Source organism: Aquarana catesbeiana, linkage group LG03 (genome assembly GCF_042186555.1).
Source record: "Aquarana catesbeiana isolate 2022-GZ linkage group LG03, ASM4218655v1, whole genome shotgun sequence".
NCBI classification, from domain to species: domain Eukaryota; kingdom Metazoa; phylum Chordata; class Amphibia; order Anura; family Ranidae; genus Aquarana; species Aquarana catesbeiana.
The window spans coordinates 325,431,775-325,503,863 of record NC_133326.1 but is presented as its reverse complement, the minus strand read 5'-3'; positions in this window follow the sequence as shown (position 1 = coordinate 325,503,863).

Sequence of the window (72,089 nt, the reverse complement as noted above, 5' to 3'; positions counted from 1 at the left end):
AGTGGGGGGTGGGGTGGTTACTATGAGAGGTAATAAATATCTGTAAGTTTTACATGTACACATTACCCAGCATGCAGGAACATAAGATGAAAAAAAAGATGCTAAATTGACTTTAAAGGGAACTTTCACGTACTTTGTAGATTTTCTTTTTTATTATCCTTAGTCATTTGCTGGGTTTTTCTCATTAAACATACCTACATGCCCAATGTTGTTGTATTGTAATTTGCTGTTTTGCTGCTGCAAACCCAGTCCCAAACCACCATATTCTTTCCTTTCTTCCTTTTCCTGGTTTGCAGGAGGCCCTCTGATGTCACCAGATTCATCTTTTGTTGTGTAGAAAAGCTGATACCTCTTGAGATAATTGATCTGGGTATCTTAGGAGGCTGCAGGAGGAGGCTAACATGCCACACCCTCCTATGCGAGAATCGAGATGGAATGAGTAAAAAGCAAAGAAAAAAATATATAAATAAAGACAAGGAATTAAAAAAGGTTGGCTTTTTGTTTTGTGGACATGGGAAGATTAGAATGGGACATAATGTATATTTTGCTGAAAGGTCCACTTTAAACTTTAATAGATAGGCGGACCTTTTGCTAATGAGGAATCATTAAATGCAAATGCCAAAAACCCCATTTATGCCAAGTTAGAAGCTGTCAATAAAATCACAATAATTATGCTTTGTGACTGCTTATCAAACCCAGAGCAAGTGGATAAATACTAATGTTGCTTGTAGCACCAATTACTAGAAGTATATATTTCCTAACCCATTCTAAAAGCATTGAACATTTTTAAGAACATTTTTTTTACTGTGAGATTCCCTCTCCTTTTTTAGCCTGGTTAATTTATGCCCTGCTACCACTGCACATCCAGCTACACCCCTGCCAACCATAACATGGTATTGTTTAATACTTTATAGTGAAATTAAACTCTCAGTTTAAATTAGCTAAATACATTCCAGGTATATGACAACAAAATATGTTCAATGTCTTAGTGTTCATTTACATTCTAAAGCACCTACAGATTGAGTAGAGAAGCCTGTTCCCTTCCAGAATGTTGAATAGCAGGACCTTTGCTCTCTGCAGAGGTCTGACCCCACAGCTATAGCTATCTAATCAATATGGAGCATGAGCTGTGTTGATTGCAGAGCAATAGGTCTGACTTTGTAGGGTGCATGTCAGACTTCTGCAGAGAAATCACTGCTTTTTCACATGCTCTACACTCTACAACATGCTGGCAGGTCACAGGATTTTCTACTTAGGTTGTGGCTTCTTTCTTAAGAAAACAAACTGTAAGACTTTATACACCTTTTCCGTCGATGCACTTGGAATGTATTTAGCTGATCTAAACTGAAAGTTCAATTGGACATAAAAAAAAAAAAAAACAGCCACATCACCGCCAAGTGTCTTTTCAATACTCTTCCTAATAATATTGACCTTTTTAGACTGAACTTGGATCTTTTCCGTAACTTCCCCATCTACTAAAATTGATTGGTAAAGTCATGTTTGATTTTCAGAATCATTATACTTTCACTGTATTTCATATAAGAATTTATGTTTCTCCACTTTCTTAATAATTTTGATTTATATCGATATCTTGAAAGCAGTATACAATATATGCATGTAAATGAAGATTTCCTGCACATATTAATCATTATGCCAGGTCTCCAGCTTATCACAGTGTCTGCTGTACCACTCTATATATATTTTTAATGTGTACTAGCGTACCGTTTTAATGAGTGAAGGACTGTTAACATGTATTGTAGAGATCCTGATGTAAGATCAAAGTAAAGGGACTGCTTAGAAGATGTTAATCACTTATCTTCAAATGGAAATAATGACTGATTATGTAAAATAAGAACGTTTCCGAATATTTTTATAAATGCGGAGTTTGACTTGGAATTATATTTATGACAAATTCCTGTACAAAACATTTCATTGCAAAAACATACAAATTAATACATGTATTCTCTGTAAATGAGGAGAGGTAAAAAAAAAAAAAAACAAAGATAAAGAAAAAATAATGAAGATGTAAACAGCTTCGGATGACTCCAAAGTTGTCAGCTTTTCTCTCTGATTTAAATAAACAGTTGAGTGTTTTGTGCCATTGCACTGTTTAAGAACAAAGGCTGCTTATAAGTTCAAAGCATACATGATTTCTCACAACCAGAGATAGCAGATTTACCACATTCTACTTTTGATCTATTATAAAAAAATTATGGGCATGGCACTTCAAAGAATACCCAAAATGTTTCTCTTCATATAGATCATGCATAATTCTCTCCCTAACATATAGATGGCATTTAGAATATATATATATTTATATAGTCACACAAGAATAAATTAATGCTAATCTATAGATATGGTGTATGTAGCTGCTGTGATAGCAACCAATCAATAATCACCTTTCATTTTTTTTACTTCTGCCATCTTATCTTGCTGAAACATATTTGGTGTAATGAAGTGGTAGATCCCTGGTTTGGGTTGAATGACACAAATTGGGTGTGGAATTTTTTCTGGTAGGCAGCTCTCTCAAGTACAGGGTTTGTGGTAGGGCCCTTGGAGTATTGTGTTAAGGAATAATAGCACAGAGAGCACCACAAGATTTTTATAATGTTTTATTGGTCACACAGCATTGTTCAACACAGCCAGTGAGTTACAGGTGCTTTCAAAATCCCTCTTTATCAGGGCTTAATGACTTTTAAAATTAGTTGGAGCCTGGAAAGAGGAATGATATCCTGTAATTGGGAGTTATGAAGCTTGCTTAGGTCACTGGTAAAGAATGTTGAAAAAAAAAAGAACTATGCTTGTCTCTGTCTCTCTGTCAAGTAACACAGACATTAAAAAATGCCTCTGATGGGAGAAACATGGAAACCGCCTTTGCTGAATTCTTTAGTTGCCTGGCTGTCATGCTGACTTTCTGTTGATTCAGTACCTGGAGACCCTGGTCCAGAGCAAGCATGCACGGGGGGCATTCTACCATTGAAGCTAGGCACATTCTTTATCAACTTGTGTAGAATCTCTCCTGATGAGGGAGAATCTCTCTGAACTCTAGTAAGACACCTGCTGTTGGCATGACAGCTTGCTGTAATAACGTTCTATTGGGCAAGTACGTATATTATATATTGGAGCTGTCTTAATGTCGAGCCATTCTGCCAAAACTTCCTAGTTTCCAAGTGATGTAGGGACTTGCTGCTCAGACCAACACAAAAGCCTAGTACACACAATGAGACAATCAGACGAACGATCATCTGGTTTTTTTTTTTTGCATGCTAGTCTCCATATCAAAAATGAAGGGGTTACTAAAGTACGAAAATTCTCGTATAACAGAATAAAAATTTGAAAGTGATGTAATGTATTGTATTGTATTTTCGGAGGAAAACTGTACCGATTAAACAGAAATTGTATGATCTGGTATCGTATAAGAAAAAAAATTGTGTTTGTCCCTTCAGATAATTTTGGACAAACTAACGATGAGATTATCGTATGAACGCTTTGAAAACTGTATGTTTTGTACAACTTTCTGACCATGTGTTACACATTCCTATCAGTCTATCACTAAAATGGGCAACGTCACTGGCCAATGCAATCACTGGCAAAATAGGAATGTTCAGGAAGTAGGAATAACTGGGTGAGCCTTTGGCAATAGCAGCATACTTGTCTTTGAAGAAAGTTTTGGGATTACTCCATTTTTAGGGCTGGTATGCACATTTCTGTTATAATAAGAAATAGAAGGCTGGGCACTGCCATGAGGCACATATACCAATGCAAAAAAAGTTTTAAAAACATTTTCATGCAGCTTCAAGGGTAAAAATGAAAAGATACACGTTTGTTAAATAACATGCTTGGAGAATGCCTTGAAGTTACATGTGGTGATATTTTCACAGACATTTTCAGTGACAGCATACAATGGCATTACATATTTGGCTTGAAATAGTTTTTTTTTCTTTTACAATTAGCTTGGCTTACATGCATCAGCAGCACCCTAATCTGACTGATTTCAGGTAGCTTTAGCAGTGACACATGCTTTTTCATGAAACAGTAATAGGCAGGCTTTGACTGGCAAATAGAAATTGGTCAGTACTTTGCTGATGCTGTCCCTGCTCTCTCAGAAGCAGAACTGTCCTGCATGTTGCCAATTTATATCAAACTTTGAATAAAAATGAAGAGACGACAGGTGATATAGCAGTATAAAATTAGCTAACAGCAGGACATTTTAATGAGGGAGAATTGGCCAAAATGTACTAGAGAAAAGAATACAGGCAGGTGTTTTACTACAAGAATTAGGAGAGTGCAGATGATACTGCAGTGCAGCAGGAAATTTTTGAGTAGAAGAGCTAGACCCAAATTTATTAGAGACAGAGAACACATGCTGGGGCTTTACTACAAGAATTAAGATACTGCTCAGGATACAGCTGTGTAAAATTGTCCTCAGGACAGATTCTCAAAATTTTTATTTACCTAAGGGCATAGGGGAAGGGTGGCGTGGTACACAATACCAAATATGGCCCCAAATTGAGGATATACTTGGAAATAGACATGTGCAATTTGGTTCGTAACAAATAGATTTTCGTACGAATTTGTCGTACATTTGGATCAATTCGAACATCTGAATAGCTGAAAGAACCAAAATACAAAAATTACGAAATTACGATAAAGCAAAATAACGAACATGCAAAAATACCAACTTATGAAGGGACAAACTTACGAAAATACGAAACTCCGAAACAGTAAATAATGAATGAATTGCATTTCGTATTTTCAATCCTTTGTCTGTTCGTAATTTCGTATGTTCGTATTTTCATTCGTATGTTCATAATTTAGTTTCTTTGTCTGTTCGTAATTTAGTTTGTTCGTGTTCACGAATCATTCTTTTGAATGGACAGTGTAAGTGTATCTTAATATGTATGTTCGTAATTTTTTGTTCTCGAATAGTTCTTTCGAATGGGCAGTGTATTAGTGAGTGATGTATCTTACTTAATATCTTTAGCCAATCAGCTTATCCCTTTTGTGTCTGAGTTACACTGCATTCCTGAATCTTTTTAGATTCAGTTGAGGAGGAGACTGAGTCAGGTCTCGTGACTGAGCGAGTGGACTGGAGTAAGTACAAGACTTAGAAATGAGAAAATTAATTAATTAGAAAAGCAAGCATAGGATTATTATTCTTTATTTCCTACAAAAGTATGAATCAACGAAAAAAGGCAATCTCACAAAAGTAACCATTACTAAATTACAAGTAGTGTACCGAATAAATGAAAATTATTATCTAACAAAATTATGAATTTCGAATCAAAGAAAATTAGGATTATGAATCATTTAGTATCAACGAAAATATAACTGTTACGAAAATACGAACGAGTCTGAATATGAAAACTCGCATCTTACGAAATTATGAATCGCTAGACTAACGGAATCACTAATCATTTTGTATCAACGAAAATAAAACTGTTACGAAAATACGAACGAGTCGGAAAATGAAAACTCGCATCTTATGAAATTACGAATCGTTACAAAACTAAACAAATTTTTTTGTTGTGCACATGTCTACTTAAAAATACCTGGTGTAAAATGAGTGGTGCCAGAACACCCTCCCTAGTCTAGCCTAGTAGTAGGGGTTATAATGACAATATATATTAGTAGCCAAAGACAAGTTAATAAACAAAGCAGTACATAACAATGGAGTCCATGCAAACAAGAACACGTCAACAGCATCTGTAGTCTCTCCTTCAGGCAGGTTCTGGAGTATATCCCAACAAAATAAATGCAAAAAAACACAAACACGGAGGAAGAGAAAGCACCACTGTCTAAGCTTAGCAAATGTAAAAAGGAAATGCGGTATCCAAAAAATGGCAGCTTCTTAAATGGCTCCAAACAGGGAATGAATCTAAAAAATGAAATTGGTTTTGTTGGTTGGTTTTGGCAATTTAAAAAGTTGCAATTTTTGGGATGAAACACCTATTTCTGTATATTCACATCTCCAGCTCACGTTTGCTATGCTTAGACACTGGCACTTTTTCGCCCTACCCGTTCTGGGTTTTTTTTCATGCTGGGTGGTATGGTGAATGGGGAATCTGAGTGATAAAATGGCATGTGGTTTAATTGTACATGGTTTTTACACTTTTTTGTAGCATCAACATGTTGTAAACATTCTATCTGTCGGGAGAGCAAGGTATGGCAAATGTGAGTGATATATTGTGAGGTGGTTTAGGTGCACACTCTTCTTGAAGTATTCTTTTTCTTTCAAACGATGCTTAGAACAAGTCAGATAAATGAACTAATGGTCATTAAAAAGTAAAGTGTTTTTGAGCACCCCAAAAAAAAAAAAAAAAATAGAAAAAGCAAAAACAGTGAAACCCCCTCTGATAAACCTCTGAAAAAAAAGCCAAATTTTAATGGGAATTTTTGTGCAGAAGAAAAAAATAATAACTTAAAAGAAGGCCCTATTAACATACAATAAAAACCAATATATCCCCAAAATAAATACAAAGGCATACATTTTTAAGGGAAGCTTATTTTTGTCACCAAGATTAAAATTAAAATTAGGTTGTGTGGACAAAATTCACAGAAAAGGGATGGATTCACAACATCATAGCAGGAGTGTTATCTGCTGCCCACTGAGTGTACTAAGCAGTTAAGTAATGGAGAATGCATTTCTGTCCAGGTAAAATTATATTTTTAAAGAGTGCTTCCAGATTCCAATAAGCCTCCTGCACACTGATTTCCACAACCACTGGCCCATGGTTGTGAGAAAGAAGTCCTTGACCCCATCAGCGTGGGGACAAGGTAAATTGCCTGGTTAAAGCGGAACTATAGTCCACAATACTTACCTCTGCTTAAAGTGTCCAACATCCATGATCCCTCACCGACACATGCTCGGGAGTTCAGTCATCCTGGCACATAGGTAGTGTCTTGGAATGTAAACTGTGCATGCGCAGCTCAGTGTACATTTTAAAGAGGACTGTGAGCAGGCAGATAGGGAAGGCTTATTTTATTGCAGAAGAGACATTGCATGCCTCTTTTTCAATGAAAAGTCTGTATGCTCTACAATTAAACATTTTTTAAAATTGTAAAACCTGAAAAATACTGTAACACTGGGTAATACAAATAAAAATATGTATGCTTTAGTTACTCCTTTATCCCCTAACTTTTTACTCTGAATTTCAGTAATTAACCTCCTCCGGCCCGCGCTATAGCCGAAAGACGGCTACAGCGTGGGCCTTAGTTATCAGGAGGGCATCCATGTACGTCCTCCCGAGCATGCACTGTCTGGGCTCTGTGATCACCCAGTCAATGAGACTCGGCTCCCTTACCACATGATTAGCTATCAGCCAATGACAGCTGATCACATGATGTATACAGAAGATCGGCTTTTTTTTCAACAAGCGGATAGCGTGAGGAGAAAAAAAAGCTGATCACCTGCTTCTGTCAGAGGGACATCGGTCCTGAACATGGAGAGCTGCCACCACTTCACCTGTGCCCACCAGTGCCACCTGACAGTGCCCACTAGTGCCACCTGCCAGTGCATATCAGTGCTGTCAATCAGTGCCCACCAATGCCACCCACCTATCAGTGCCTCATCATCAGTGACACCTATCAGTGCTGCCTATCAGTGTCACCTACTAGTGCCCATCAGTGTAGTCTCATCAGCGCACATCAATGAAGGATAAAAATTACCTGTTTGCAAAATGTTATAACAAACTATAAAACTGTTTTTTTTTTGTTTTTTTTTTTTTTAATTTTCTGTCTTTTTTCATTTTGTTAGCAAAAACTAAAAAAAAACCCAGCAGTGAATAGATACCACCAAAAGAAAGCTCTATTTATGGGAAAAAAATAATTAAAATGTCATATGGGTACAGTGTTGCATGACCACGCGATTGTCATTCAAAGAGTCACAGCACTGAAAGCTGAAAATTGGCCTGGGTAGGAAGGGGGTTTAAAGGCCCAGTAAGCAAGTGGTTAACAGACCCCAAAACAGACCCTGCCTAATCCTGATAACTGTGTGTGAGCCATTGGTCTGTACTTGCTAAAATAAATGATAATAAAAATGCATTGAGTTGGTTGCTCCTTGTGTTTCCAAACAATGTTGCTATCATACTCTAGATAAGATGCTGTTACTATTGTTTAGAATATTAGACAGGCAATATGGGGAACATAAGCATGGAGGTGTAGTATTTTTAAGATGTTTTATTATGTGTGAGCCATGTTGTATCGGGCTCAATTTTATACAATTCCATTTAAAAAAGTTATTCAATTTTTAATCATATTGTATGAATTGTATTGTTTTAATTTGGTTGTGTTTGTAGTGCTACCTCCGTAGGAGACACTGTATTTTAACTGGCTTTTTTCCAAGAGGAGTGCATAGGTACTGTAGCAAGGGCACACACCAACATTTAATTCACTCCGGCTCATTGATCAGTCTAGGGAATGTATTTTTATAATTTTTATGGCTGAAGAACTTGGAGATGTTGTAGGATGATATGGGATCAGGGGCGGAACTACCACCATAGCGACCCATGCGGGCGCTATGGGGCCCGCAGCCGCGTGGGGCCCGGTGAGGATGAGAGCACCGCCGATACAGTCTCCCAGCCAGGGGAAGAGAGAGGAGAGGAAGAGGCAAGCTGTCCGTATCAGCAGAGAGATGAATTGCCCAATGTAATAGCTTTCATTAGAACTTCCAGTGTTCCTGTGCTCACTTCACATAGCTCCACCTCTTGGCCCGGCGCTTTTGATAGACAGAATGCCGATCCAATGAGGGACGTGTGACGTCATCAAAGGCATCGGGCCAAGAGGTGGGGCTATGTGACGATGAGCCCCGGGAAGACGGGAAATTCAAATGAAAGCTATTACAGCGGGCAATCCTGCTCTCTGCTGATCCGGGTGGCTTGCCTCTTCTTCTGCACAGATGAGGCTGTATGGGGCACAGGCAGACCTGTATTGGGCACAGGTCACACTGCATTGGGCACAGGTCACGCTGTATGGGGCACAGGTCACGCTGTATGGGGCACAGGTCACGCTGCATTGGGCACAGGTCACGCTGCATTGGGCACAGGTCACGCTGTATGGGGCACAGGTCATACTGTATGGGGCACAGGTCACACTGCATTGGGCACAGGTCACGCTGCATTGGGCACAGGTCACGCTGTATGGGGCACAGGTCATGCTGTATGGGGCACAGGTCACGCTGCATTGGGCACAGGTCACGCTGCATTGGGCACAGGTCACGCTGCATTGGGCACAGGTCACACTGCATTGGGCACAGGTCACGCTGTATGGGGCACAGGTCACACTGTATGGGGCACAGGTCACGGTGCATTGGGCACAGGTCACCCTGTATGGGGCACAGGTCATGCTGTATGGGGCACAGGTCACGATGCATTGGGCACAGGTCACGATGCATTGGGCACAAGTCACGCTGCATTGTGCACAGGTCATGCTGTATGTGGCACAGGTCACGCTGCATTGACACTAGGGCAGCTGTGGGGGGGGCTGTTTGCAGAGGGGTCCCATACAACATTTTGCTATGGGGCCCTGCTATTTATAGTTACACCCCTGTATGGGATACTCCAGAAATACTGAATAATAGAAGAAGGACACTTCACTAGGCTAAGCCTCCCTGAACAGTCTCTATGCAAGAGCAAGTAGAAATGGCCAGAACTGAGTTCTTTTAAAACCTATCGCATTTAGATCTACCACTGACTCTTCCCCCAAAGCAGAAGCCACCCAGTTACTAGAACCCTTTGCTCAGGTCAGTACTCACAACAGTACAGGATCACCAGATGCCTACCTCGAGTATCCACCTGACACTCTTCAGTGAGGGAACAGGTAATGCCCATAATGCCCTAGGACAGCTAGACCCTTTCCAATTTCAAACAGATACTCTTCCACACTCTAGACCAGGTCCTTAGGTGAAATTCACTTGATTGGCTCCAGAAAATGGATCTTAGAAGCAGGCTCCTAAGCTTCACCACAGCTGGGACCTCGATGAACATGCAGCAGAAAAAAGAGAGGAAAGGAGGGGAAAGGGGAATGGTGGTACTTTATATGAAGCACAACACCATGCAGCAGACTTCGGCATTCTACCCCAAGGGGCAGATCCCCTCAGGCTGGGAACTCTTCTAGATCCAGGACTGCCTCTTGCTCCAGGTCTCAGACTGTTTATGTGCTCTTCAGTCACCTACTGGACACAACTCCCCAGGGATTGAATGAAGCACCATAAATATTCAGGTTGCCCATTTGCCTTGCTCAACCCCCTATGTTCCAGAAGCCTCTAGAAAGCAGGTGAGAACAATCAAACCTGCTCCAAAGCAATCAACAACTGCTCCACTGATTACAGAGATCTAAATTTGCCTAACATCCTAGCTACCTAACTAGTAGGGCACTACATCTTTAAGTCTCTTAACACTCCTCTTAAATGTATTGCAAAATAAGTGATAATAGATGTTACTAACAGTTTAAAGTGGTTCTAAAGCTGACTGCCCTTGCCCATCTCACTAAATACTTGAGTCCTCGATTGATCCAGCACTGTGCATGGCTTCATCTATTCTCTCCTTTTTTTCTTCCTCTTCATACAGGGACTAAAGGCTCCTGCTGTCGTCAATCAAATGCTGTAAGAAGGAAGCAGGGGGTGGGGCAAGGCCATGCTGTATGTGTTTATAGAGAGTGGCTCCATAGACCTACACAGCTCAGAACACAAGCACGCAAGTGTGCCTCCTTAGCAATTGGTTTTCTATGGGGGCACACAAAGAAGAGAAGGAGCCAAGATTACCAGCAGTTGACCCCAGAAGAGAAGGTCCAGGTTTGCTCTGTGCAATACTATTGCACAGAGCAGGAGAGTATAACATGTTTATTATTTTAATTTTAAAAAATGTGTTTAGTGACCCCTCATATGAGCAGCCGGGGGGGCAATTTAAAACAGGCAGCCATTCAAGTCAATAGAGTTGTGCTGCCATCGAGAGACCAGCACATGGCTTCTGTCTGTGGTGCATTAGCTCCATTAAAAACCGCTGTTCATCAAACTAGTAAACACTGCCTCATGCACAGGGACAGTTTATCGTTGCCTGAGAAGCACAGAAGCAGAGTCTAGTCCTTCTGTCCAAATTTATGACAAGCAGAAATATGCGAAGTCTGGACCTGGTTGCTGTACCGAGGGGTGCTTGCATTTAGAGCTATATCTGCTGCAGGAATTATGCCTGGGAATTGTGCTTTCCGGGTATACTGTATGTCCCTGAATGCATACACACTATGATATCATCACCAGGCTTGTAAATCTCTTGCAGGGTGGGACAGGATGGGAAGGCACTCTCACTTTAGCAATCAACTCAGTCCAATTCAGGTAAAAATCTTAGGGCAAACATTTTACTTTTACTTTTTACTGATCGTACCAGAAATGCATACTAAAATTTTGAAAGATTTAATTTGGTGCCAAGGATAAAAAATGTTCTTTGCACTAGGTTATAATATGCCACCATGCCACCACGGTATTCTCTAATACATGTGTACAGCGTTCTTTTCCTCTCACTTTAGTTCTTTGTAGCAAAAAAGACTAGGGTGTTCCTGGGCAATTATCTATTATTATTTTTGACTGTAAAAGTGAAAAAATCAATTGAAATGGTAATGAGCAACAGATTTAAGTTCTACAGACAAAGTTATTCCAAACCAGACATCCAGAATAATTTGGTGACTGTGCCAATTGACTTTTGCTTCTCTTGGAGTAAACAGCATCCATCATGTGTCTTTATGCACCCCGACATTAGCAACAATGATGAGGAAAATGGCCACACTTGGATATTATTTTGTTTACTTCTTTCTTATTTGCCTATTTGAAGCACAGGAAAACTATAAATGGAAAAAGTGCAACTGCCCCTAAATTATACGGTATGCAGCAAAACAAAATCCTTTTTCGTTAACTGCTAATATACAAAGAAAACCGCATTTTGATCAACAGTTTGTTACTTCAACCACATGTTTTTGAAGGTAAGAACAGAAACCATTTACAGAACACATTTACCAAGATTAAATTAACTTTAAATTCACCTAGATATATTGAATTTCACTACAATGGATTTTTATTGTATGCTCTATAAAGTTATACAAATAATCCTAAACTATCATAATACCATTAGAATGCTGTTAATTTAGACAGCGCTTCTGTGTTCCACTGCTGGGTATGACAGCGAGCTTTGAGTAAAGATCTCAGGGGAAAGCTGGTGGGATGTACAGAGCCTGCACACAGGCAGCTGGAACGTGTCCATGTGGAAGGAAAAACACGGAGAGAAGTTCATTAGTAGCTGCATAAAAACACTGACAAGATTAGCAAAATATCGAAGGAACTCATGCAGACAATGTACCTTTCATCACTTTTACAACTGTTATGTAAGATTTAGCTTTATCTGATATATATAGATACAGATACATATATATATATATATATATATATATATATATATATATATATATATATATATACTGTCTATCTTATGCACATCTCGCATTTGTTAAGGAAGCTACAAACTAGAGTTCTTAAAAAGGATTATGCGATACCCAACATTGTAGAAGGCTAGTAACTAAGCAACTGGACCATAGATTGGGTTGTGGTTCAATATCGATGGGGTTATTGCACTCCTTGTCCTTTATTCTCACATTCTCTCATTCTCTATCCACCGGTTCTGTTTGGGTCCCTTTTTGAAGGGCTCATTCACTTTACTTTGTTTCCTTCTTTATTCCCAGGTGTTGGTTCACCTTTTTCACTTTCTTCTTTTGGGCACTGGTTTCCCTATCCCTACAAAGGGATCCCATGCAACTTGGTTTAACACATATCACTCATTTTTCACAGTTATAATTTGATCCCTGGCATCACATGCCCACCCATTTATCACAGCCAGATGCTACGTCCGGCCTTTGGGTGGTTGCCCTTTGGGTTGTCCATTTGTAGAATACACCATATCAGGTCCCGGAAAAGATGTTCCCTGTCTCGGCAGATACTCATGGCCCACAATTCCTATATAATCAGCACATGGATACCATGTGAGTAACATATGGGATATGATACCCTTTTTTGGTACTTGCAACATTCATGACTACATCAGTCTAATTAGAAATTTTTAACATGTCATTTCAGAGATAGATTCACACGCTTTCTCCTGATGAGTGACACTAAGTCACGAAAAGCATTGAGCCAACAGATGTCGTGTTGTAATCATGTGTACCTATACTCCATCTATCTATTGTGGATTTGTCTTATATAATTTGGATACATTATATCTTAACATGAGTTTATATATGTTGGGTTCCAATATTTATCATGTGTTACCATCTTCCAATGGATTGTTATGAATTATGTATTTTATGGCCAAATAAAGTTTTTATCTAGTACATATTTTCCTTCTTTAAGGTAAGAAATTAGAGGATTTTTAGACCATGTAGGTAACATATTTATGTGTATATATATGACATTTAGTGAATATGAAATATTAATATGTGACAGTGTGTTATAAAGTACCAATATATATTTCAGATATGATTACATTTACCAAACATTTTTTGACTCACCGTGTACTTGATTTAAAGTCCTGTCCCTTTGCTCTCTTCTCTCTTATATATTGATGGGGTTAGTTCAAGTTTAGATCATGCAGAACCCATGCAGGGAAGCAGCAGGAGATTATAGTATTGACTAGTGTTGTGATGTATAGTAAGCTACTCTAAGACCTAGTGTACCTATGGAATTGCAGTGTGCTTACAGGTGATTGCTGCGTGCATCTGATATCCATTTGAGATGCTTCTGAGATCATTCAGAGTTCAACCACAGGTGCATTAGACCTTGATAACTTTCTGACCCAAAATTGGCCTTCTCCTAAGCTTCTCTAATGCCCCGTACACACGGTTGGATTTTCCGACGGAAAATGTGTGATAGGACCTTGTTGTCGGAAATTCAGACCGTGTGTAGGCTCCATCACATATTTTCCATCGGATTTTCCGACACACAAAGTTTGAGAGTAGGATATAAAATTTTCCAACAACAAAATCCATTGTCGGAAATTCCGATCGTGTGTACACAAATCCGACGGACAAAGTGCCACGCATGCTCAGAATAAATAAAGAGATGAAAGCTATTGGCCACTGCCCCGTTTATAGTTCCGACGTACGTGTTTTACGTCACCGCGTTTAGAACGATCAGATTTTCCGACAACTTTGTGTGACCGTGTGTATGCAAGACAAGTTTGAGCCAACATCCGTCGGAAAAAATCCTAGGATTTTGTTGTCGGAATGTCCGAACAAAGTCCGACCGTGTGTACGGGGCATAAGAGAGAATATCTTTCCAATGTGATAGAAATCCCCTCTTAGACAGTTGTCATTGAAATGAGTAGCCCCATGGGAGGATTTCTCCTTTTTTTCTGTTCTTGTGTAAATTTAAAAATTAAAGACTTAAGCTTACTTTTATTCGTGATTACAGTGGTAGTGAGGACATATAGGTAGAGTAAATCTTCCTTAACACGGACACAAACAGGAATTAAAACCTGATAAAATTTCTAGCCTTTCAACTATTGTCTTTTACAGTTGGGCTGCTTTTCTTTTTGACTTGCATGGATGAGAAGCAGTTCTGACATGAACAAAACTCTGTCAACATAGGCCCTAATGGCCCATACACACAATCTGAAATAATGGATGATAGATCGTCTTTTTTTTTGTTTGTTTTTTTGCATACTAGTCGCATATCAAAAATGGAGAGGTTACTAAAGTTATGAAAATTCTCGTTTGACAGAGTAAAAAATCGGAAGTGATGTAATGTGTTTTAATGTATTTATATTGTATTTTTGGACAACTGTACTGATTAAATGACAATCGCACAATCTGATATCATACAAGAAACACTTTCGTGTTTGTCCAATTAGATAATATCGGATGAACTGTCATGGTCAGCTCTCAAAAGCTCTGTACTAAAGATAAGATTATCGTACGATCAATTAGAAAGCTGTATTTTTCGTTCGATTTTCAGATCAAGTGTATGGGCCATAAGTCTGAAAATGCAGGAAAGTGTGTATGTATTTCAGTGGGCGATTTGTGTTTTCTGTATAAACAGAAAAGTCAGTGCTACTACCCATACACCACATAGATAGCAGAGCTCCCACAGTCGCTGGCTGAGTAGAGTAATGTAGAAAAAATTATCCGCACTCCAGTTGTTGCTCTTAAAATTTCTTCATTTTATTGAATAGCCACAGTGAACAAACACAGATGATTTGTGTTTTCTGCCAGTCAAATGATCCAGTGCAGGAGATGCATGGTATCCATCACTCAAACATCATCCTAGCACCAAGGTTTGTCCGTACAGCTTTGGCAGACATGTGAGCAACTTGTTGTACAGCACAACATAGTCATCACAATCACATACTGCTATGCTAGAACTGTGAGTAACATCTGTCTTAAAAATGTATTAATACATATAATAATGAAAAATCAACTTTATGCTTTTTTAGACAACACAATATGCTTTATCAGATAAAATGAACAGCCAAAAAAATGTATATAAGTTCCAATGAATGTGTTTGTAGCCGGGTGCCCACCGACATACTCCCCCCCCCCCCTCCAGGCTTCTGTCTGCAGCTGCGACCTGATCAGCTCTCTTTGTGGACTCCTCTGCTTATACCCCCCCACTGGTACAATGTGTAAAGAGCGCAGGGCTCTGCATAAACAGTGTGGCCATGTTAGTTGCAGTTGCGGGCTGTGTGTGTCTACCTTTTGACTTGCCCTTGTGGCAAGCAATATGTGGGTAGGACAATTCGTCCCTTTATAGTGAGAGTAAACGAACACATGGTCAATATCAAGAAGGGCATTACCAATCACAGTGTACCCAAAGACTATTGCCAATATCACAATCGTGATCCAAAAGGTACTGAGATCTTAATTGTAAATTCCATGGAGGGGTGGAACCTCGACCAGAGGTGTTTCACGACTGGAAATCTGGATATATGAATTGCAGTCCCACTCTCCGTCAGGTATGAACGTAGAGTGGGACATTAATGCTTTCATTAATCAAGCATCAAAAAAGAAAAGGTTCCCCCAAGGTGGGGTTTTTTGGCAGCACAGTAACGAGTAGAATCAATGTATGAAAAATAGAACAAATTTATTGTATACAAAAATGGTATAACATAAAAGTTAAAACAATGAGCTCCAGTGGGAAGTACCTTAAAATTAAATTGGCTAGACATACATTGGCAGACATAAATTCATAACAAGGCTTAATATCATGAACTTTGGACCTGACGCGTTTCAACCCATATACTCAGGGTCTTCTTCAGAGGATTAGTCTGCTGGGAAATATACACAGATAGAATTGATGTACATATATGGATTCTATTAAAACAGCAATTATACTCACCATGTAATACACAAATACAATATACAGTATAATTACCCAATAATGTATGTTCAGCAAGAGAGGAGAACAATCTCCCACATGGAGATCCCTTAAAAAACTGTCTTCCCCTCTTCCCCAGTGGAGAAACCCGGGCACCTCTGTCACCACCGCAGCCCGGACCAGGGCAGTGAAAGCAGCGACGCAACTTACAAGAGGTCACACTCTATAGCACCGCCCGCCAGGCCAGGCGATCGGCCGAGAGACAAACCACACCTGCAATGAAAATCAAAAAACGAGCTAAATAAACATGCATAATAGTTAATTTGTATAAAATACTCGTATTTGTTATGTGGACAAAAAAGGCCACTAGGAGAGTGGAGTCTCCAATATTTCTTATACATATAGTGCATATGACTCAAACCAAACCAAAGGTTCGAAGCCATGTGTGTATAACAAATTCTAAGTGGTCTAAATCATTCATAAAGAGATATCAGGTATTAGTCAACACTCAGTCTGTGCCATATGTGAGGGTAATGGGATGGTGCAAGGGAAGTGGAAAGTGAGAAAGTGAGAGGACGAAGGAAAGATAAGGAGTGGATGGTGAAGCAAACCATGCAGCATGTGTGAGTGGGATGGGGAAGGGATAAGGACCAGAAGTGTGCAGAAAAACAAGTGAGCAAAACACAAAGAATATTAAATGCAAAAAAGGGGGGGAGGGTATGACCCGTGAAAACACCAAGTGTGGGAAAAAAAAAAAAAAAAAGGGAAAGGAAGGAAAAATGCATAGCTGTGAGTACAAGGCTTTACCTCAAGGAGTGTTAGGCAGCGCATGTGACTGCACCATATTGCCCCATATAGCTAGACTGTTGCTTGTCAGCCAACCCGGAATTGGTCGCAAGCTGTATAAGACTCAGTGGATTAGTATCCAATCCTGAGTCAACCAGTCTAAAATAAACAAGAAAAAATAGTAATAAATATAAAAAAAATATATAAAAGAACAGTGACATTATAGATGCATGAATAAGGGTCAATGTAGGATTGATTAGTTACCACATGAACCATAATTGTAAAGGGCAAAAATGGTGCAGAAACACATTGCTAAAAAGTGTACTTACTCTGTGACAACAAAAGTGCTTCCAGTCCACCAAACAAGAGAAGACTGAGAGTGTGTGGCAAGTACCATTTTTATATATCCACCATCTGGTGGGGGTGTGTATGCTCCATTGTGATTCATCCCAGGTGTGTGCAATCGCCCAATCACCCCCTGACAGGCAGAATGGCCGCCATCCGAGCAGCCAAGTGTGACATCCCCGGCGTTCAGGAAAAGCATAGCTCTGTTCAACCGTCACTCTCGTCGAAACCTCGCGATGCCCGTGACGTCACGTCGCACGCGCGGGGCTCCGCGCGTGCGCAGTGACGAGGAGCATCCGAGAGTGTTCCGGAACGCCGCCGGCAAGGGGAGGAAGATCCCCAACATGGCGCATGGTGCCCGCCCGAGCGTCCAATGGGGGACAGGGGGGAGGAGCCGCCTGGGCAGGCCAGCTCCTCCCCCCCTTGCCGGGAAGTCACGTCGCAGGTCACCCCCGACCCGGAAGCGACAGCGAAGAGAGCGCCAGAGCTCCACCGATCAGGGGAGAAGCAGCTCAAAGGGGGAATAAATTTGGACACAACAATGGGGCAAACTTGTAAGGAGAGGGGGACTAAAGGTGCCACATGAACCAATCACCAAGACCTCACAATGCCCCACATGTATATGTATTCACAATTCAAAGATGGTACCATTATCCACTAAGCATTACATATATTATGTGTATATACAGCATCAGTAAAGACAAGAGGATTCAATCACAAACATTGGTAACTCTGCAACATCCAATTTTTGAAAAAAAAAAAAAAAATATATATATATATAAAATATATAGATGAGAAAATAAGTGAAACGAAAGTGATACAAAACAAAACAGGAATGCATTAAACGGAAGGAGGGGAGAGAGGAAAAAGGACATGGTCAAAAATACTGATTGTTTTCATTTTGGCCATATACTATTCCCTAGCCAATCTACCTGAAAAAATTGTTATTGTGTTTTTCCAGAAACAAAGCCCTTTAAGAATGGGGCAAACGAGATAGCCTCATTCAAACCTGGGAAAGAGGTGGAATTTAGTTTAAATATCCACCTCTGTTCATGCTGCAACAAGATTTGGTTCCAATCGCCGCCTCGTTCTGGTATGTGAATACGATCGAGTGCGGCGAAAGACACTTTGGGCATTTTATAGTTGTGGATTTCCATCACATGTCGCCCAAGCGGTAAGTACGGGTTGCCAATTTGCATATGGTAGACATGTTTGGATATTCGCCGGTGGAATTCTTGTTTTGTCTTACCGACATAATGGGCTCCACATTCACAAGACATTAGGTACACAACTCCTCGCGTCTGACAGTTGGTGAAATGCGCCGGTTTGAAAATTGTCCCATTTGGGAGATTGAAGATTTTTTCACGTCTTATATATGGGTAAAAAGAACAGTGTCCGCAGGGAAAAGATCCCAAAACGGAACAGTGTTTTCGTCTTTTTTGTGCACTTTTGAACTCACTTTGAACTAGTTTATCCCTTAGCGATGTAGCCCGTCTGTAGGTGATCGAAGGGGTATCTGAAATGAACCTACTAACTTTTGGATCATCCAAAAGTATAGACCAGTGCTTTCGAATAATGTTCCTGATCTCGTTGTGTTGTCTAGAGAAGTGTAGAATGACCCTGGTGGGATCCATACCAGGGTCGCCCTTAACCTTCTCTTTAAACAACAATCCATGTCGAGGTTGTACGGCCGCTCGGTTGTAAGCCCTGCGTAAGCAGGAGCGGCTATAGCCTCGTGCTAACAACCTGGTTTGTAGTTTCCGTGCTTCTTGCTTAAAGAGAACCTCATCGGAACAATTACTGCGTAACCGCAGGTACTGTCCATACGGAATAGAGTTCTTTAAGGCTGTGGGGTGAAAGCTGTCCGCATGGAGGATGGTATTTCCTGCGGTACTTTTTCGAAACAGAGTACTGGAAATTTGGCCCTCAGGGGTACGTCTCAACTGTACATCCAAGAAGGTTATCTGGTTGTGATCATAGGTCACGGTGAACTTTAAATTATGTTTATTTTGGTTAATGTGATCAAAAAACTTCAGTAACGTTTCTTCAGGGCCCTCCCAGACAAGGAGGACATCATCGATGTATCGTCGCCACATACGTGTGTGGCTTGCATACACAGCAAGGTCCTCATCATCCTTGAGCGCCCTCTCCCACTCCCCCAGGTACAGATTGGCGTAGGCCGGGGCACAACATGTGCCCATAGCCACGCCCTGCACCTGGAGGTAGTGGGAGTTGTCAAAGATACAGAAATTATGACACTGTTCTTTTTGCCCATATATAAGACGTGAAAAAATCTTCAATCTCCCAAATGGGACAATTTTGAAACTGGCGCATTTCACCAACTGTCAGACGTGAGGAGTTGTGTACCTAATGTCTTGTGAATGTGGAGCCCATTATGTCGGTAAGACAAAACAAGAATTCCACCGGCGAATATCCAAACATGTCTACCATATGCAAATTGGCAACCCGTACTTACCGCTTGGGCGACATGTGATGGAAATCCACAACTATAAAATGCCCAAAGTGTCTTTTGCTGCATTCGATCGTATTCACATACCAGAACGAGGCGGCGATTGGAACAAAATCTTGTTGCAGCATGAACAGAGGTGGATATTTAAATTAAATTCCACCTCTTTCCCAGGTTTGAATGAGGCTATCTCGTTTGCCCCATTCTTAAAGGGCTTTGTTTCTGGAAAAACGCAATAACAATTTTTTCAGGTAGATTGGCTAGGGAATAGTATATGGCCAAAATGAAAACAATCAGTATTTTTGACCATGTCCTTTTTCCTCTCTCCCCTCCTTCCATTTAATGCATTCCTGTTTTGTTTTGTATCACTTTCGTTTCACTTATTTTCTCATCTACAGTATATATTTTATATATATATATATATTTTTTTTTTTTTTTTTAAATTGGATGTTGCAGAGTTACCAATGTTTGTGATTGAATCCTCTTGTCTTTACTGATGCGGTATATACACATAATATATGTAATGCTTAGTTGATAATGGTACCATCTTTGAATTGTGAATACAAATACATGTGGGGCATTGTGAGGTCTTGGTGATTGGTTCATGTGGCACCTTTAGTCCCCCTCTCCTTACAAGTTTGCCCCATTGTTGTGTCCAAATTTATTCCCCCTTTGAGCTGCTTCTCCCCTGATCGGTGGAGCTCTGGCGCTCTCTTCGCTGTCGCTTCCGGGTCGGGGGTGACCTGCGACGTGACTTCCCGGCAAGGGGGGGAGGAGCCGGCCTGCCCAGGCGGCTCCTCCCCCCTGTCCCCCATTGGACGCTCGGGCGGGCACCGTGCGCCATGTTGGGGATCTTCCTCCCCTTGCCGGCGGCGTTCCGGAACACTCTCGGATGCTCCTCGTCACTGCGCACGCACGGGGCCCCGCGTGTGCGACGTGACGTCATGGGCATCGCGAGATTTCGACGAGAATGACGGTTGACCGGAGCTATGCTTTTCCTGAACGCCGGGGATGTCACACTTGGCTGCTCGGATGGTGGCCATTCTGCCTGTCAGGGGGTGATTGGGCGATTGCACACACTTGGGATGAATCACAATGGAGCATACACACCCCCACCAGATGGTGGATATATAAAAATGGTACTTGCCACACACTCTCAGTCTTCTCTTGTTTGGTGGACTGGAAGCACTTTTGTTGTCACAGAGTAAGTACACTTTTTAGCAATGTGTTTCTGCACCATTTTTTGCCCTTTACAATTATGGTTCATGTGGTAACTAATCAATCCTACATTGACCCTTATTCATGCATCTATAATGACGCTGTTCTTTTATATATTTTTTTTTATATTTATTACTATTTTTTCTTGTTTATTTTAGACTGGTTGACTCAGGATTGGATACTAATCCACTGAGTCTTATACAGCTTGCGACCAATTCCGGGTTGGCTGACAAGCAACAGTCTAGCTATATGGGGCAATATGGTGCAGTCACATGCGCTGCCTAACACTCCTTGAGGTAAAGCCTTGTACTCACAGCTATGCATTTTTCCTTCCTTTCCCTTTTTTTTTTTTCCCACACTTGGTGTTTTCACGGGTCATACCCTCCCCCCCTTTTTTGCATTTAATATTCTTTGTGTTTTGCTCACTTGTTTTTCTGCACACTTCTGGTCCTTATCCCTTCCCCATCCCACTCACACATGCTGCATGGTTTGCTTCACCATCCACTCCTTATCTTTCCTTCGTCCTCTCACTTTCTCACTTTCCACTTCCCTTGCACCATCCCATTACCCTCACATATGGCACAGACTGAGTGTTGACTAATACCTGATATCTCTTTATGAATGATTTAGACCACTTAGAATTTGTTATACACACATGGCTTCGAACCTTTGGTTTGGTTTGAGTCATATGCACTATATGTATAAGAAATATTGGAGACTCCAGTCTCCTAGTGGCCTTTTTTGTCCACATAACAAATACGAGTATTTTATACAAATTAACTATTATGCATGTTTATTTAGCTCGTTTTTTGATTTTCATTGCAGGTGTGGTTTGTCTCTCGGCCGATCGCCTGGCCTGGCGGGCGGTGCTATAGAGTGTGACCTCTTGTAAGTTGCGTCGCTGCTTTCACTGCCCTGGTCTGGGCTGCGGTGGTGACAGAGGTGCCCGGGTTTCTCCACTGGGGAAGAGGGGAAGACAGTTTTTTAAGGGATCTCCATGTGGGAGATTGTTCTTCTCTCTTGCTGAACATACATTATTGGGTAATTATACTGTATATTGTATTTGTGTATTACATGGTGAGTGTAATTGCTGTTTTAATAGAATCCATATATGTACATCAATTCTATCTGTGTATATTTCCCAGCAGACTAATCCTCTGAAGAAGACCCTGAGTATATGGGTTGAAACGCGTCAGGTCCAAAGTTCATGATATTAAGCCTTGTTATGAATTTATGTCTGCCAATGTATGTCTAGCCAATTTAATTTTAAGGTACTTCCCACTGAAGCTTTGTTTTAACTTTTATGTTATACCATTTTTGTATACAATAAATTTGTTCTATTTTTCATACATTGATTCTACTCGTTACTGTGCTGTCAAAAAACCCCACCTTGGGGGAACCTTTTCTTTTTTGTTTCTAGTTTTTAAGGGGTGAGCAGCAATTTCCTCTCCTTCTCTCCTGTGTCCCCTCTTTTTGTCATTAATCAAGCATAAACCATTTTTAGCACTTATGTTCAATCATTGACGTGAAGGGGATATATACTGATATTAATCGTGTTGCTGAGGCTTCGTTCAGTCACAGAAAGAGCGGTGGAGAAGGTGGCCAGCTGACTGATACTTTCAGACAATTCTTCAGTCCTCAGCGCCAAGGTCTGACCGGTTCCAGCAACGATCTCCAGAGTCTGATATACACGGTGCAGGAACATCTAGGGGCAAGATCAGACTTGGAGACCTTTCCAACAGAACATCCACTGGGTTACTGGGTTTTGAGGATGAACCACTGGCCAGAGCTTGCTCAATATGCAATTAAACTACTGGCCTGTCCTGCATCCAGCGTTCGTTCTGAACACACATTCAGTGCTGCTGGAGGCTTTGTAACCAATCACAGAGTGCGCCTGTCAACAGACTCTGTTGATCGGCTCACATTCATAAAAATAAATCAGTCTTGGATCACCAGCTACCAAGCCCCGGATGCTGAGTAACCAATTGCTTTTTCTATCGATGTGGGATCCCTTGAAGACTGCATATGCTGAGTGACTATCCTATTCCTCCTCAATCTTCATGATGTTAGCTTCTAAGAAAATTTTTGGTTCAGGGCACCACCACCACTGCCTAAGGCCCAATTTTTCTGCCCCTGTTTAACAGGGGCATGTAATTACAATTTTTGATCAAATATTTAAGAGCAGGGCTCGTCCTTGCACTCAACAAGAGTATCTGTGAGGCTTTACAGTGTTGTGCCACCACCACCACCACCACCGCCTAAGGCCCAATTTTTCTGCCCCTGTTTAACAGGGGCACGTATGTACAATTTTTGATCTAATATGTCACAGCAGGGCCTGTCCCTGCATTCAACAAGAGTATCTGTGAGGCTTTACAGTGTTGTGCCACCACCACCTGAGGCCCAATTTTTCTGGCTCTGTTTAATAATTACAATTCTTGATATAATATTTCACAGCAGGGCCTGTTCCAGCGCCCACCAAGTGTAACTGTGAGGGCTTACAGTGCCACCAACACCTAAGGCCCAATTTTCCACAGAGTGTATAGGGCAGGCCGTATAGTATATACAGGCGGTCCCCTATTTTCAAACATCCGACTTACAAACGACTCCTACTTACAAACGGAGGGAAACAATAGGAAGTAAGAGGAAATCTACCCCTAGGAAGGGAAAATTTTATCCTGTAAGAGTTAATATGGGAAAAAGGTGTCTCCACTGATGCTTTATCACCAATCCTAGTTTCCCTAATAACCCAAAATTTTCAAAATCCAATTGTCATTGGGACAGAAAGTGAGGTGAAATCTTCTGAACAGGGGCACAGACAGCAAAACAAATTTTACAGGGGTGATAACCCTTCTCTATGTTATCCAAGAAGCTTTAAAATAGATTTTTTGGCTGGAGCTACACTTTAAAAATGTACCTGTTCCAAACTACAAACAGATTCAACTTAAGAACAAACCTACAGTCCCTATCTTGTTTGTAACCCAGGGACCGCCTGTATACTGCTGATCAGAGTACATAGGGTCTGGGGGCCCCACGCCTTTTTGTTTGTGATTTGGGTGCGGAGTTCCCATTAATATCCATACCTGACCCAAAGGGCCTAGCAATGGGCTGGGGGGCGGACCCAAGCCGTTTCTATATTGCTGGGACCCGACATTACATTACAGCCGCAAGCAGTTTTAAATTATTTTTATTCCTTTAGAAATGTCATTTTGTGCAGGGACTGTTCTAAACACGGGAAAAATGCCCCCTTTTACAGGCATACTATAGTCACCACCCAGGCACGATATTTAAAGGAATATTTCACATTTATTGTTTCACTTTAAGCATTATTAACCACTTAAGCCCCGGACCATTTGGCTGACTAAAGACCAGATGACTACTTACAATTTGGCACTGTACTGCTTTAACTGGTAATTGCGCGGTCATGCAATGCTGTACCCAAACGAAATTTGCGTCCTTTTGTTCACACAAATACAGCTTTCTTTTGATGGTATTTGATTGCCTCTGCAATTTTTATTTTTTGCGATATAAATGGAAAAAGACTGAAAATTTTGTAAAAAAATTATATTTTCTACTTTTTGTTATAAGAAAAACTCAATTTTAGTCATACATTTAAGCCAAAATGTATTCAGCCACATGTCTTTGGTAAACAAAATGTCAATAAGCGTATATTTATTGGTTTGCGCAAAAGTTATAGCGTCTACAAACTAGGGTACATTTTCTGAAATTTACATAGCTTTTAGTTTATGACTGCCTATATCATTTCTTGAGGTGCTAAAATGGCAGGGCACTACAACCCCCTCCCAAATGACCTCATTTTGGAATGTAGACACCCCAAGGAAATTTCTGAGAGGCATGTTGAGCCCATTGAATATTTAATTTTTTTGTCCCAAGTGATTAAATAATGACAAAAAATGATAAATTGCTCACACATACCATGGTTATATGTGGAATTGCACCCCAAAATACATTTTGCTGCTTCTCTTGAGTACAGGGATGCCACATGTGTGTGACTTTTTGGGAGCCTAGCCGCGTACGGGGCCCCAAAAACCAAGCACCACCTTCAGGATTTCTAAGGGCGTAAATTTTGATTTCACTCTTCACTAGCTATCAGAGTTTTTAAGGCCATAAAATGCCAAGGTAGCACAACACCCCCCCCCCCCCCCCAAATGACCCCATTTTGAAAAGTAGACACCCCAAACTGTTTGCTGAGAGGCATGTTGAGTCCATGGAAAATGTTATATTTTGCCACAAGTTGTGGGAAAATGACAAAAGACTATAGGTGTTATGTGTTTTTGATTTCCAACATGTGTTTGTGTGTGTGTCTTAAACTCATACTGCTTTCTTACCACATATAGTGTGTGGGGTTTGTGTGGTTTTTACATACACACACATGTATATGATTGGGCCACTCTGATTGGATTCTCAGTAATTCTCTTCATAATGATGATGTATTCACATATATTAAAATAGCTATTTGATCCTCCTTCATTATTCATGTATATTTTGCACCTTCAGAGATATATATGGCATATATATATATATATATATATATATATATATATATATATATATGTAATTTCCTTTTGTTTATGCTCGATAGCTGGCCATGGACTTTGTTTGGCGCATGTGTATATATATATATATATATATATATATATATATATATATATATATATATATACATGCATGAAATTTTGGGGTTTGTTTTCAACAGAATTCCCCCTGATTATGGATATGTCTCCATATGTCTCCAGACATACGTATGCGTGCGATGTTTGGGGGATTGTTTGTGTGGGTGTCTTACTGCTTTCTCGCCACACATTGTGTGTGGTGGTTTGCGTGGTGTCGGCTATAGACACACACACATGTCAATGATCGGGCTATTCTTATTGGATTCTCAACAATTCTTTTTACAATGACGTTAAACTTGCAGTAACACACAGAACTATATGGTGTTAAACTTGCAGTAACACAATTAAATATATTGCGGTAAACTTTCAGTAACGCACAGAACTATATGGCGTAGAACTTGCAGTAACGCAATTAAATATATGGCGTTAAACTTGCTATAACGCACAGGACTATATGGTATTACACTTGCAGTAACGCAATGAAATTTATGGTGTTAAACTTGCAGTACGCAATGAAGTATATAGCGTTAAACTTGCAGTAATGCACAGAACTATATGACATTAAACTTGTAGCAATGCAATGAAATATACAGCGTTAAACTTGCAGTAATGCACAGAACTATATGGCGTTAAACTTGCAGTAACGCAATGAAATATATAGCGTTAAACTTGCAGTAATGCACAGAACTATATGGCGTTAAACTTGCAGTAATGCACAGAACTATATGACGTTAAACTTGCAGTAATGCACAGAACTATATGGCGTTAAACTTGCAGTAATGCACAGAGCTAAATGGCGTTAAACTTGCAGTAACACAATTGAAAATATGGCGTTAAACTTGTAATAATGCAATTAAATATATGGCGTTAAACTTGCAGTAATGCACAGAACTATATGACGTTAAACTTGCAGTAATGCACAGAGCTATATGGCGTTAAACTTTCAGTAACACAATCAAATATATGGCGTTAAACTTGCAGTAATGCAATGAAATATATGGCGTTAAACTTGCAGTAATGCACAGAGCTATATGGCGTTAAACTTGCAGTAACACAATGAAATATATGGCGTTAAACTTGCAGTAATGCAATGAAATATATGGCGTTAAACTTGCAGTAATGCACAGAACTATATGGCATTAAACTTGAAGTAACCCACAGAACTATATGGTGTTAAACTTGCAGTTACGCACAGAACTATACTAAAAACTGTGTTAAACAGTCAAGACACTCACACGGACTGAGCTATCCTTACATTCACACTAATGTAAAGATGAATAGTGGTCATACTACACTCACAACTGAACTATCCCTACATTGATACTAATGTAAAGATGAATGGTTGCACTACATTCACTGAACTATCCCTACATTAACACTAATGTAAAGATGAATGATCGCACTACACTCACACTAAACTATCCCTAGATGCACACTAAACTGATATTCTACTGACAATAGAATCAGAATAACACACTATAGCACACTAACTGTCTAATAACACTGAACAGAGCCCTTATCTATCTCTCTCCATGCTGCTATTATGCCCTGTACACACGGGCAGACATTGATTGGACATTCCGACAACAAAATCCATGGATTTTTTCTGACGGATGTTGGCTCAAACTTGTCTTGCATACACACGGTCACACAAAGTTGACGGAAAATTCAAATGTTCTAAACGTGGTGACGTAAAACACGTACGTTGGGACTATAAACGTGGCAGTAGCCAATAGCTTTCATCTCTTAATTTATTCTGAGCATGCGCGGTACTTTGTGCGTCGGATTTGTGTACATACAATCGGAATTTCCGACAACGGATTTTGTTGTCGGAAAATTTTATAGCAAGCTCTCAAACTTTGTGTGTCGGAAATTCCGATGGAAAATGTGTGATGGAGCCCACACACGGTCGTAATTTCCAACAACGAGGTCCTATCACACATTTTCCATTGGAAAATCCGACCGTGTGTACAGGGCATTACACTACAAATGGCCACTATAGAAAGAATACTTTGATAGTGTGGGGCAGGATTAAGAGCAATGAGCCATGATTGGATACAGTCATTGTGACAGCGTCCAATCATGGCTCCGGCAGTGCTCTATGCCTTGATTGTGTGAAGCTTTCATTGCTTCAGTCAATTAGGGCTTTCAATGCACTGTGCAGTGGCGCAGTGCATTGTGGTTGTTCGGTGGGCCGAACAAACAGTTGAACAGCCTTTTAATTTGGTTGTTCTGAGAACTTCCGAACAGTCAATGTTCACCTGAACTCATGCTCGGTCAGAACCATTCACCCATCCTTAGTGATCAGCACAGGGCCAATTAGCACTGTCCAGACAGAGGGTCAGGGGTCTTGTAGCCTCATAGGACAGTCAGAAGTGAATGAAAACTCTGTGATGTGTTCCAGAAGATTGCAGGGAGGATTGGGGGAGAGGTGAACTTCCTTCCAGTACCGCCAGAAGAAGAAGTGGGAGCTGGGTGCCTGTCAAAACTGGGTAGCAACCCCCCCCCAAAAAAAAATTGACATGCCAAATGTGGCATGTCAGGGGGTCACCAGTACTTAAAGCAGAAGTTCTATTCTTGGGTGGAACTCCGCTTTAAGTGGCTTTCAGTGACAAAGAAATGTAGGCCACCAAAGGAATTAAGTAAGCAAACAAGACAGGATCAGCAAGAAGTGGGAGAAAGATTCAGGAGCAGGCCAGCTTAAAAACTTTCAGACAGTGGGATACCAATACACCAGGTAGAATTCGTAGTCAGTGAATCAAGTCAGGTCCAATACAGGAGAAAATAAGCAAACAAGGAAGAGTCAATAAAGGGTCAAAGAACAAGCTGGGTAAGTAGTAGGAATCAACAGAGTCAGGTTGCAGGATTGCTGGTCAGAAGTATACTGCTGAAGACCTTTCAACGCTGAGGTTTAGTAGGACTTTAAATAGCCTGTTTGGTTGTGAGCAGAGGAACACAGGCAAGTGCAATTCTACGTGCAGAACCATGCACATGCAGGTGCTCATGCTGGAATCTAACTATACAGACTGGCATGATCTTCTTGGCAGCTTGGTAGACATTACAAATGTCTGTGAGTACCCCCATTTTGCCCCCCCCCGCAAATAAGTTCTAAATCAGCAGTCTCTTGTGATGTGGTAGCTCTCTTAGGTGTACGTTTAATAAACTGAGTAGTTTTTTCTACATTCAGTTCTTGGCAGCCGGTTTATGAAGCTGAGAACTTCGGTTCTCAGAGGGAGAACAGAGAAGTTTTTACTCTGAAAATGGCCGAGATCAGTTTAAAAGTGGGTGGGCTGCCCATAATCTTGTGAGATTACAGTACAGCTGAGTTCAAAAAGTGAAACTAAAGCTTAAAAGAACATGTAAAGAAATGTACATGTAAAGAAATGTACAGACACATGATAACTACCTAAATATATAAGTGTATGAGGTGATATTTATGTCTACAGTGGCTTGCGAAAGTATTCGGCCCCTTGAACTTTTCAACCTTTTGCTACATTTCAGGCTTCAAACATAAAGATATAAAATTTTAATTTTATGTGAAGAATCACCAACAAGTGGGACACAATTGTGAAGTGGAACGAAATCTATTGGATATTTTAAACTTTTTTAGCAATTAAAAAACTGAAAAGTGGTGCGTGCAAAATTATTCGGCCCCTTTACTTTCAGTGCAGCAAACTCACTCCAGAAGTTCAGCGAGGATCTCTGAATGATCCAATGTTGTCCTAAATGATTGATGGTGATAAATAGAATCCACCTGTGTGTAATCAAGTCTCTGTATAAATGCACCTGCTCTGTGATAGTCTCAGGGTTCTGTTGAAAGCTCAGAGAGCATCATGAAGACCAAGGAACACACCAGGCAGGTCCGTAATACTGTTGTGGAGAAGTTTAAAGCCGGATTTGGATACAAAAAGATTTCCCAAGCTTTAAACATCCCAAGGAGCACTGTGCAAGCGATCATTTTGAAATGGAAGGAGTATCAGACCACTGCAGATCTACCAAGACCTGGCTGTTCCTCTAAACTTTCAGCTCAGACAAGGAGAAGACTGATCAGAGATGCAGCCAAGAGGCCCATGATCACTCTGGATGAACTGCAGAGAACTGCAGCTGAGGTGGGAGAGTCTGTCCATAGGACAACAATCAGTCGTACACTGCACAAATCTGGCCTTTATGGAAGAGTGGCAAGAAGAAAGCCATTTCTCAAAGATATCCATAAAAAGTCTCGTCTAAAGTTTGCCACAAGCCACCTGGGAGACACACCAAACATGTGGAAGAAGGTGCTCTGGTCCGATGAAACCAAAATCGAACTTTTTGGCCACAATGCAAAACGATATGTTTGGCGTAAAAGCAGCACAGCTCATCACACTCAACACACCATCCCCACTGTCAAACATGGTGGGGGCAGCATCATGGTTTGGGCCTGCTTTTCTTCAGCAGGGACAGGGAAGATGGTTAAAATTGAGGGGAAGATGGATGCAGCCAAATACAGGACCATTCTGGATGAAAACCTGTTGGAGTCTGCAAAAGACCTGAAACTGGGACGGAGATTTATCTTCCAACAAGACAATGATCCCAAACATACAGCAAAATCTACAAAGGAATGGTTCACAAATAAACGTATCCAGGTGTTAGAATGGCCAAGTCAAAGTCCAGACCTGAATCCAATCGAGAATCTGTGGAAAGAGCTGAAAACTGCTGTTCACAAACGCTCTCCATCCAACCTCACCGAGCTCGAGCTGTTTTGCAAGGAAGAATGGGCAAGAATTTCAGTCTCTCGATGTGCAAAACTGATAGAGACATACCCCAAGCGACTTGCAGCTGTAATCGCAGCAAAAGGTGGCTCTACAAAGTATTAACGCAAGGGGGCCGAATAATTTTGCACGCCCCACTTTTCATTTTTTTATTAGTTAAAAAAGTTTCAAAAATCCAAAAGATTTCGTTCCACTTCACAATTGTATCCCACTTGTTGGTGATTCTTCACAAAAAATAAACATTTTATATCTTTATGTTTGAAGCCTGAAATGCGGCAAAAGGTTGAAAAGTTCAAGGGGGCCGAATACTTTCGCAAGCCACTGTATATCTCTGTGCTACCAGCCCAATATATGGTTGCTAGCATTGGTAGAATGTGCCTGCTGATCTACATGGTGATTCTTTGGTGATCATCTGGGAGATCTCCATGCGGGGATACTCTTATGCCGACAAGATAGTGAGACCTGTTCCTTTCAACTACCCCCAAGTGTGTCCTGATGAAGCAAAATAGCAAAACGTGTTGACGCACAGGGGCTCATTGCTGTCTATTTGGTGTCAACCTTCTGTTCACATCATAGATTTATGACCATTATGTGTTTACTATATGTTTTTTAATTCTTTTTCTATCTGACTTGTCTTATATGATTCATTGTAAAATAAATAAAATAAAATAATAATTATTAAGTACCAATTTTACTATACTCTCGTCCATCTTGCCCACAAAGTCCGATTGATAGCCTTCATTTGCTCTCTACCTTTTCTCTAAAATTCAAGTTTATACGGATGTGGCTTTAGGACTGTTATTCCAATTTTTGCAATCTTCAGATCTCACTTTCATAAACTGGCCGTTTGTGACAAAACGGTCATGTACTGTGATAAGATGTGGAGAACATGTTCTCTGCTCCTCATCTCAGCTACATAAATCGGAACACACCAGAGATCAGCCATGATCCTGAGGGTCACGGCTGATCTCTATTTCATAAAGGGACACCAAATTTTGTAATGGTGTCATAAAAATCAGGTTTTAGGTATGGTTCTAGTCTGGATAAATGGCCCAAATGTCATAAGAATTTAGGATCATCATTAGCATAATTTAGGACAGGTGGGCAGATGGGGTGTAACATTTGAGTGATTACCAGCACTCTCCAGATTTGGAAGCGTTTGCTATCATTTGCAAAGTGTAAACAATGAGTAATTGTTCATTTTTATGGGAAACAATGAATAATCAATTCATCATGTGTGGACATCATTCAAACATTACCTGAGCGCAGAAGAAAAATTTCTGTTGATTCAATCAGTTGTGACAAGGATGACCTGATATCTCGCTGCTTGTGGTTCTTGGAACAAGATCTGCCCCTCAGTGGGCAGACTTATACATAATCTACTACTATCTGAAAAGCCATTTTTCATGTCGTATGGTATCTCATTTTACAACCGTGGCTCATAAATACATAATGGATACACTTTGCTAACCGATGAGTATGTACATAGATTTTTAACATCAAACACAGCAGAACTAATGCTATAAATGGACATGTGGGGGCAAGTAAAAACTAATACTTGTATGTGATTTGTCTGCTTGCTATTATAACTTTCCATTTGTGCCTGGACCTACATACCCCCAACTAATACCCGTAAAAAAAATCTTAAAACAATTTTTAAATGATTTCTTGTTTAGAATAGGCCAAAGTTGGCTTAGTCAGTCCTAAAACATAAGCCATATCTCACATGTCATGTGGCTGTATATTGAAACTTCAGGGTATTATACTGTTAAAAAATACAAAAAATGTCCCAGAACAGGTCCCAGAAGGCTGTGAACCATTCACAAATTTGCAGCACAGCGTGGCTCGTGCATGCACAGTGGGCAGCCAGCTATGAAGCTGCAAGCCGGCTGCTGACAGTAAACATGCTGGCGCCAGGGACCCGAAGACCAGTGAGGAACCAGTTTGTGTGAGGATGGTGCTGGACCCCTGGACAGGTGAGTGTTCTTTTTTTAAAGTTAGCAGCTATAAAATTTGTAGCTGCTGACTCTTAGTTTTATTTTATTTTTTTAAACAGAGTGAAGAACTACTTTAACCACATGCCTAATGGGCACTTTTACCCCCTTCCTGCCCAGGCCAATTTTCAGCTTTCAGAGCTGTCACACTTTTAATGACAATTGCGTGGCCTTGCTCTGTATCCATATGCAAATTTTATCATTTTTTCACACGAATAGAGCTTTCTTTTAGTTGTATTTATTCACCACTGGGTTTTTTATTTTTTGCTAAATAAATTTAAAAAGAACGTAAATTTTGAAAAAAAATGTTTTTCATAGTTTGTGCAAACAGGTAATTTTTCTCCTTCACTGATGTGTGCTGATGAGACTGCACTGATGGGCACTGAGAGACTGCACTGATGGGCACTGATGAGGCGGTACTGATGAGCTGGCACTGATGGGGCTGCACTGATAGGGGACATTGATATGTGGCTCTGAAGGGCACTGATAGGTGGCATTGATAGGCGGCACTGATAGGCAGCACTGATAGGCTGCACTGATAGGCGGCACTGATAGGCATTGATAAGCAGTACTGATAGGTGACACTGATGAGGAGGCACTGATTGGCAGCACTGATGGGCACTGATCAAGGGGGGGCAATCAAGGAGTTAAATGTGCCTAACTATGTGATTTGGTGTCAGTGTAGTGCTTGTACTCACAGTAGATGTTCTCTTCTATCACACACAAAAAGGTTGTGTTTACATTACACAGGCCAGAACCGATCAGCAGGTCCAAGCCATAAATGATTGGCCTGGACCTAATGATTGATTGGTTCTGAATCTAATCCGATTATCGCCAGGCCAGGGCGCGCATACCCCCTACCTGTGGGCACGAATCATATACAGGTACGTGATTTCACGCAGAGAGGCTGCCCTGCCACAGTAAATGTGAATGGGGTGGTCCGGAACTGGTACAGGCAGTCCAACTCCTCCAGGATGGCACATCAATATGTGCCATTGCCAGAAGGTTTGTTGTGTCTCCCAGCACAGTCTCAAGATTCCAGGAGGCAGGCGGTTACTCTAGAAGAGCTGGACAGGGTCATAGAAGGTCCTTAACCCACCAGCAGGACCGGTATCTGCTCCTTTGTGCAAGGAGGAACAGAATGAGCACTGCCAGAGCCCCACAAAATGACCTCCAGCAAGTTAATTTTATTTTTTTATGAAACTATTAAGCAGTAATTATTTATGTTAATTCTTTAATCATACTACACTATTATGCAGGTCTCAGCGCACTTAGCACAATGGCCTGGTGGTATGCACTGATCTCTACAAAGCACTCAGGTTATGAGTTCAAATCCCAGCCAACCTATCACCCACCTAAGGTAGCTGTGTTGATTTTTCCAGTGCACAAGCAAATTAAAAACAACTTGCATACCATTGCAGAGTTTAATATTATGGAATCAACCAAACTAATGCTAATTGCCATTCGCCTGTTTTCAGTATATGCTGCTGAGTACAGTGCAAGCTTTCAGTAGGTGATACCATCAGTGAGATTTGAACCCATGGCCTAAATCTTTCAAGGTAGGAGTGCAGACCACCAGGCTACTGAGCTGAGCACAGTGCACTGATATGCAGCACTGATGGGCATCGATAGGTGGCACTGATATTGGGCACTGACATGCGGCACTGATGGGCACTGACAGGTGGCACTGATGGGCACTTACAGGCAGCATTGATGGGCACTGACAGGTGGCATTGATGGGCACTCACCGGCGGCACTGATTGGCACTGATAGGTGGCACTGATTGGCACTGACAGGTGGCATTGATGGACACTAATAATGCTGGGCACTGATTGGCACTGTGATGGACACTGATTGGCACTATGGTGGGCACTGATTTGCACTTTAATGGGCACTGGCAGGGGGTTATGATGGGGCACTGACTGGGCACCGATTGGCAGCTTATTTGTACATTTGATGGGGGCTGTGCTGATAATCAGTGTGCTGATTGTCAGCACAGACCCCCCCTCTGACAGGGAGAGCCGCCGATCGGCTCTCCCTGTCAGCGTGAAACGTGGAATGCCGTTTACCGGAACCTCCTGGGTCTCGCGATGATCAGCTGTGATTGGTCACAGCTGATCACGTGGTAAGAAGCCTCTGTCAGAGGCTTCTTATCACGATCGGAGATGCGGCGTGTCAGACTGACACGCCGCACCCGAGACCGCCACGCTGCGCGCCCCCGGGGGCGCTCTCCAGCATGTTATCCTCCCGGCGTCAAACTGTTATAGGCTGGGTGGGAAGTGGTTAAAGGAGCAGTGATTTTAATGATGCTTAAAGTGAAACAATAAAAATGAAATATTCCTTTAAATATCGCGCCTGGGGGTCCCGTTAGTCTGCCTGTAAAGTGCCGCATCTGTGCGTTGTGTAGAACATGCCGCAGCAATAATGACATTTCTAAAGGAAAAAAGGTCATTTAAACTTGCTTGCGGCTGTAATGTATTGCCGGCTCCCGGCAATGTAGATGAAAATAAATGGCGTAGGGTACCCCCCCAGTCCATACTAGGCCCTTCAGGTCTGGTATAGATTTTAAATTAACTTCACGGACAATTCTTTTTAAAATTGCCATGGGTCCCCTCCAAAATCCATACCATACCCTTATCCGGGCATGCAGCCTGGAGGTCAGGATAGGGGGGACGAGCGAGCACCCCTCCTCCTGAACCATACCAGGCCACATGCCCTCAACATGGGGGCACATGATGTCAGAAGGGGGCGGGGTCACCTGGGTTACACCACCCTTTCCAATATAACAGCTGTCAAAGCAAAGAGACAGCAGTCGACGGGAGGCCTCCCATAGAGGCGGAGCTTTGTTCTTTTTTTCTATTTTAAAGGTCCGTCGGGCGGCGTGATGGACGGTGGATGGACATCACGGGACACTTTTTTTTTTAAGAAAATAATTGTCAAAAACTGTCTCTTGTGGTTTTTACATTTTGACACTTTTTTGGTGAATGGGTAGGGGTATGATGTACCCGATACCCATTCACATAGGGGGAGGCTGGGATCTGGGGGCCCCCTTGTTAAAGGTGGCTTCCAGATTCTGATAATCTCCCCACCCACAGACCTCGACAACCACCAGCCAGGGTTGTCAGGAAGAGGCCCTTCTCCCCATCAACATGGGGACAAGGTGCTTTGAGGTTGGGGGCGCAGAGCCCCGCCTGTCCCAAAGCACCCACCCCCCATGTTGAGGGCATGTGGCCTGTTATGGTCTAGGAGGTGAACCGCTCATCCTGACCTGCCAGGCTGCATGCTCGAATAAGGGTCTGGATTTTGGGGAGACCCCACACCATTTTTTTAAATTTTGGCATGGAGTTCCTCTTAAAACCTATGCCAGACCCAAAGTGCCTGGTATGGATTTTGGGGGGACCCCATGCCATTTTAAAAAAAATTGAGTGGAGTTCCTCTATGTCAGACCCAAAGGGCCTGGTATAGATTTTGGGGGGGACCCCAAGCCAATTTGTTTTTACATTTTTTTGTTTGTTTTTTTTTGTTTTTTTGGTGCTTAGAGAGAATTCACATTCAGTTGACATACTTCATGGTTTACCTAGTCCACAAAAGGATTAATACAGCCCTGAAATTCAGCATTGGAGCATGGATTTTTTTATTTTTTTATTTTGTTTTTTCTTTCCCATTACATTTTCTGCTCAAGGACTTGCATGTGTGCACAACCAAATACTTTTGTATGCAACTAGATTTAATACAGATTTAAAGAGGTATGAATAGTTTGCACTTATAAAATATGTATTTCTAGTCTGCAAAAGTCAAACATAAAGCAAGAAACGATTAACTTTTTATTTCAACATTAGTATAAACATTTAGTACATTAATGTACTTGGGCAAAAAAATAAAATAAATGGCGTGGAAATGATGCTCCAGCATTTGACAATATAGTTAGAAGGGCCCTACTCAAAAGAGCTTACAATCTACAAGGTAAAAAAGCAAGGATACAAATCAAGCTAATAACAACCATGACAAACCTTTTGGTGATCAGAACTCCTCGCCCCAAACCCATAAAAAGTAAAACTGCAGGATCATAAGCAAAAACAACCAAAATTTATACAAAATTCAAAAAGGTAGTGCACAAACAAAATCACACATGGTCAGGTTGGACAAAAATACAATTTGGAAACCATGCCCACAAAAACACACTATTGAGGGCCTTAATGCAAAACTATACCAGCAAACACATAAAGCAATCATCAAACCACAGCCTTAGTGGGGTGTGGGTCAGGTATTATGCACCCCCCCCAAAAAAAAAAACATATCTATTTGTAAACCAAAAATAAGCACTGCAAACAAAGATTCTGGCCTCTTCTCAAGCAAAACAGCTGCCACAACTGCAGGCCTTTATATAACCTAGCTAAGATGGCTAGCACAGGTATACCCACCAGTGTAATTGATAATGTCTCTTCATGTATGCCTCAAGTGCTCACACCTGTTCATCACAGACTTTACAAATGAAAGAATGCATCAGCATATATATCTGTGCAGGGTAAACCTAAAATAACAAATGTCCAAGGCTCTGGCCATGATCAGTGACACCAAAAATCTACAAATTATACTTGCATGTTGTTGGGCATGTGGAGGGTACAAAACATGAAATGACAACTTTTGTGGGCTGCTTCACACAAATTGTTGACAAAGCGCATTCGTCATTCATCATCAGCATACAACATTCAAATATGTGTGCAGAATCACACCAGACTTATAAATCCATATCTGGCCAAAAAACACACATTTATAGATTTGGTGCAAACTAAGGATGAGCCGAACATCCCCCTTCTGTTCGCACCAGAACATGCGAACAGGCAAAAAACTTGGATGAACACACGAACATGTTAAAGTCTATGGGACACAAACATGAAAAATCAAAAGAGCTAATTTTAAAGGCTTATATGCAAGTTATTGCCATAAAAAGTGTTTGGGGACCTGGGTCCTGCCCCGGGGGACATGTATCAATGCAAATTTTTTTTTAAAAAAAGTAAATTTTTTCAGGAGCAGTGATTTTTTTAATGCTTAAAGTGAAACAGTAAAAATTAAATATTCCTTTAAATATCATGCCTGGGGGGTGGCTATACCTGTAAAGTGGTGCATTTTTCCCGTGTTTAGAACAGTACCACAGCAAAATGACATTTCTAAAGGAAAAATTGTCATTTAAAACTGATCGCGGCTGCAATGAATTGTCAGGCTCGACAATATAGATAAACTCATTGAAAAAATGTCATCGGTCCTCCCCAGTCCATTACCAGGCCCTTTGGGTCTGGTATGAATATTAAGGGGAACCCCGAACCAAAAATGTAAAAAAAAAAATTGCATGGGGTCCCCCAAATTTCATACCAGACCCTTCAGGTCCGAGAACGCAACCTGGCAGGCCACAGGAAAAGAGGGGGGATGAGAGAGCGCCCCCCTCCTGAACCATACCAGGCCACATGCCCTCAACATGGGGAGGGTGCTTTGGGTTCTGACCCCAAAGCATCCTGTCCCCATGTTGATGGGGACAAGGGCCTCACCTCCACAACCCTTGCCCAGTGGTTGTGGAGGTCTGCGGGTGGGGAGCTTATCGGAATCTGGAAGCCCCTTTAAAAAGGGGACCCCCAGATCCCAGCCCCTGTATGTGAATTGATAACGGGGTACCCCTACCCCATTGTACCCCTACCATTTCACAAAAAAGTGTCAGAAATGGTAAAAAGGACAAGAGACAGCTTGGGACAAGTCCTTTATTAAAAGATTCCGATAAGCCCCCTGCCCGCAGACCTCCACAACTGGGCAAGGGTTGTGGGGATGAGGCCCTTGTCCCCATCAACATGGGGACAAGGTGCTTTGGGGTAAGTCCCCAAAGCACCCTCAACCATGTTGAGGGCATGTGGCCTGGTACGGTTCAGGAGGGGGGCGCACTCTCGTCCCCCCTCTTTTCCTGCGGCCTGCCAGGTTGCGTGCTCAGATAAGGGTCTGGTATAGATTTTGGGGGGACTCCTACGCCATTTTTTAAATATTTTTGTGCAGGGTTCTCCTTAAAATCCATACCAGACCTGAAGGGTCTGGTATGGATTTTGGGGGGGACCCCTACGCCTTTTTTTTTTAATTTGGCACAGGGTTCCCCTTAATTTCCATACCACACCTGAAGGGCCTGGTATGGATTTTGGGGGCCCCCACGCTTTTTTTTAAAGTTTTTGATTTGGGGTTTCCCTTAATATTCATACCAAACCCAAAGGGCCTGGTAATGGACTGGGGGGGAACCCATGCCATTTTTTTCAATGAGTTTTATCTATATTGCCGATACCTGACAATTCATTATAGCCGCAATCAGTTTTAAATGACAATTTTTCCTTTAGTAAAAAAAAATAAATAAAAAACTCTAGTGGGGAATGTGGCGCTGTTCAAAAGTGTATATTATTAAAATGATACCATAAGGAATGTGTAGTGGCAATATGTGAAAAGTACTGTGAACAAATGTATAATTGTTAAACGAAACGTGTCATGCGTATATCACAAATGTAAAACATCACATAGTATAAAAACCAAAAGTGCAAATGCGTTGTAAATAATAATAAAAGGAATACATGCACTCAAAAACGTGCACCAGCCTTATGATCCTCCCTGCCAGAGAGCAAAGTTGGGTTGGTGACCTCACTGATCTCCACTGCAGTTGAAGAAAACCTTCCACCTCCTCCTCAAATGACCAGTGACAACCCAACCAGGAAGGAGATTGCGGAACCACAGAGGGGGACACTGATTGATTCCTACCAGTGGATTTACTTTTACTTGCCCATTACCCCTGCAGGGGTTGGGTCTTCCGGTGAGTGGGGACACAAACGGGGGCTCCAGGAGAAAAGTTTACACAACAATCACAATAATTTACATGGGACCTGTTTGGAAGGCCAAGACACTCTTCACAGATTTTTTCTTCTTTATGCAGAACTTTAATTTTGCTTGGACACCTACACCATTTGGACTTGATTTTTAAAAATTTTTTGGTGCACTATCACATTAGTTATTTACTACACCATTGATGAGACTTGTGCATTTTTTGGGCATTTCTGTGCATTTCTTTTTGCAATTTTGCTCACTCACACCAATATTACGCACATTTATATATTGGTTATGTTTTACGTTTTTGAGTGCATGTATTCCTTTTATTATTATTTACAAAGCATTTGCACTTTTGGTTTTCATACTATGTGATGTTTTACATTTGTGATATATGCATGACACGTTTCGTTTAACAATTATACATTTGTTCACAGTACTTTTCACATATTGCCACTACACATTCCTTATGGTATCATTTTAATAATATACACTTTTGAACAGCGCCACATTCCCCACTAGAGTTTTTTATTAATTTTTGGATTTCACTTCGGTGTTTTTTCCATTTTCTGGGGGGGCTGCAGTTCTCTTTTAAATATTGTCCTAAGCGCGGAATATTTTAGTCTGTAATTTTTCCTTTAGAAGTGTCATTTTGCTGTGGTACTGTTCTAAACACGGGAAAAATTTACCACATTACAGGCATACTATAGACACCCCCCAGGCATGATATTTAAAGGAATATTTCATTTTTATTGTTTCACTTTAAGCATTAAAAAAAATCACTGCTCCCAGAAAAACGTCCGTTTTAAAAAAAAAATGTTGCATTGATACATGTCCCCTGGGGCAGGACTCAGGTCCCCAAACACTTTTTATGACAATAACTTGCATATAAGCCTATAAAATGAGTACTTTTGATTTTTCATGTTAGTGTCCCATAGACTTTAATGGTGTTCCAACAGCTTTCGAATTTGCCCCGAACACCGCATATTGTTCGGTGTTCGCCGAACATCCAAACAACTAAAGTTCGGCCAAAACCTATGCTTGGGCCGAACCATTTGCCCATCCCTAGTGCAAACCCACACTTGCTTGATTTACAATGTCATTTCTTGAGTTTCCATTATGTGAAACCCATCAAAAATGTAATTATTGGTGAAAAAAAACCTTTAAAACCACACCAGTTAGCCACTGTGCTGCCACATGGGTGGAGGCTGCATCTCTGTGGTGTCAAACAGTCCTTATCTCCAGGGGTGCAATAAGTTAATCAATGCAGATGTCCTGTGGAAGGCCAGAGAACCATTGAACAACCTGTTTCTGGCATATGCCATCTGTTTTGAAGGCTGGATATGGCTGTTTACTGTCAACATGCTGTTTATACAATCATCTCTAATTGTGTTTCTTTTTGCTTTGTAAGGGGCTGCAATTAGTACTAGCGGGGAATTCTTAAGGCTGATTATTGTCCTTGCCCATGGAAAACATATGACATGATTTGCAATAGTGGTGGAACTCCACATAAATATTACATTTATGCATAATTTGTGTAAGTACATGAGTCAGGAGTTATGTTTAACAACATAAGGAAAACAGACAACTTCTCTACATTAAGTAGCATGTTTGAGATATTAACCAACAACCCCAGCGCTCCTAAGCAGAAGTGCTAACCCATTAGCCACTGTGCTGCCATATGGATGGAGGCTGCATCTCTGTGGTGTCAAACAGTCCTAAGTTCCAGCAATAAGTTATGCAATGCAGGGTAATCAATGCAGATGTATTGTGGAAGGCGGGAGAACCATTGAAGAACCTGTTTCTGACATATGCCATCTGTTTTGAAGGCTGGGTATGGCTGATTACTGTCAGCATGCTGAACCATCTTTTTGCTTGGTAAGAGGCTGCAATTAGTGCTGGTGGGTAATTTGTAAAGCTGATTATTGTCCTTGTCCATGGTAAACATATGCCATGATTTGTAAAGAGGGAGAGTACTGGGACTAATACTAGGGACTGGGAGTAACGTTCTGTTTCTGGAAATTGTCCAACTATATATGTATATATTATGGCATGATTTGCAATGGTGGTGGAACCCTCCTACACATAAATACACAAATACTGCATTTCTTTGGACATATAGGACCATAGGGGGTGGAATGACATTAGTCAGGAGTTATGCTTCTTAAATTTACTTTGTGATATTTGGTGGTTCTTGGTGTGTGAGTGTAGAATAGTGATGTTACCCTCTGAATTTTGGGAATGACATTTTGATTTCTGATGTTGGTACACATATCAAATACTAAACAACACACAATTGTGATCCATTTAAAATTTGCATCAGCAATAGTATTGTTTGTGGTTTGTAATGACACTTGTGGGAGTTTTGGATCAGACATTTGTGAAAAATATATTTTACCAAAGCATCACACATTACTAGCATTCTTAAAAAAACAAAATATGAAGAAGAAGAAACATAAAAACCCAACAAGGATAATTTACTTTAGAGAAATAAACAGTTCATCTCAAAATTAAAATGTATTTTTTTTTGTGGAAGTAACAATTGTACAATTATATTTAATGGTTGAAACTTGCATTTGGCTATATAATGCTAATTTTCACGTTCGGAACGCATGCTTGCCAAGTGCAAATTTGTGAATTTACTATAGCGTCCGGGAAAAAAAGGAATGGGAGTTAAATTGTGACTATTTTGCATGTCTGAGCATGCGCACTTGTGCTAGTACATAGTCGTAGACAGAGGGGGAATTTATCTCTTCTCAGACTTTCAAAGATATTTCAATTCGTACTTCAATTTTTTCAGCAGTTTAAACGCAGATTATCTTTAAACAATATACCACATATTTAAGAACCATTTATGCTATCATATCATGCTCGAAACATTATTTCCATGTGCAATTCCCGTCTCTGTTATCTGTGACCTATAGCAAATTTGATTTTGTGACTATTTGCGCATTTGCGAATTTGCGCTATAGTAAAAAAAAAAAGTGAGTTTCGGTACTGTGTGTTTGAGCTGTGTAGTTCACACCCTAATGCAATAGGCTGTACAAGCTTATGATGGGTCTCATTATTAAATTAGGCAAGTACAGTTAAAGGGCTTTACATCATGGCTACAGAGTTCCTGGGAAACAAGGCACTTGCCTTGTTCCCTGTAAAAATATTAATTTAGACTGCAACTTTCTTTAAACTTTTTTTGTTAGGTTTTCCTTATTTTATACTATATTCAGCATAGTCCAGTTTCTGACTCAGGTATTCAAAATTTCCCTACTGTTTTACATTCACCATATATTAGCAGGAGCTGACTATTGCCTGTAAAGTTGCAATATATCACCAAGGAGACTTCACAGTCAATGTAATGTTACAAGATTCCTAGGTAGTTTGATTTCATGGTTCCGTTAAAATGAACTAAACACAGCTGTTAGCATACGATAGACTCCAGGGGTCAGAAGTTGGGGTGGAATAGTGGTTCACAAAGCAAAGCAGATAAACAACCTGGAGATTTGCTAAATCATCAGTGACAGAGTATCCAGTACATTGTGTTATAAGAATACTTTTAAAGTAAACTCAGATTTTGCTTCATTAACATACATTTCATTAACATACATTTATACCTAATGTATATATTAGTGTATGTATAACTGTTACTGTAATCCTAACAACTCAGTACTTAAAATAACACTCAAAATCTGAATCCTTAAACCAATCTATCAAACCTTAAGGCCCCATCACACTGTTGGGTTGCAATATCATACAATTATATGGATGGAGGATCTTATTTATTTCTGAAATCTTAACTTTAAATTGCTAACCCTTTACCACAACTCTACCCTAACCCTCAACATCATGTTTAACTAATTAACCCTGAAAGGGCACACTTACCTTAAAAGGTGCCAAAGGCTACCAGCTTTTTTAAAATGCATTATCTAAAAATTTTTTGCTCTACTCTACTCTATCAAAATTATTATACAATTGTAATATATGACTTATCAGACTATGGGTAAAGGGACAAAGGGACTGGTTATAAGGTAAGCTCCACTGACTCAAAAAAAAAGGTTGGTCAAGTCCTCAGTAAATGAGACAGGGGAGGTAAGGTTAGCTACCCTTATAGAGTTTGAGTTTGAGATTAAAATATTATGAGAAAAGAGAATGTTCATTATGTATTGTACATACATACACACAACAGAATTTGACAGTAGTCACACAGTAAAATTAGCAATGGTGGACAGGTTCTTGGTTACTTTGTGCAGTGTGGGACTTTTGTCAACTATCAGGCCTGGCAGAAGACACACCCGTGCTGCTTTTACCTTTTTTAGACAGTGCGTGTAATGTATAGAACCACTGTCTGTTGACTAGTGCCATACAAGCAAAGTCATTTATAAATTGTATACCATAATGTTTGCTCATTTTTTGGTGATAGTAATGTTCAGCCAGTGCATAACCCCCTTAAAGTATGACTAAAGGCAAAACTTTTTTTTTTTTTAGTTTTGGATAGAGTGGAGATGGATTAGTCCCCCTCTCAGTTTTTATTGCTGTCTGTGTCCATATTAGGAACCTTCACTCTCTCTATTTGCCCTGTTTACCATTTTCATTGAAGGTGAAAGTAAAAGAAAGTGCCAAATTTTGGGCTGTCCCCAGAAAATTAATAGAGGGGAAATCTTCCAATAGGGACACTAGTTCTGGTGATCTGGGGGTCCCCAAGAGATTCCTTTTATTAGGAGGGATTTCTTATCATTTCCTGTTTGGCTATGGGACAGAAAGTAAAGGTAAATCTCCCCAATGGCACACAGATGGCAAAAATAAACCTTATAGGGGTTATGACCCTCCCTTGCTCTATCCAAAATGAAAAAAAAAAGTTTTGGCTATAGTTCTACTTTAAGGCTGCTGCGCATAGCATCTGCATGTTACCATGTGTGGTGTTGGGAACATGGATTTGAAATAAATACAGTAAGCTCTCTCTCTCTCTCTCTCTCTCGCTCTCTCTCTATATATATATGTATATATATTTTAGACAGTAAATATATAATATTGCGTTTCTTTAAAAATTCAAGTCATCAAGTTAGGCTTCTTTTTGACACTTTTATTCCAGGCTACCCCTACCTACTTTGCAGGAAAAAGCCTGTATACAAAGCTCAGTAGTGCAAGCTGAAATTTGTACTCAAAACTGAATTTGTCACAGCACTGACTCCACCCTGTCACTTCCTGCCTTTATCTTCAGAGAGCTGTATTAAATTTCAATAAGAGAGAAAGAATCTGAAGGCAAACCGATACTGTTAAACTTCTCTTCAGAAAATTCATAAGGCTCTGTCACATCAGTGTAAAGTGTACACCCTTTACTAAATGTGCATTTGTAAAACAGTAATGTTATTTAACTAGTTAAAAATATAAGCCGTCATTTTAAAATAAATAATTTTTTAACTGAAATAAAATGCTGATGATCGTTTTTCTTTTTTAATCAACCTACAAGAGGATCTTCTTTTTTTGTCTCATGCAGGCAAGGGTTTCTATCTATATGCTGCACCACATATGCTTTCCAGTGAAAATGATTTCTCCATGATCCCATCTCCATCTTACTATATTTCCCCAGGGATTCTGTTTGGAATACAAAGAGAGAGATTTCTAACTTTGAAAAGTGTTTACTGAGATTTTCCTGCCCGGTTTTGTAGTCAACACACTAGTTTGTTATTTGTCTGTTTTATTTAAAGTGCCCTTAGAACCATCAAACCTAAAATGAAAGTTAGATTCTGTGAAAAAATAGATCATAACATTCACATCCATAAATATAATAGTACAAACACACTTACAAAATTTGAAATATTTGCCAACTGTGTAACTTTTCTATAAGCCTATTGTTCTATATGAATAGCCAGTTTTGGTATGAGACAGTTGTAAATGTTGGTAAATTCCTGCCTTTGAAAACATTAATATCTATCTTAGTAGACAAAAGCCTTGCCTGAATTTTTACAACCTTGAATTCCACATACAAGTAATATTTACTGAAAATCAGATAAAAATGAGTTCTCTTACAAAAATGCATTATTGCTAGAGTTTATGTTTGCCTTTTTAACAGATGTATTAGCCTATTGCATGAAACAATGTGAGGAACAAAGTGCTAAGTGCAAAATGTAATATGCATATAAGCCAATTAGAAATCTTTTACATTGGTTGGAGTTCATGAATTGAATTCTGATAATACAATAAGGCTAATGGAGTTTAAACCTTTATGGATACCATGTTTTAATGTTAACCTGTAAAAGAGGAATTTTTTACACTCAACCTTTTTTTAAGTTGCATGTAGTTCCCCCAACTGCAAGGTTTGTCTAAGCCTTAGAACCTGCACGGTCCTACTTCATGATTCTAGGTGATGTTGGGTTCGAGGCCCCAGAGTCACCACTTCAGCTCCTCCCTATATAGCCTCAAGCCCACACTGGGAAGCACTTACACTTACACTCAAGTGGCCCCTCAGTTTCAGGAGTTCATGGCCTAGTCCATAGGGATCTCACTGAACACCTGGACCCGCAAGATCTGAGGTTCCAAGGTTACAGGGAACAAGGTTTAACCAGGAAACCCTTCTAACCACAGCCATATTAGTGTTGTCTCACAAGGCCAATCATTTTTCCATTCAGAGCTGTTCTAAAAGTCTTAGTACCAAGTACAGGCTACCCTCTAAATCCACAGGAATAATCCACAGTGGTCTACTTAACCACTTCCTGACTGGCACCCATACGTATACGGCGGCAGTTTGGCAGCCCTGCGTGAATCGCTGTGTAAGTATGGCGGCTCCTTTAAAAGCCATGCACGTAGCTGGTGGGCACAATCGCTGGCGGGCACGATCGCCGATGGCCACCTGCGATCATGGGCACGAGAGCCAGAATGGGTATTTGTGTGTGTAAACACACAAATCCCTATTCTGACAAGGGAGGAGAGACAGATGGTCTGTTCCTACTAAGTAGGAACAATGATCTGGCTCCACCTCTAGTCAGTCCCATCCCTTCACAGTTAGAAACACACCTAGGCAACACACTTAACCCCTTAATCGCCCCCTAGTGTTAACCCCCTTCCCTGCCAATGACATTTACACAGTAATCAGTGCATTTTTATAGCACTGATCGCGGTATAGATGTAAATGGTCCCAAAAAAGTGTCAAAAGTGTCTGATCTGCTGCAATGTCGCAGTCTCAATAAAAATCGCAGCTCGCCGCCATTACTAGTAAAAAATAAAAAAATAATAAAATTACCATAAATCTATTCCCTATTTTGTAGTAAGGGGGCAAATCCTTCCGGGGCTTAAGAGGTTAAAGCAGTTGTTCTTTTCAGTTGTTTTTTTTAAATAAATGAATAAACATGTTATACTTACCTGTATACTTATACCATTGCAGAGGGGCCCCAAACTCACTGTTCTGGGGCCCCCCGCTCTCAGCTCCTCTTCTTCTGTGTGTGTTCCCATAACTATGAGCCAGAGGTAGAGATAGTCAGCGCTGAACATATTCCAGAGGGTAGTATTGGGGGCATTAATGGTAGGTTGACCAAAGCACATAAACCCAAGGTAAGTATAGTAGCAAGTCTTAGTTGCAATCTCGGAACACCCAATAAGATAATATGCGACCAGTCTACCAACTACGTGGCATGTTCACTAATGCCAGGAGTAGGGATGAGCTTCGTGTTCGAGTCGAACCCATGTTCGACTCGAACATCGGCTGTTCGATCGTTCGCCGAATTGCGAAAGATATGGGCCGTTCGCGCCAAATTCGTGTGGCGCGTCACGGCCCATAATTCACTGCGGCATTGCAGTGCATTGCTTGCTGATGATTGGCCAAGCATGCACTATGACCCGCATGCTTGGCCAATCACAGCGCCGCCTTAACAGAGAGCCATAATTGGCCAAAGCCAAGGAGGCTTTGGCCAATTATGGCTCAGGGGATTTAGTACACGCCCCACACTATATAAGACCGCCTGCACGGCGGCCCTGTGCAGTGTGTTCCGGTGTGCTTAGAGAGAGAGAGAGACAGTGTCATTTCATTTGAGTTAGCTAGATTAGGCAGGACAGTCAGTCAGTTAGCTGCACTTAAAGTGTATTGTGTATATATATATATGCATCCCAGGTGTTGCATATATATATATATATATATATATATATACACTGTATTCAGTTTAGCTAGATCCGTTCCTGTTATCTTCTAGACTATTTACATTTAGTGCAGTGCGTCCTGCTCACAGTGTTCAGCTAGATCCGTTCCTGTTATATTCCTACTGACAGGCAGGCTTGTCTTGTTACAGTATTTTGAAGAAAATTACTGGTGTTCTTTTGATCCTATTAGTACCACAGTCAGGCAGCTAGACTATTTACATTTAGTGCAGTGTGTCCTGCTCACAGTGTTCAGCTAGATCCGTTCCTGTTATCTTCTTACTGACAGGCAGGCTTGTCTTGTTACAGTATTTTAAAGAAAATTACTGGTGTTCTTTTGATCCTATTAGTACCACAGTCAGGCAGCTAGACTATTTACAGTTAGTGCAGTGCGTCCTGCTCACAGTGTTCTGCTAAACCTACAAGTTAGTGGGGTGCGTCCTGCTCACAGTGTTCAGCTAAACCTACAAGTTAGTGGGGTGCGTCCACCTCACAGTGTTCAGCTAAACCTACAAGCTAGTGGGGTGCGTCTTGCTCACAGTGTTCAGCTAGATCCGTTTCTGTTATCTTCTTACTAACAGGCAGGCTTGTCTTGTTACAGTAAATACAGCTACCTGAAGAAAATTGCTGGTGTTCTTTTGATCCTATTAGTACCACAGTCAGGCAGCTAGACTATTTACAGTTAGTGCAGTGCGTCCTGCTCACAGTGTTCTGCTAAACCTACAAGTTAGTGGGGTGCGTCCTGCTCACAGTGTTCAGCTAAACCTACAAGTTAGTGGGGTGCGTCCACCTCACAGTGTTCAGCTAAACCTACAAGCTAGTGGGGTGCGTCCTGCTCACAGTGTTCAGCTAGATCCGTTTCTGTTATCTTCTTACTGACAGGCAGGCTTGTCTTGTTACAGTAAATACAGCTACCTGAAGAAAATTGCTGGTGTTCTTTTGATCCTATTAGTACCACAGTCAGGCAGCTAGACTATTTACAGTTAGTGCAGTGCGTCCTGCTCACAGTGTTCTGCTAAACCTACAAGTTAGTGGGGTGCGTCCTGCTCACAGTGTTCAGCTAAACCTACAAGTTAGTGGGGTGCGTCCACCTCACAGTGTTCAGCTAAACCTACAAGCTAGTGGGGTGCGTCCTGCTCACAGTGTTCAGCTAGATCCGTTCCTGTTATCTTCTTACTGACAGGCAGGCTTGTCTTGTTACAGTATTTTAAAGAAAATTGCTGGTGTTCTTTTGATCCTATTAGTACCACAGTCAGGCAGCTAGACTATTTACAGTTAGTGCAGTGCGTCCTGCTCACAGTGTTCTGCTAAACCTTCAAGTTAGTGGGGTGCGCCCTGCTCACAGTGTTCAGCTAAACCTACAAGTTAGTGGGGTGCGTCCACCTCACAGTGTTCAGCTAAAGCTACCTGTAGAAGGTTGGTGGTGTTCTCATACTACAGGCAGGCAGTTGATTTTGCTAGCTGCAGTATCAGTACATATATATATATATATATATATATATATATATATATATATATATCCCAGCTTAGTGCAGCTACAGGCCATTAGTATGTCTGGAAGGCCAAGAAGGAGAGGCAGACAGTCACAAGCCAATAAGAGAGGGCAAGCAGGCTCTGTGTCTAGTGCTGGTCGTGGAGACGGTGCGTCCTCATCAGCACGTGGCCATGGGACATGCTTGGCCTTTTTTTCGGCAGCTGGCCATGTTGAGCCGCAACATGCGGAAGACTTGGTCGAGTGGATGACCAAGCCGTCCTCATCCTCCTCATCCTCTCTCACCCATGCCCAGGGTACTTTGTCTGGCAAAGCAGCGGCCTCTTCCCTTGGCTCAATGTCATCAGTGACTCCTTCCCTAGCCCCACCATGTCCTCCTGAGGAGTCCCTCAAACTGTTTGACCACAGTGTTGGGTACATGATCCAGGAGGATGCCCAGCGTTTGGAAGGCTCTGATGATGATACTGAGCTCGATGAAGGCAGTAACACGAGCACGGACAGAGGGGGTGCCCAAGAAGGACAGCAATCTGGCAGTCATGCTCCCCCTGCTGCAGCATACTGCCAGGTTTGCTCCAGTGATGAGGAGGGAGGGGATGATGAGGTCACTGACTCAACGTGGGTGCCTGATAGGAGAGAGGAGGAGGAGGAGGAGGAGGAGGCGGCACATCACCAACGAGGCAGGATGCCCTCCAGGGGCCAGCCTAAGGGCAGCACATTGACTGCATCACACCCCAAAGCTCCACATGTGCAGGGCGCTGCAGTCTCTGTGCGTTATTCAAAAAGTTCTTTGGTGTGGGCCTTTTTTGAGACGAGTGCATCAGATCGCACCGCTGCTATTTGCAACATATGTCTCAAGCGTATCTCGCGTGGCCAAAACATCTCCCGCTTGGGTACCACATGCTTGACCAGACATATGTTGACCTGCCATGCAGTTCGTTGGCAAGCGTATCTAAAAGACCCACACCAAAGAACAAAGAGGACCTCTGCTTGCTCCTCATCAGCTGAGATTTCCAACCCCACTAGACCTTCAGTCCTCTCTGAGACCTGCACTGAGAGGAATGAAGGTGTAGAATTAGGTGTGTCACAGCCACGTACTTGTGGGCAATCTGATTTTGGTACACCGACGTCAGATTGTACCAGGCAAATTTCCCTGCCCCAGCTGCTGCACCGCCGAAAGAAGTTTGCTCCCAGCCATCCACATGCCCAACGGTTGAATGCTAGCTTGGCAAAATTGCTAGCACTTCAACTGCTGCCTTTTCAGTTGGTAGACTCTGCCCCCTTCCGTGAGTTTGTGGAATGTGCGGTTCCTCAGTGGCAGGTACCCAAACGCCACTTTTTCTCACGGAAGGCAATTCCGGCTCTCTACCAGCATGTGGAAGGCAATGTCCATGCCTCGCTGGACAGGGCGGTCAGCGGTAAGGTGCATATTACCGCTGACTCATGGTCCAGCAGGCATGGACAGGGACGTTACCTAAGTTTCACGGCGCATTGGGTGACTCTGCTGGCAGCTGGGAAGGATGCAGGACAAGGTGCAGTAGTGTTGGAGGTTGTTCCGCCACCACGCCTCCAAAATGCTAATGATTGTGACACACCTCTCTCCTCCAGCCCCTCCTCTTCTTCTTCCTCCATGGCCTCTTCCTCGGAACCAGCGGTACTCCGTAGTCGTTCAAGGGGCTACGCAAGTACGCAGGCCAAAAGATGCCATGCGGTGCTTGAGCTGGTGTGCTTGGGGGACAGGAGCCACACTGGGGCAGAGGTTCTGTCAGCTCTGCAGGGGCAGGTTCAGAGGTGGTTGACGCCACGCCAACTTAAGGCAGGAATGGTGGTTTGCGACAATGGCACCAACCTCCTCTCTGCCCTCCGACAGGGACAAATGACCCATGTGCCCTGTTTGGCTCACGTCCTTAACTTGGTGGTGCAGCGGTTCTTGGGCAGGTACCCGGGCTTACAGGATGTCCTGAGGCAGGCCAGGAAAGTCTGTGTGCATTTCCGCCGGTCATATAATGCCAGTGCTCGGCTGACGGACCTCCAAAAGGAGTTTAACCTGCCCAAGAACCGCCTAATCTGTGACATGCCCACCAGGTGGAACTCAACGTTGGCCATGCTGCAGCGGCTGCACACGCAGCAGAGGGCCATCAATAAGTACCTGTGCGACTATGGCACCAGGACAGGGTCAGGGGAGCTTGGTTTTTTTCCCCACGCCAGTGGGCCATGATCAGGGATGCATGCACTGTCCTGTCACCATTTGAGGAGGCCACGAGGATGGTGAGCAGTGACAGTGCATGCATCAGTGACACTGTCCCCCTTGTCCACCTGTTGGAGCACACGCTGCGTGGAATAATGGACAGGGCACATGAGGCAGAACAGAGGCAGGAAGAGGAGGACTTCCTTAGCTCTCAAGGCCCCCTTTATCCAGACAGTGTTCCTGCGTGCCCGCCGATCACACAGGAAGAGGATGAGGAGGAAGAGGAGGAGGAGGAAGATTGTGTCAGTATGGAGGTGGAGCCTGGCACTCAGCATCAGCAGCAGTCTTTAAGGGATCAGTCCCAAGAAACACATGGACTTGTAGGTGGCTGGGAGGAGGTGGCTGCGGACCATGTCGTCCTTAGTGACCCAGAGGACTCCGGACGAATGCCTCAGCAAACCTACGCTGCATGGCCTCCCTGATCCTGCAAAGCCTGCGTAAGGATCCTCGTATTCGTGGTATCAAGGAGAAGGACCAATACTGGCTGGCAACCCTCCTTGATCCACGTTACAAGGGTAAGGTTGCGGACCTTATCTTGCCATCGCAGAGGGAGCAGAGGATGAAACATCTTCGGGAGGCCTTGCAGAAAGGTCTGTGCAACGCGTTCCCAGAGACTGGGAGGTTACAAACTCCTGTTTCTGGACAACGTGTTGCTGAGGCTTCGGTCAGTCAAAGAAGGAGCGGTGGAGAAGGTGGCCGTCTGACCGATGCGTTCAGACAATTTTTTGGTCCGCAGCCCCAAGGTATGATCGGTTCCAGCAACCATCGCCAGCGTCTGTTTTACATGGTGCAGGAATACCTAGGGGCAAGATCAGACTTGGACACCTTTCCCACCGAAAATCCTCTGGGTTACTTAGTCTTGAGGATGGATCACTGGCCAGAGCTTGCACAGTATGCAATTGAGCTACTGGCCTGTCCTGCATCCAGCGTTCTTTCGGAACGCACATTCAGTGCTGCTGGAGGCTTTGTAACCGATCACAGGGTGCGTCTGTCCACTGACTCGGTCGATCGACTGACCTTCATAAAAATGAATGAGTCTTGGATCACCACCAGCTACCAAGCACCTGATGCTGATGTAACCGAATAATTTTTTTTGAAATCTCAGATCCCTTCAAAGACTGCCTATGCTGATGCTGAGTGACTATCCCTGAGTAATTATCCTCTTCCTCCTCAATCATCACGCTGATAGCTTGTAAGAACATTTTTGGTTCTGGGTGCCACCACCAGTGCCTAAGGCACAATTTTTCAGCCCCTGTTTAACAGGGGCGTGTAATTACGATTTTTGATGTAATACTTTGCAGCAGGGCTCGTTCCTGCATTCCAACTAGAGTGTCTGTGAGGGGTTGCAGTGTTGTGGCACCAGCACCAGTGCCTAAGGCCCAATTTTTCAGCCCTTGTTTAACAGGGGCGTGTAATTACAATTTTTGATGCAATACTTTGCAGCAGGGCTCGTTCCTGCATTCCAACTAGAGTGTCTGTGAGGGATTGCAGTGTTGTGGCACCAGCACCAGTGCCTAAGGCCTAATTTTTCACCTCCTGTTCAACAGGGGCATGTAATTACAATTCTTGATCTAATATTTCACAGCAGAGCCCTGTGAGGGCTTACAGTGTTGTGGCCACAGCAACACCTAAGGCCCAAATTTCTGCTGAGTATATAGGGCAGGACCCTACTTTCAAACAACTAACTTACAAACAACTCCTACTTGCAAACGGAAGGAGACAACAGGAAGTGAAATCTACCCCTAGGAAAGGAAATTCTCTCCTGTAAGAGTTAATATGGGAAAAACATTTCTCCTTTCCACTGATGCTTTCCAATCCATTGGGACAAAAAGTGAGGTGAAATCTTCTGAAGAGGAGGAAAGACAGCAAAACAAATGTCACAGGGGTGATAACCCTTTGCTATGTTTTCCAAAAAGCTTAAAAAAGATTTTTTGGCTGGAGCTAAACACGTTAAAAATGTACCCGTTCAAAATTACAAAGAGATTCTACTTAACAACAAACCTACAGCCTGTATACTGCTGTTCAGAGTATATAGGGCCTGGTGGCCCCACACCTTTCCTTATTTTAATTTGGGTGCGGGGTTCCCCTTAATATCCATACAAGACCCAAAGGGCCTGGTAATGGACTGGGGGGTACCCATGACGTTTGTCTCACTGATTTTCATCCATATTGCCAGGACCCGACATTACATTAAACCCGCAAGCAGTTTTAAATGAGATTTTTTCCTTTAAAAATGACATTTGGTGCAGGGACTGTTCTAAACACGGGAAACACGCGTCACTTTACAGGCATACTATAGACACCCCTCAGGTACGATATTTAAAGGAATATTTCACTTTTTTTTTTTTTACTTTAAGCATCATTAAAATCACTGCTCCCGAAAAAACGGCCGTTTTTAAAAGTTTGTTTTGCATTGATACATGTCCCCTGGGGTAGGACCCGGGTCCCCAAACCCTTTTTAGGACAATACCATGCAAATTAGCCTTTAAAATGAGCACTTTTGATTTCGAACGTTCGAGTCCCATAGATGTCAATGGGGTTCTAACGTTCGTGCGAACTTTCGGTCCGTTCGCAGGTTCTGGTGCGAACCGAACCGGGGGGTGTTCGGCTCATCCCTAGCCAGGAGCCTGGCAGACAAGATGGGTGAACTAGCGATACTGTTGTAGGAGGAGGATTTGGATTTGGATTTTGTGGGAATTTCAGAGACTTGGTTCAACAGCTCTCATGATTGGCTGGCAAATATTCAAGGGTATACCCTTTATCGCAAGGATAGAGAGGGTAAAAAAGGGGGATATTTTAGGGCCTATATATCAAGACTAATGTACAAGTGAATGTGAGAGATGACATCACTAAGGGAGCTAGGGAGGAGGTGGAATCCTTATGGGTGGAGCTCCAAAGGGATGAAGCTAAGGGGAAAATAATACTGGGAGAATGCTATAGTGCCCCTAACCTGAGGGAGGAAGGGGAGACAGATCTTCTACCTTAATTTGGATTGGCAGCAAGGATGGGAAGTGTTATCATAATGGGGGATTTTAACTATCTAGACATAGACTGGGCAGAGGAAACCACGCATTCATCTAAGGCTCGCCAGTTCCTAAATGTCTTGCAGGACAATTTTATGGGTCAGATGTTAATCGCACCAACTAGAAATAAAGTGTTACTGGATCTACTGATTACCAACAATACAGACCTGATCACGGATGTGGAAATATGGGGCAATTTAGGTAACAGCGATCACAGGTCGATTGGCTTCAGTATAAATCACATCAATATCACATCAATATCAATCAATTATGGGTCAGATGTTAATCGCACCAACTAGAAATAAAGTGTTACTGGATCTACTGATTACCAACAATACAGACCTGATCACGGATGTGGAAATATGGGGCAATTTAGGTAACAGCGATCACAGGTCGATTGGCTTCAGTATAAATCACATCAATCAAAATAAATCACACAAATAGGAAACATAAGGGGAATACAAAGACACTGAATTTCAAAAGAGCCAACTTCCCTAAACTATGAGCCTTGCTAAAAGGCATAAATTGGGATAAAATCTTAGGAACAAAGAATACGTAGGAGAGATGGGTTTGCTTTAAGAGCATATTAAATAAGGCACGGAGGAGTCTGTAATGCGAGAAGCAAGTGCGGGGAGCTTATGATCGACATGATCAACATGGCAAATCTACATTGTTAGATCAACAGGATCTAAGTACACATTAGCTGTTGCAGCAAGAGGTCGTATACATGATTCATCTCCTTCCCTCTACATCTCGCCACCATATATGATGCAGCTCCCGAATGGTGCGGTAATGTATTGACTCACAGGTTATTACACCTGCTCAATACGTCTGAAAGCTTGCTCGCAACTTTTCATAATATGCCAGTGCTGTGGCTGCTTGCCTCTAAGTGTCATATTATCAATGAATACCTGAATACTCTAATGGAACGCTAATGGTTACTATGACTAGTGACTCCTAATCCCTACCTCTGCCTATCCAGTAGAGGATTGACTCTGTGGATGAACACTTCAATATGATTGTAGCCACCTGTAGATAATAATCCCCTGGAGGGAATCCTTTTACCATCTAAATAGAGTGAACCACTGGACTGCCTAATTCCCCAAAGTAGTACTTTTAGGATGTACTCTCTAGCACTAATCATTAGTTTTCAAAGTACTCAAAATTCATGTTGCTAATCCACCCTAAGGTCTCTTGTTCCTTGACCAGCACATGCACACCTTCTCTTCCTTCTCTCCACTCCTCCATTGCTCTAGCCCACAGGTGACCTTTCCCTAAATTTAAAATAAAGGCTCTATCCTTGACCCGTTATTTATTATCCGGCAAATTATTTGCCTTAAGGTCACTGAGGACTAAGGCAATATGCCTGGACTCGGCCAGTTGCACCTTTTTGTTACATGTTTGTCTTGTTTGTTAGTTTTGTCCGCTGTATATTGGCCTATTTTTTTTTGCAGCAATCAATCACTGCACTTTATATTTGTGAATTTTACTGTTAAAATATTATATGAATAAAGCTGTTTTTATTTTGCCAATATCCTAAGACTATTCTGTTGCTAATAGTAACTTCTATTGTAAGCCCGCCTCTATTTTCCCGTCTCCCTCTTCTAACAGTGTTTATGTGCTAATGGTTACAGCAACAGTACCCTAACGGGTAAAGGATATAATACGGTCATTATACTTTTCTGACCAAGTACAGGTGACAACTCGCGCTCCTTATTCCCCCTTCCCCCTTCCCTTTATGTTGTCATATTAAATAAGGGCATTAGCCAATGCATCCCATTGGGTAATACATTTTAAAGAGCGATTGAAAGTCCTGGATGGCTTAACGCTAATGTAAAAAGGCATATAAAAGCAAAGGAGAAGGCCTTCAAAAATTACAAGGTTGAGGGATCATCATCAGCATTCAGACTTTATAAAGAATGCAACAAGAAATGTAAGGGTGCAATAAGGATGGCTAAGATAGAATATGAAAGACACATAGCGGAGGAGAGCAAAATAAGTCCCAAGAAATTCTTTAAGTATGTAAACAGTAAAAAAGGGAGGACAGACCATATTAGCCCCATAAAGAATGAGGAAGGACATCTGGTTACAAAGGATGGGGAGATGGCGAAGGTATTGAATTTATTCTTCTCCTCAGTCTTCACGAGGGAATCGGGGGGCTTCAGTAACCAAAACTGCAGTGTTTATCCTCATGACTAGGGATGAGCTTCGCGTTCGAGTCTAACCCATGTTCGACTCGAATATCGGCTGTTCGATCGTTCGCCGAATTGCAAACGTTATTGGCCGTTCGTGCCAAATTCGTGTGGCGCGTCACGGCCCATAATTCACTGCGGCATCGCAGTGCATTGCTGGCTGATGATTGGCCAAGCATGCACTATGACCCGCATGCTTGGCCAATCACAGCGCCGTTGGTAGAGAGAGCTGTAATTGGCCAAAGCCAGGGTGGCTGTGCCAGGGCGGCACTGTGTAATGTGTTCCGGCGTGCTGAGAGATAGAGAGAGAGACAGTGTCATTTCATTTGAGTTAGCTAGATTAGGCAGGACAGTCAGTGAGTTAGCTGCACTTACAGTGTATTGTGTATATATATGCATCCCAGGTGTTGCATATATATATATATATATATATATATATATACACTGTATTCAGTTGAGCTAGATCTGTTCCTGTTATCTTCCTACTGACAGGCAGGCTTGTCTTGTTACAGTATTTACAGCTACCTGAAGAAAATTGCTGGTGTTCTTTTGATCCTATTAGTACCACAGTCAGGTAGCTAGACTATTTACAGTTAGTGTAGTGCGTCCTCCTCACAGTGTTCAGTTAAAGCTACAAGTTAGTTTAGTGTGACCTCTGCACAGTGTTTAGCTAAAACTACAAGTTAGTGTAGTGCACAGTGTTCAGCTAAAGCTACAAGTTAGGGTAGTGCGTCCTCCTCACAGTGTTCAGCTAAAACTACAAGTTAGTGTAGTGCGACCTCTGCACAGAGTTCAGCTAAAGCTACAAGTTAGTGTAGTGCGTCCTGCTCACAGTGTTCAGCTAAAACTAGAAGTTAGTGTAGTGCGACCTCTGCACAGTGTTCATCTAAAGCTACAAGTTAGTGTAGTGAGACCTCTGCACAGTGTTCAGCTAAAGCTACAAGTTAGTGTAGTGCGTCCTCCTCACAGTGTTCAGCTAAAACTACAACTTAGTGTAGAGAAACCTCTGCACGGCGTTCAGCTAAAGATACAAGTTAGTGTAGTGCGTCCTGCTCACAGTGTTCAGCTAAAACTACAAGTTAGTGTAGTACGACCTCTGCACAGTGTTCCTCTAAAGCTACAAGTTAGTGTAGTGAGACCTCTGCACAGTGTTCAGCTAAAGCTACAAGTTAGTGTAGTGCGTCCTGCTCACAGTGTTCAGCTAAAACTACAAGTTAGTGTAGTGTGACCTCTGCACAGTGTTCAGCTAAAGCTACAAGTTAGTGTAGTGCGTCCTCCTCACAGTGTTCAGCTAAAACTACAAGTTAGTGTAGTGCGTCTTCCTCACAGTGTTCAGCTAAAGCTACAAGTTAGTTTAGTGTGACCTCTGCACAGTGTTCAGCTAAAGCTACAAGTTAGGGTAGTGCGTCCTCTTCACAGTGTTCAGCTAAAGCTACAAGTTGGTCTAGTGTGTCCTCCTCACAGTGTTCAGCGAAAACTACAAGTTAGTGTAGTGCGTCCTGCTCACAGTGTTCAGCTAAAACTACAAGTTAGTGTAGTGCGACCTCTGCACAGTGTTCTTCTAAAGCTACAAGTTAGTGTAGTGAGACCTCTGCACAGTGTTCAGCTAAAGCTACAAGTTAGTGTAGTGCGTCCTGCTCACAGTGTTCAGCTAAAACTACAAGTTAGTGTAGTGTGACCTCTGCACAGTGTTCAGCTAAAGCTACAAGTTAGTGTAGTGCGTCCTCCTCACAGTGTTCAGCTAAAACTACAAGTTAGTGTAGTGCGTCCTCCTCACAGTGTTCAGCTAAAACTACAAGTTAGTGTAGTGCGTCCTCCTCACAGTGTTCAGCTAAAGCTACAAGTTAGTTTAGTGTGACCTCTGCACAGTGTTCAGCTAAAGCTACAAGTTAGGGTAGTGCGTCCGCTTCACAGTGTTCAGCTAAAGCTACAAGTTGGTCTAGTGTGTCCTCCTCACAGTGTTCAGCGAAAACTACAAGTTAGTGTAGTGCGACCTCTGCACAGTGTTCAGCTAAAGCTACAAGTTAGTGTAGTGCGTCCTCCTCTAAAGCTACAAGTTAGGGTAGTGCGTCCTCCTCACAGTGTTCAGCTAAAACTACATTTAGTGTAGTGAGACCTCTGCACAGTGTTCAGCTAAAGCTACAAGTTAGTGTGATGCGTTCTCCTCACAGTGTTCAGCTAAAGATACAAGTTAGTTTAGTGTGACCTCTGCACAGTGTTCAGCTAAAGCTACAAGTTAGGGTAGTGCGTCCTCCTCACAGTGTTCAGCTAAAGCTACAAGTTGGTGTAGTGTGTCCTCCTCGCAGTGTTCAGCGAAAACTACAAGTTAGTGTAGTGCGACCTCTGCACAGTGTTCAGCTAAAGCTACAAGTTAGTGTAGTGCGTCCTCCTCACAGTGTTCTGCTAAAACTATAAGTTAGTGTAGTGCGACCTCTGCACAGTGTTCAGCTAAAGCTACCTGTAGAAGGTTGGTGGTGTTTTCCTGATCCTATCACTACCGCAGGCAGATAAATAAGCTACAAGTTATTTTTTGGCGAGCTCTGCACAGCGTTCACCTAAAGCTACCTGTAGAAGGTTGGTGGTGTTTTCCTGATCCTATCACTACTGCAGGCAGCTAAATAAGCTACAAGTTATTTTTTGGCGAGCTCTGCACCGTGTTCACCTAAAGCTACCTGTAGAAGGTTGGTGGTGTTTTCCTGATCCTATCACTACAGCAGGCTGCTTAATAAGCTACAAGTTATTTTTTGGTGAGCTCTGCACAGTTTTCACCTAAAGCTACTTGTAGAAGGTTTGTGGTGTTTTCCTGATCCTATCACTACCGCAGGCAGCTAAATAAGCTACAAGTTAGTGTAGTGCGAGCTCTGCACAGTGTTCAGCTAAAGCTACCTGTAGAAGGTTGGTGGTGTTTTCCTGATCCTATCACTACCGCAGGCAGCTAAATAAGCCACAAGTTATTTTTTGGCGAGCTCTGCACAGTGTTCACCTAAAGCTACCTGTAGAAGGTTGGTGGTGTTTTCCTGATCCTACCACTACCGCAGGCAGCTAAATAACCTACAAGTTATTTTTTGGCGAGCTCTGCACAGTGTTCACCTAAAGCTACCTGTAGAAGGTTGGTGGTGTTTTCCTGATCCTATCACTACCGCAGGCAGCTAAATAAGCTACAAGTTATTTTTTGGCGAGCTCTGCACCGTGTTCACCTAAAGCTACCTGTAGAAGGTTGGTGGTGTTTTCCTGATCCTATCACTACAGCAGGCTGCTTAATAAGCTACAAGTTATTTTTTGGTGAGCTCTGCACAGTTTTCACCTAAAGCTACCTGTAGAAGGTTTGTGGTGTTTTCCTGATCCTATCACTACCGCAGGCAGCTAAATAAGCTACAAGTTAGTGTAGTGCGAGCTCTGCACAGTGTTCAGCTAAAGCTACCTGTAGAAGGTTGGTGGTATTTTCCTGATCCTATCACTACCGCAGGCAGCTAAATAAGCCACAAGTTATTTTTTGGCGAGCTCTGCACAGTGTTCACCTAAAGCTACCTGTAGAAGGTTGGTGGTGTTTTCCTGATCCTACCACTACCGCAGGCAGCTAAATAAGCTACAAGTTATTTTTTGGCGAGCTCTGCACAGTGTTCACCTAAAGCTACCTGTAGAAGGTTGGTGGTGTTTTCCCGATCCTATCACTACCGCAGGCAGCTAAATAAGCTACAGGTTATTTTTTGGCGAGCTCTGCACAGTGTTCACCTAAAGCTACCTGTAGAAGGTTGGTGGTGTTTTCCTGATCCTATCACTACCGCAGGCAGCTAAATAAGCTACAAGTTAGTTTTTTGCGAGCTCTGCACATTGTTCAGCTAAAGCTACCTGTAGAAGGTTGGTGGTGTTCTCATACTACAGGCAGGCAGTTGATTTTGCTAGCTGCAGTATCAGTACATATATATATATATATATATATATATATATATATATCCCAGCTTAGTGCAGCTACAGGTCATTAGTATGTTTGGAAGGCCAACAAGGAGAGGCAGACAGTCACAAGCCAATAAAAGAGGGCAAGCAGGCTCTGTGTCTAGATGGAGATGGAGATGGTGCATCCTCATCAGCACGTGACCGTGGGACACGCTTGGCCTTTTTTTCGGCAGCTGGCCGTGTTGAGCCACAACATACGGAAGACTTGGTCGAGTGGATGACCAAGCCGTCCTCATCCTCCTCATCCTCTCTCACCCATGCTCAGGGTACTTTGTCTGGCAAAGCAGCGGCCTCTTCCCTCGGCTCAATGTCATCAGTGACTCCTTCCCTAGCCCCACCATGTCCTCCTGAGGAGTCCCTCGAACTGTTTGACCACAGTGTTGGGTACATGCTCCAGGAATGGAAAAAATAGAATACTGTGCTAACAAACAAAAAATTGCATAAGCTGCGACTAAAGTGGTATACAGCACAATCAGGTAGAAAGTAAAAAAGTTGCCCTAAAGATGTGAGAAAGGCGACAAATAAGTGCCTTAAAACCTCATAGAGGAATATAAATATGAGAGATGATCACTGTGCAAAATAATTTGGTGATAAACAATATATTGAAACAAATTTATAAAACACAGATAGTGTCCATATATCTATATAGAGTGAACAATAATGTAATAAAATAAAGGCAACGGGTAAGTGCCTTAAAACACCATAGAAGAATATAACAATAATCAATGTGCAAAGTGAATTGGCATTATAAACAGATCGTATAAGGCGCAGATATTGTCCATAGTCTGTGCACAATGAACACTAATTATTAAAGTCCATACATTATGTGTAGCACAAAATGAAAACCAAAAAATAACGAACAAAAGGACCAAAACAAAGGAAAAAATATCCCCAAGTGCCAAGTGAAAAAATATTAATAATCTTGCTGCAGTGCTGCTTCGTACCAGAGAACGTTGGTCCCTTAATTATAGGAGACCTCACTGGGCAGATGGCTGTAACCCCAGCCCGGGATCTGAGAGACATGGCTCCACATAGCATAAAATCTTCACATTTATTTGTGTAAAATATAGCCAAAAAATGCACTTACAAATGGCGGTTGTATATAGGAGATACTATTCCGTGACCACGTCCTGTAGCGACGAAACAACGTAGGGAGGAGGAGCTATGTCCCGACTACACCGCTATTCGAGTACACGGAAGTTACGGGCTGTTCTGGAGCCAGCCGGCTTTCTTTTTATATGCCTATATACAACCGCCGTTTGTAAGTTCCTCAATGGCAGGTACCCAAACGCCACTTTTTCTCACGGAATGCGATTCCGGCTCTCTACCGGTATGTGGAAGGCAATGTCTTGGCTTCGCTGGACATATTGTGCATATTACCGCTGACTCATGGTCCAGCAGACATGGACAGGGACGTTACCTAAGCTTCACGGCGCATTGGGTGACTCTGCTGGCAGGTGGGAAGGATGAAGGACAAGGTGCAGTAGTGTTGAAGGTTGTTCCGCCACCACGCCTCCAAAATGCCACTACTAATGATTGTAACACACCTCTCTCCTCCACCCCCTCCTCTTCTTCTTCCACCATGGCCTCTTCCTGTGCTTTGTCCTCGGAACCAGCGGTGCTCCATAGCCGTTCAAGGGGCTATGCAAGTACGCAGGCCAAAAGATGCCATGTGGTGCTTGAGCTGGTGTGCTTGGGGGACAGGAGCCACACTGGGGCAGAGGTTCTGTCAGCTCTGCAGGGGCAGGTTCAGAGGTGGTTGACGCCATGTCAACTTAAGGCAGGAATGGTGGTTTGCGACAATAGCACCAACCTCCTCTCTGCCCTCTGACAGGGACAAATGACCCATGTGCCCTGTTTGGCTCACGTCCTTAACTTGGTGGTGCAGCGGTTCTTGGGCAGGTACCCAGGCTTACAGAATGTCCTGAGGCAGGCCAGGAAAGTCTGTGTGCATTTTCGCCGGTCATATAATGCCAGTGCTTGGCTGGCAGACCTCCAAAAGGAGTTTAACCTGTCCAAGAACCGCCTAATCTGTGACATGCCCACTGGGTGGAACTCAATGTTGGCCATGCTGCAGCGGCTACACACGCAGCAGAGTACCATCAATGAGTACCTGTGCGACTATGGCACCAGGACAGGGTCAGGGGAGCTTGTTTTTTTTCCCCACGCCAGTGGGCCATGATCAGGGATGCATGCACTGTCCTGTCACCATTTGAGGAGGCCATGAGGATGGTGAGCATTGACAGTGCATGCATCAGTGACACTGTCCCCCTTGTCCACCTGTTGGAGCACACGCTGTGTGGAATAATGGACAGGGCACATGAGGCAGAACAGAGGCAGGAAGAGGAGGACTTCCTTAGCTCTCAAGGCCCCCTTTATCCAGACAGTGTTCCTGCATGCCCGCCGATCACACAGGAAGAGGACGAGGATGAGGAGGAGGAGGATTGCGTCAGTATGGAGGTCGAGCCTGGCACTCAGCATCAGCAGCAGTCTTTAAGGGATCAGTCTCAAGAAACACATGGACTTGTACGTTGCTGGGAGGAGGTGGCTGCGGACCATGTCGTCCTTAGTGACTCAGAGGACTCCGGACCGAATGCCTCAGCAAACCTACGCTGTATGGCCTCCCTGATCCTGCAAAGCCTGCGTAAGGATCCTCATATTTGTGGTATCAAGGAGAAGGACCAATACTGGCTGGCAACCCTCCTTGATCCACGTTACAAGGGTAAGGTTGCGGACCTTATCTTGCCATCGCAGAGGGAGCAGAGGATGAAACATCTTCGGGAGGCCTTGCAGAAAGGTCTGTGCAACGCATTCCCAGAGACTGGGAGGTTACAAACTCCTGTTTCTGGACAACGTGTTGCTGAGGCTTCGGTCAGTCAAAGAAGGAGCGGTGGAGAAGGTAGCCGTCTGACCGATGCATTCAGACAATTTTTTGGTCTGCAGCCCCAAGGTATGATCGGTTCCAGCAACCATCGCCAGCGTCTGTTTTACATGGTGCAGGAATACCTAGGGGCAAGATCTGACTTGGACACCTTTCCCACCGAAAATCCTCTGGGTTACTGGGTCTTGAGGATGGATCACTGGCCAGAGCTTGCACAGTATGCAATTGAGCTACTGGCCTGTCCTGCATCCAGCGTTCTTTCGGAACACACATTCAGTGCTGCTGGAGGCTTTGTAACCGATCACAGGGTGCGTCTGTCCACCGACTCGGTCGATCGACTGACCTTCATAAAAATGAATGAGTCTTGGATCACCACCAGCTACCAAGCACCTGATGCTGATGTAACCGAATAATTTTTTTAAAAATCTCAGGTCCCTTCTAAGACTGCCTATGCTGATGCTGAGTGACAATCCTGAGTAATTATCCTCTTCCTCCTCAATGATCACGCTGATAGCTTGTAAGAACATTTTTGGTTCTGGGAGCCAGTGCCTAAGGCCCAATTTTTCAGCCTCTGTTTAACAGGGGCGTGTAATTACAATTTTTGATGCAATACTTTGCAGTAGGGCTCGTTTCTGCGTTCCAACTAGAGTATCTGTGAGGGGTGTTGTGGCACCAGCACCAGTGCCTAAGACCCAATTTTTCAGCCCCTGTTTAACAGGGGCGTGTAATTACAATTTTTGATGCAATACTTTGCAGTAGGGCTCGTTTCTGCGTTCCAACTAGTGTATCTGTGAGGGGTTGCAGTGTTGTGGCACCAGCACCAGTGCCTAAGACACAATTTTTCAGCCCTTGTTTAACAGGGGCGTGTAATTACAATTTTTGATGCAATACTTTGCAGCAGAGCTCATTTCTGTGTTCCAACTAGAGTATCTGTGAGGGGTTGCAGTGTTGTGGCACCAGCACCAGTGCCTAAGACCCAATTTTTCAGCCCCTGTTTAACAGGGGCGTGTAATTACAATTTTTGATGCAATACTTTGCAGCAGGGCTCATTTCTGCGTTCCAACTAGAGTATCTGTGAGGGGTTGCAGTGTTGTGGCACCAGCACCAGTGCCTAAGACCCAATTTTTATGCCCCTGTTCAACAGGGGCATGTAATTACAATTCTTGATCTAATATTTCACAGCAGGGCCCTGTGAGGGCTTACAGTGTTGTGGCCACAACAACACCTAAGGCCCAAATTTCTGCTGAGTATATAAGGCAGGCCCCTACTTTCAAACATCCAACTTACAAACGACTCCTACTTGCAAACGGAAGGAGACAACAGGAAGTGAGATGAAATCTACCCCTAGGAAGTGAAATTCTCTCCTGTAAGAGTTAATATGGGAAAAACGTTTCTCCTTTCCACTGATGCTTTATCACCAATCCTTGTTTCACAAAAAAACCCACATTTTCAAAAAACATTTGTCATTGGGACAAAAAATAAGGTGAAATCTTCTGAAGAGGAGCACAGACAGCAAAACAAATGTCACAAGGGTGATAACCCTTCCCTATGTTTTCCAAAAAGCTTAAAATAGATTTTTTGGCTGGAACTAAACACGTTAAAAATGTACCAGTTCAAAATTACAAACAGATTCTACTTAACAACAAACCTACAGTCCCTGTCTTGTCTGCACCGCCTGTATACTGCTGTTCAGAGTACATAGGGCCTGGTGGCCCCACGCCTTTCCTTTTTTTTAATTCAGGTGCGGGGTTCCCCTTAATATGCATTTAAGACCCAAAGGGCATGGTAATGGACTGTGGGGTACCCATGCTGTTTGTCTCACTGATTTTCATCCATATTGCCAGGACCCGACATTACATTAAAGCCGCAAGCAGTTTTAAATGACTTTTTTTCCTTTAAAAATGACATTTTGTATAGGGACTGTTCTAAGCACGGGAAACACGTGCCACTTTACAGGCATACTCTAGACACCCCCCAGGTACGATATTTAAAGGAATATTTAACTTTTTTTTTTTTTCCTTTAACCACTTCAGCCCCGGAAGGATTTACCCCCTTCCTGACCAGAGCACTTTTTACAATTTGGCACTGCGTCACTTTAACTGCTAATTGCGCGGTCATGCAATGGTGTACCCAAAGGAAATTTGCGTCCTTTTCTTCCCACAAATAGAGCTTTCTTTTGATGGTATTTGATCACCTCTGCCATTTTTATTTTTTTCGCTATAAACGGAAAAAGACCGAAAATTTTGAAAAAAAATGATATTTTCTACTTTTTGTTATAAAAAAAATCCAATAAACTCAATTTTAGTCATACATTTAGGCCAAAATGTATTCGGCCACATGTCTTTGGTAAAAAAAAAGTCAATAAGCGTGTATTCATTGGTTTGCGCAAAAGTTATAGCACCTACAAACTAGGGTACATTTTCTGGAATTTACACAGCTTTTAGTTTATGACTGCCTATGTCATTTCTGGAGGTGCTAAAATGGCAGGGCAGTACAAAACCCCCCCAAATGACCCCATTTTGGAAAGTAGACACCCCAAGGAAATTGCTGAGAGGCATGTTGAACCCATTGAATATTTATTTTTTTTGTCCCAGGTGATTGAATAATGACAAAAAAAAAAAAAAAATTTACAAAAAGTTTCCACTAAATGATATATTGCTCACACAGGCCATGGGCATATGTGGAATTGCACCCCAAAATACATTCAGCTGCTTCTCCTGAGTATGGGGATACCACATGTGTGGGACTTTTTGGGAGCCTAGCCGTGTACGGGGCCCCGAAAACCAAGCACCGCCTTCAGGATTTCTAAGGGCATAGATTTTTGATTACACTCCTCACTACCTATCACAGTTTTGAAGGCCATAAAATGCCAAGATGGCACAAAACCCCCCCAAATGACCCCATTTTGGAAAGTAGACACCCCAAGCTATTTGCTGAGAGGTATGTTGAGTCCATGGAATATTTTATTTTTTGACACAAGTTGTGGGAATGTGACAATTTTTTTTTTTTTTTGCACAAAGTTGTCACTAAATGATATATTGCTCACACAGGCCATGGGCATATGTGGAATTGTACCCCAAAATACATTTATCTGCTTCTCCTGAGTATGGGGATACCACATGTGTGGGACTTTTTGGGAGCCTAGCCGCGTACGGGGCCCCGAAAACCAATCACCGCCTTTAGGATTTCTAAGGGCATACATTTTTTATTTCACTCCTCACTACCTATCAGAGTTTTGAAGGCCATAAAATGCCAAGATGGCACAAACCCCCCCCAAATGACCCCATTTTGGAAAGTAGACACCCCAAGCTATTTGCTGAGAGGCATGTTGAGTCCATGGAATATTTTATATTTTGACACAAGTTGCGGGAAAGTGACAATTTTTTTTTTTTTTTTTTTTTTTTTGCACAAAGTTGTCACTAAATGATATATTGCTCACACAGGCCATGGGCATATGTGGAATTGCACCCCAAAATACATTCTGCTGATTCTCCTGAGTACGGGGATACCACATGTGTGGGACTTTTTGGGAGCCTAGCTGCGTACGGGGCCCCGAAAACCCAGCACCGCCTTCAGGATTTCTAAGGGCGTAAAGTTGTAATTTCACTCCTCACTACCTATCACATTTTTGAAGGCCATAAAATGCCCAGATGGCACAAACCCCCCCCAATTGACCCCATTTTGGAAAGTAGACACCCCAAGCTACTTGCTGAGAGGCATGTTGAGTCCATGGAATATTTTATATTTTGACACAAGTTGCGGGAAAGTGACAATTTTTTTTTTTTTTGCACAAAGTTGTCACTAAATGATATATTGTTCAAACATGCCATGGGCATATGTGGAATTGCACCCCAAAATACATTCTGCTGCTTCTCCTGAGTACGGGGATACCACATGTGTGGGACTTTTTGGGAGCCTAGCCGCGTACGGGGCCCCGAAAACCAAGCACTGCCTTCAGGATTTCTAAGGGCATACATTTTTTATTTTACTCCTCACTACCTATCACAGTTTTGAAGGCCATGGAATGCCCAGATGGCACAACCCCCCCCCAAATGACCCCATTTTGGAAAGTAGACACCCCAAGCTATTTGCTGAGAGGCATGGTGAGCATTTTGCAGCTCTCATTTGTTTTTGAAAATGAAGAAAGACAAGAAAAACGTATTTTTTTTTTCTTTTTTCAATTTTCAAAAGTTTGCGACAAAAAGTGAGGTCTGCAAAATACTCACTATACCTCTCAGCAAATAGCTTTGGGTGTCTATTTTCCAAAATGGGGTCATTTGGGGGGGTTTGTGCCATCTGGGCATTCCATGGCCTCCGAAACTGTGATAGGCAGTGAAGAGTGAAATCAAAAATTTACGCCCTTAGAAAGCCTGAAGGCGGGGCTTGGTTTTCGGGGTCCCGTACGCGGCTAGGCTCCCAAAAAGTCTCACACATGTGGTATCCCCGTACTCAGGAGAAGCAACAGAATGTATTTTGGGGTGTAATTTCACATATTCCCATGGCATGTTTGAGCAATATATCATTTAGTGACAACTTTGTGCAAAAAAAAAAAAAAAAAAAAAAAATTTGTCTTTTTCCCGCAACTTGTGTCACAATATAAAATATTCCATGGACTCGACATGCCTCTCAGCAAATAGCTTGGGGTGTCTACTTTCCAAAATGGGGTCATTTGGGGGGGTTTTGAACTGTCCTGGCATTTTATGCACAACATTTAGAAGCTTATGTCACACATCGACCACTCTTCTAACCACTTGAAGACAAAGCCCTTTCTGACACTTTTTGTTTACATGAAAAAATTATTTTTTTTTGCAAAAAAATTACTTTGAACCCCCAAACATTATATATTTTTTTAAAGCAAATGCCCTACAGATTAAAATTGTGGGTGTTTAATTTTTTTTTTTTTCACACAGTATTTGCGCAGCGATTTTTCAAACGCATTTTTTGGGGAAAAAACACACTTTTTTAAATTTTAATACACTAAAACACACTATTTTGTCAAAATGTTTGATGAAATAAAAAAGATGATCTTAGGCCGAGTACATGGATACCAAACATGACATGCTTTAAAATTGCGCACAAACGTGCAGTGGCGACAAACTAAATACATTTTTAAAAGCCTTTAAAAGCCTTTACAGGTTACCACTTTAGATTTACAGAGGAGGTCTACTGCTAAAATTACTGCCCTCGATCTGACCTTCGCGGTGATACCTCACATGCATGGTGCAATTGCTGTTTACATTTGACGCCAGACCGACGCTTGCGTTCGCCTTTGTGCGAGAGCGGGGGGGGGCAGGGGTGCTTTTTTTTTTTTTTTTTTTTTTTTAATTATTTTTTTTGCTTTTTTATCTTATTTTTAAACTGTTCCTTTCATTTTTATTTATTTTTTAATCATTTTTATTGTTATCTCATTGCTTTCCCAATTTCCCAATGGCGCTGTTTACATCCGGCGAAATCTAAGTCATGAAATGCTCGTAGCTTCCGGTTTCTTAGGCCATAGAGATGTTTGGAGCCATTCTGGTCTCTGATCAGCTCTATGGTCAGCTGGCTGAATCACCGGCTGCATTCTCAAGTTCCCTGTTGGGACAGGAGAGCCAGAGAAAAACATGGAAGACGGTGGGGGGGGGCATTCCCTCCCACTGCTTGTAAAAGCAGTCTAGAGGCTAATTAGCCGCTAGGATTGCTTTTACAAGAAAGCCGACCACTGGCTGAAAAGAATGATACCAAGATGATACCTAAACCTGCAGGCATCATTCTGGTATAACCACTCAAAGTCCAGCAACATACCAGTACGTTGCTGGTCCTTGTTGGGCATACATTGTAAACTTTTTTTTCATGCAGCCTGTGGGCTGAACGAAAAAAAGATATTGATCGGTGGGTATGCCCACCATTAGAATACCTCCCTTCATCCACCCACTTCTAATGATGGGCATACATGCACCGTATATATATGCCGAAGCATGGGGGCATCCTCCCGCAAAAGGCAGGAGCAAATCGCTCCTCCACCCACTGCTGCCCCCACGCTTCGGCATATATGCTGAAGTATGTAACTGTGGTGGTGAAATCACCTCCAACAGCACTGGAGTCACGGCTTTATGTATCGTGGGAGCAAACGCTGTTGCTGTCAAGATGAATAAATCCGTGCTGCAACTGAATGGCGTACCTGCTAAGCAAATGATGGTTAACTAAAAAACAAAGTAACATTACAGTATAACAGTAATACTTACCATACCTGCAAAGCAAAATACAAAAAAAACATAGTAAAAAATAAAACATTTAACGCAACCTGTGCCTACCTAAAAAATATATATGCCGAAGCATGGGGGCATCCTCCCGCAAAAGGCAGGAGCAAATCGCTCCTCCACCCACTGCTGCCCTCACGCTTCGGCATATATGCTGAAGTATGTAACTGTGGTGGTGAAATCACCTCCGACAGCGCTGGAGTCACGGCTTTATATATCGTGGGAGCAAACGCTGTTGCTGTCAAGATAAATAAATCCACTCTGCAGCTGAATGGCGTACCTGAAAACAAAAAAGTGGTTAACAATAAAAAAAACAAAGTATAAAAAAATTGCATACCTATAAAGCAAACATGATAAAAACATAACAATAAAACATTGCAGTATAGAATGCAGAACAATAGAGAGAGAATAGAGAGAGAACAATAAAACAACAACTATTTTTGTTTTTTTTATTTTATATATTTTTTTGTGTTTTTTTCTTTTTTTTTACTTATTTGTTGTTTTTACACTTTTTTTTGTAACTTTAACTTTTTTTAACTGGTACCAGGTTTGGGTCTCTCAAAATGCGACAGCATCTTGGGAGACCCTGTGGAAGTGTGCCTAGTCTGTGCAGTGCTGTACCCTACGCTAATACTCCACTAGTGTATGGTAGCGTTCAAAACATTCACCAATGCAAAGACCAGGATTGCCAGGACAGAGGGGACAATAATACCGGGTGTCACGCCTAAATCCGCGCTTGCTGCAGACACGACATCTTTTTTGGGGGGTTCGTTGGGTAGGGGTACTCGGGAGGGCATAAAGAAAATGCCTCTCATGCAGCCGGCTTACTGCATTTGGTTGGGGATGGTGAGGTGGAGCACCGTCTGGATACAGAAGGGCTCTGACGATCTCTTCCTGGAATTTAAGGAAGGATCCAGTCCGTCCTGAAGCTCTGTATAGCACATAAGCATTCAGCAAAGCCAATTGAAATAAATAAACAGACACTTTTTTGTACCAGCGTCTGGCCTTACGGGCAATTAGGTACGGCGCCAACAACTGGTCGTTGAGGTCCACCCCTCCCATATTAAGGTTATATTCGTGGACACAGAGGGGTTTCTCCACAACACCAGTCGCCGTAGGAATTTGGACCATCGTGTCTGCATGAAGGGAGGTGAGAACGAAAACATTCTTCTTATCCCTCCACTTCATAGCGAGCAAATTATTATAGCAGGCTCTCTCCCCCAGCCTAAGACGGGAATCTACAAGCCGCTGGGGAAAGCCCCGGCGATTAGGTCGCACGGTGCCACATGCTCCAATCTGATGATCAAAAAGGTGACTAAAAAGTGGCACGCTTGTATAATAATTGTCCACGTACAAGTGGTACCCCTTTCCGAATAAGGGTGACACCAAGTCCCACACTATCTTGCCAGCGCTTCCTATGTAGTCAGGGCAGTTTGTCGGCTCTACGTGACTATCTTTGCCCTCGTAAACCATAAAACTACATGTATAGCCTGTGGCCCTGTCACAGAGCTTATACATCTTGACCCCGTATCTGGCACGCTTGCTGGGAAGGTACTGTTTGAATGACAAGCGGCCAGAAAATTTAACCAGGGACTCATCAACGCAGACAACTTGATGGGGAGTAAACAAGTCTGCAAAACGTTGGTTGAAGTGGTTTACGAGGGGCCGAATTATGTAGAGCCGATCGTATGCAGGGTCTCCACGAGGACGACAGAGTTCATTGTCGTTGAAGTGCATGAACCGCAAAATCTGCTCGTATCGTGCCCTGGCCATGGAGGCAGAGAACAAGGGTGAATGGTAAATTGGGTCAGTGGACCAATATGACCGCAACTCACTCTTTTTATTCAACCCCATGAGGAGGGAAAGGCCCAGAAAGATCTTAAATTCGGAGACCGTAATTGGTCTCCAGTCTCTGGCAAGGGAGGACTGGGGATTAGCGGCGATGTATTGACCAGCGTATAAATTGCTTTGGTCCACAATAGATCTATAGAGATCTTCGGTGAAAAACAGTGAATAAAAATCCAGTGGCGTAAAGTCAACTGTTTCCACCTGAATTCCGGGTTGGCCAGTGAAAGGGGGAAGTACGGGTGCTGCAGAAGTGGTGGGTACTCAATTCGGATTGGCGAATGCAGCAGGAAGGGCACTATGGGCACGATGGGCCTGTGTTCGTCTTCTTGGTGGCAGCGGGACACTACTTGTGCTTGCCACCTCGCCAGCTTGAACTGCACTTATGGGACTCGCCACGTCACCAAGTGTTACTGCAGTGCTGGATGTACGACCAGGGTGTACTAGGCCGCTGGTGCTTGCCAGTTCACCAGAAGGAATAGCGGCACTAGTACTTCTCTGCTCCATACGAGAGCCCTGCGGTTCTTGCACTTCAAGGACAGAATAAGTTCGGGGTCTGGTACGCCTGACCTTAGCAGGGACCACAACTCCGTCGTCAGAGCTATCTGTCATGGAGCCGCTGTCCTCTACAGGATCGTATTCTGAGCCTGAATCTGACAGATGAGTGACTTCCTCTTCACTATCTGTCATGCTCAGAAACCTGTAGGCCTCTTCACTAGTGTACCT